At 47.3% G+C, this 72,089-nt stretch overlaps 1 protein-coding gene across 3 annotated transcripts; it reads left to right on the top strand.

Moving 5' to 3' along the window:
* The first annotated feature begins 12,667 nt into the window (after positions 1 to 12,667).
* DPY30 (dpy-30 histone methyltransferase complex regulatory subunit) lies at positions 12,668 to 30,612 on the top strand. 3 transcript variants are annotated; one of them, XM_063917767.1, is made up of 5 exons: positions 12,672 to 12,927; positions 13,018 to 13,088; positions 13,166 to 13,213; positions 16,414 to 16,556; positions 30,331 to 30,612. In XM_063917767.1, exons 2-5 carry the CDS (start codon positions 13,050 to 13,052, stop codon positions 30,401 to 30,403), a joined length of 303 nt encoding a protein of 100 aa, XP_063773837.1. In that variant the 5' UTR covers positions 12,672 to 12,927; positions 13,018 to 13,049; the 3' UTR covers positions 30,404 to 30,612. The 3 variants fall into 3 exon arrangements, with proteins under 3 accessions (XP_063773838.1, XP_063773837.1, XP_063773836.1); XM_063917768.1 differs by lacking the exon at positions 13,166 to 13,213 and having other exon boundaries at positions 12,668 to 12,927; XM_063917766.1 differs by lacking the exons at positions 12,672 to 12,927; positions 13,018 to 13,088; positions 13,166 to 13,213 and adding exons at positions 14,788 to 14,984; positions 15,095 to 15,153.
* Positions 30,613 to 72,089: the final 41,477 nt, after the last annotated feature.

Genomic DNA, 72,089 nt, shown 5'->3' on the forward strand with positions numbered 1-72,089 from the left:
ACCAAGTCCTTCTTGGCCAATCCGGAGCCACGAGTATAGTTCTTACTCCCCTCCGTCTTATAATTCTCAGTACTTTTGGTATGAGAGGAAGAGGAGGGAACACATACACTGACTGGTACACCCACGGTGTTACCAGAGCGTCCACAGCTATTGCCTGAGGGTCCCTTGACCTGGCGCAATACCTGTCCAATTTTTTGTTTAGGCGGGACGCCATCATGTCCACCTTTGGTTTTTCCCAATGGTTTACAATCATGTGCAAGACTTCTGGGTGAAGTCCCCACTCTCCCGGGTGGAGGTCGTGCCTGCTGAGGAAGTCTGCTTCCCAGTTGTCCACTCCCGGAATGAACACTGCTGACAGTGCTATCACATGATTTTCCGCCCAGCGAAAAATCCTTGCAGCTTCTGCCATTGCCCTCCTGCTTCTTGTGCCGCCCTGTCTGTTTACGTGGGCGACTGCCGTGATATTGTCCGACTGGATCAGCACCGGCTGACCTTGAAGCAGAGGTCTTGCTTGGCTTAGGGCATTGTAAATGGCCCTTAGCTCCAAAATATTTATGTGAAGTGATGTCTCCAGGCTTGACCACAAGCCCTGGAAATTTTTTCCCTGTGTGACTGCTCCCCAGCCTCTCAGGCTGGCATCCGTGGTCACCAGGACCCAGTCCTGAATGCCGAATCTGCGGCCCTCTAGAAGATGAGCACTCTGCAACCACCACAGGAGAGACACCCTTGTCTTTGGTGACAGGGTTATCCGCTGATGCATCTGAAGATGCGATCCGGACCATTTGTCCAGCAGGTCCCACTGGAAAGTTCTTGCGTGGAATCTGCCAAATGGAATTGCTTCGTAGGAAGCCACCATTTTTCCCAGGACCCTTGTGCACTGCTGCACTGACACTTGGCCTGGTTTTAGGAGGTTTCTGACTAGTTCGGATAACTCCCTGGCTTTCTCCTCCGGGAGAAAACACCTTTTTCCGGACTGTGTCCAGGATCATCCCTAGGAATAGAAGGCGTGTCGTCGGGATCAGCTGCGATTTTGGAATATTGAGAATCCAACCGTGCTGCCGCAGCACTATCTGAGATAGTGCTACCCCGACTTCCAACTGTTCCCTGGATCTTGCCCTTATCAGGAGATCGTCCAAGTAAGGGATAACTAAAACTCCCTTCTTTCGAAGGAGTATCATCATTTCGGCCATTACCTTGGTAAAGACCCGGGGTGCCGTGGACAATCCAATCGGCAGCGTCTGAAAACTGATAGTGACCGTTCTTTACCACAAACCTGAGGTACCCTTGGAGAAGGGTAAATTGGGACATGTAGGTAAGCATCTTTGATGTCCAGAGAGACCATATAGTCCCCTTCTTCCAGGTTTGCAATCACTGCTCTGAGTGACTCCATCTTGAATTTGAACCTTTGTATGTAAGTGTTCAAGGATTTTAGATTTAAAAATGGTCTCACCGAGCCGTCCGGCTTCGGTACCACAAATAGTGTGGAATAGTACCCCTTTCCCTGTTGCAGGAGGGGTACCTTGATTATCACCTGCTGGGAATACAGCCTGTGAATGGCTTGCAATACTGTCTCCCTGTCTGAGGGAGACGTCGGTAAAGCAGACTTTATGAAACGGCGAGGGGGAGACGTCTCAAATTTCTTGGGACGGGCCCCCACCGTGCCTGAGACCGCTTGTAAAGCCCCAGCGTCATGCTGAGGACTTTGCGGAGGCGGGAGAAGGCTTTTGTTCCTGGGAATTGGCTGTTTGCTGCAGCCTATTTCCTCTCCCTCTGCCACGGGGCAGAAATGAGGCGCCTTTTGCCCGCTTGCCCTTATGGGGCCGAAAGGACTGCGCCTGATAATACGGCGTCTTCTTAGGTTTAGAAGCTACCTGGGGTAAAAATGTGGATTTTCCAGTGGCCACCAGGTCTGTTAGACCTACCCCAAATAACTCCTCCCTTTTATAAGGCGATACTTCCATATGCCTTCTTCTGGCAGAAATGGACAGCGCACTTACTCTTGATGCCAGTCGGCAAATATCCCTCTGTGCATCACGCATATATAGAAATGCATCTTTTAAATGCTCTATAGTTAGTAATATACTGTCCCTATCTAGAGTATCAATATTGTCAGTCAGGTAATCCGACCAAGCCACCCCAGCACTGCACATCCAGGCTGAGGCGATTGCTGGTCGCAGTATCACACCCGTGTGAGTGTATATACATTTTAGGATATTTTACTGCTTTCTGTCAGCAGGTTCCTTAAGGGCGGCCGTATCCGGGGACGGTAGTGCCACCTGTTTAGACAAGCGTGTGAGCGCTTTATTCACCCTAAGGGGTGTTTCCCAACGTGCCCTATCCTCTGGCGGGAAGGGGCATGATGCTAATAACTTTTTAGGAATTAACAGTTTTTATCGGAGGAAACCCACGCATCATCACACACTTCATTTAATTCCTCAGATGCAGGAAAAACTACAGGCAGTTTTTTCTCACCCAACCTAATACCCTTTTTAGTGGTACTGGTATTATCAGAAATGTGTAAAATAAGATTTTACTTACCGATAAATCTATTTCTCGGAGTCCGTAGTGGATGCTGGGGTTCCTGAAAGGACCATGGGGAATAGCGGCTCCGCAGGAGACAGGGCACAAAAAGTAAAGCTTTTTCCGATCAGGTGGTGTGCACTGGCTCCTCCCCCTATGACCCTCCTCCAGACTCCAGTTAGGTACTGTGCCCGGACGAGCGTACACAATAAGGGAGGATTTTGAATCCCGGGTAAGACTCATACCAGCCACACCAATCACACCGTACAACTTGTGATCTAAACCCAGTTAACAGTATGATAACAGCGGAGCCTCTGAAAGATGGCTTCCTACAACAATAACCCGAATAAGTTAACAATAACTATGTACAATTTATGCAGATAATCCGCACTTGGGATGGGCGCCCAGCATCCACTACGGACTCCGAGAAATAGATTTATCGGTAAGTAAAATCTTATTTTCTCTATCGTCCTAGTGGATGCTGGGGTTCCTGAAAGGACCATGGGGATTATACCAAAGCTCCCAAACGGGCGGGAGAGTGCGGATGACTCTGCAGCACCGAATGAGAGAACTCCAGGTCCTCCTTAGCCAGAGTATCAAATTTGTAAAATTTTACAAACGTGTTCTCCCCTGACCACGTAGCTGCTCGGCAAAGTTGTAATGCCGAGACCCCTCGGGCAGCCGCCCAAGATGAGCCCACCTTCCTTGTGGAGTGGGCCTTTACAGATTTAGGCTGTGGCAGGCCTGCCACAGAATGTGCCAGTTGGATTGTGCTACAGATCCAACGAGCAATCGTCTGCTTAGACGCAGGAGCACCCATCTTGTTGGGTGCATACAATATAAACAACGAGTCAGATTTTCTGACTCCAGCTGTTCTTGCAATATATATTTTTAATGCTCTGACAACGTCCAGTAACTTGGAGTCCTCCAAGTCACTTGTAGCCGCAGGCACTACAATAGGCTGGTTCAGATGAAATGCTGACACCACCTTAGGGAGAAAATGCGGACGAGTCCGCAGTTCTGCCCTGTCCGAATGGAAAATCAGATATGGGCTTTTGTAAGATAAAGCTGCCAATTCTGACACTCTCCTGGCAGAAGCCAGGGCTAGAAGCATGGTCACTTTCCAAGTGAGATATTTCAAATCCACCTTATTTAGTGGTTCAAACCAATGAGATTTTAGAAAATCCAAAACTACATTGAGATCCCACGGTGCCACTGGAGGCACCACAGGAGGCTGTATATGCAGCACTCCCTTCACAAAGGTCTGGACTTCAGGGACTGAAGCCAATTCTTTTTGAAAGAAAATCGACAGGGCCGAAATTTGAACCTTAATAGATCCCAATTTGAGACCCATAGACAATCCTGATTGCAGGAAATGTAGGAATCGACCCAGTTGAAATTCCTCCGTCGGAGCACTCCGATCTTCGCACCACGCAACATATTTTCGCCAAATTCGGTGATAATGTTGCACGGTTACTTCTTTCCTTGCTTTAATCAAAGTAGGAATGACTTCTTCCGGCATGCCTTTTTCCATTAGGATCCGGCGTTCAACCGCCATGCCGTCAAACGCAGCCGCGGTAAGTCTTGAAACAGACAGGGACCCTGCTGAAGCAAGTCCCTCCTTAGAGGTAGAGGCCACGGATCTTCCGTGATCATCTCTTGAAGTTCCGGGTACCAAGTCCTTCTTGGCCAATCCGGAACCACTAGTATCGTTCTTACGCCTCTTTGCCGTATAATTCTCAATACTTTTGGTATGAGAGGCAGAGGAGGAAACACATACACCGACTGGTACACCCAAGGCGTTACCAGCGCGTCCACAGCTATTGCCTGCGGATCTCTTGACCTGGCGCAATACCTGTCCAGTTTTTTGTTGAGGCGAGACGCCATCATGTCCACCATTGGTCTTTCCCAACGGGTTACCAGCATGTGGAAGACTTCTGGATGAAGTCCCCACTCTCCCGGGTGAAGATCGTGTCTGCTGAGGAAGTCTGCTTCCCAGTTGTCCACTCCCGGGATGAACACTGCTGATAGCGCTATCACATGATTCTCTGCCCAGCGAAGAATCCTTGCAGCTTCTGCCATTGCACTCCTGCTTCTTGTGCCGCCCTGTCTGTTCACATGGGCGACTGCCGTGATGTTGTCCGACTGGATCAACACCGGTTTTCCCTGAAGCAGAGGTTCTGCCTGGCTTAGAGCATTGTATATTGCTCTTAGTTCCAGAATGTTTATGTGAAGAGACGTTTCCAGGCTCGTCCATACTCCCTGGAAGTTTCTTCCTTGTGTGACTGCTCCCCAGCCTCTCAGGCTGGCGTCCGTGGTCACCAGGATCCAATCCTGTATGCCGAATCTGCGGCCCTCCAATAGATGAGGACTCTGCAACCACCACAGAAGAGACACCCTTGTCCTTGGAGACAGGGTTATCCGTAGGTGCATCTGAAGATGCGACCCTGACCATTTGTCCAACAGATCCCTTTGGAAAATTCTTGCGTGGAATCTGCCGAATGGAATTGCTTCGTAAGAAGCCACCATTTTTCCCAGGACTCTTGTGCATTGATGTACAGACACCTTTCCTGGTTTTAGGAGGTTCCTGACAAGCTCGGATAACTCCTTGGCTTTTTCCTCCGGGAGAAAAACCTTTTTCTGAACCGTGTCCAGAATCATCCCTAGGAACAGCAGACGAGTTGTCGGCATTAACTGGGATTTTGGAATATTCAGAATCCACCCGTGCTGTTTTAGCACTTCTTGAGACAGTGCTAATCCCATCTCTAGCTGTTCTCTGGACCTCGCCCTTATTAGGAGATCGTCCAAGTATGGGATAATTAATACGCCTTTTCTTCGAAGAAGAATCATCATCTCGGCCATCACCTTTGTAAAGATCCGAGGTGCCGTGGACAATCCGAACGGCAGCGTCTGAAACTGATAGTGACAGTTTTGTACAACGAACCTGAGGTACCCCTGGTGTGAGGGGTAAATTGGAACGTGGAGATACGCATCCTTGATGTCCAAGGATACCATAAAGTCCCCCTCTTCCAGGTTCGCTATCACTGCTCTGAGTGACTCCATTTTGAACTTGAACTTCTTTATGTACAGGTTCAAGGACTTCAGATTTAGAATAGGCCTTACCGAGCCATCCGGCTTCGGTACCACAAAAAGAGTGGAATAATACCCCTTCCCTTGTTGTAGAAGAGGTACCTTGACTATCACCTGCTGAGAGTACAGCTTGTGAATGGCTTCCAAAACCGTCTCCCTTTCGGAGGGGGACGTTGGTAAAGCAGACTTCAGGAAACGGCGAGGTGGATCCGTCTCTAATTCCAACCTGTACCCTTGAGATATTATCTGCAGGATCCAGGGATCTACCTGCGAGTGAGCCCACTGCGCGCTGTAATTTTTGAGACGACCGCCCACCATCCCCGAGTCCGCTTGAGGAGCCCCAGCGTCATGCTGAGGCTTTTGTAGAAGCCGGGGAGGGCTTCTGTTCCTGGGACGGAGCTGCGTGTTGCTGTCTCTTCCCTCGACCTTTGCCTCGTGGCAGATATGAATAGCCCTTTGCTCTCTTATTTTTAAAGGAACGAAAGGGCTGCGGTTGAAAAGTCGGTGCCTTTTTCTGTGGGGGAGTGACTTGAGGTAGAAAGGTGGATTTCCCGGCTGTAGCCGTGGCCACCAAATCTGATAGACCGACTCCAAATAACTCCTCCCCTTTATACGGCAAAACTTCCATATGCCGTTTTGAATCCGCATCACCTGACCACTGTCGCGCCCATAAAGCTCTTCTGGCCGAAATGGACATAGCACTTACCCGTGATGCCAGTGTGCAGATATCCCTCTGTGCATCACGCATATAAAGAAATGCATCCTTTATTTGTTCTAACGACAGTAAAATATTGTCCCTGTCCAGGGTATCAATATTTTCAATCAGGGACTCTGACCAAACTACCCCAGCACTGCCCATCCAGGCAGTCGCTACAGCTGGTCGTAGTATAACAACTGCATGTGTGTATATACTTTTTTGGATATTTTCCATCCTCCTATCTGATGGATCTTTAAGTGCGGCCGTCTCAGGAGAGGGTAACGCCACTTGTTTAGATAAGCGTGTTAGCGCCTTGTCCACCCTAGGAGGTGTTTCCCAGCGCTCCCTAACCTCTGGCGGGAAAGGGTATAATGCCAATAATTTCTTTGAAATTATCAGTTTTTTATCAGGGGCAACCCACGCTTCATTACACACGTCATTTAATTCTTCTGATTCAGGAAAAACTATAGGTAGTTTTTTCATACCCCACATAATACCCTGTTTAGTGGTACCTGTAGTATCAGCTAAATGTAACGCCTCCTTCATTGCCAAAATCATATAACGTGTGGCCCTACTGGAAAATACGGTTGATTCGTCACCGTCACCACTGGAGTCATCGCCTGTGTCTGGGTCTGTGTCGACCGACTGAGGCAAAGGGCGTTTCACAGCCCCTGACGGTGTTTGAGTCGCCTGGACAGGCACTAATTGATTGTCCGGCCGCCTCATGTCGTCAAACGACTGCTTTAGCGTGTTGACACTATCCCGTAGTTCCATAAATAAAGGCATCCATTCCGGTGTCGACTCCCTAGGGGGTGACATCCTCATATTTGGCAATTGCTCCGCCTCCACACCAATATCGTCCTCATACATGTCGACACACACGTACCGACACACAGCAGACACACAGGGAATGCTCCTAACGAAGACAGGACCCACTAGCCCTTTGGGGAGACAGAGGGAGAGTTTGCCAGCACACACCAAAAGCGCTATATATATATCAGGGATAGCCTTATAATAAGTGCTCCCTTATAGCTGCTTTGTTATATCAATTTATCGCCATAAATGTGCCCCCCCCTCTCTGTTTTACCCTGTTTCTGTAGTGCAGTGCAGGGGAGAGACTTGGGAGCCGTCCTGACCAGCGGAACTGTGAGAGGAAATGGCGCCGTGTGCTGAGGAGATAGGCCCCGCCCCTTTTCTGGCGGGCTCGTCTCCCGCTATTTAGAGAAATCAGGCAGGGGTTAAATATCTCCATATAGCCTCTAGGGCTATATGTGAGGTATTTTTAGCCTTTATAGGTAATCATTTTGCCTCCCAGGGCGCCCCCCTCCCAGCGCCCTGCACCCTCAGTGACTGCCGTGTGAAGTGTGCTGAGAGGAAAATGGCGCACAGCTGCAGTGCTGTGCGCTACCTTTTGAAGACTGCAGGAGTCTTCAGCCGCCGATTCTGGACCTCTTCTGTCTTCAGCATCTGCAAGGGGGCCGGCGGCGTGGCTCCGGTGACCATCCAGGCTGTACCCGTGATCGTCCCTCTGGAGCTTGATGTCCAGTAGCCAAGAAGCCAATCCATCCTGCACGCAGGTGAGTTGACTCCTTCTCCCCTCAGTCCCTCGCTGCAGTGATCCTGTTGCCAGCAGGAATCACTGTAAAATAAAAAACCTAGCTAAACTTTTTCTAAGCAGCTCTTTAGGAGAGCCACCTAGATTGCACCCTTCTCGGCCGGGCACAAAAATCTAACTGGAGTCTGGAGGAGGGTCATAGGGGGAGGAGCCAGTGCACACCACCTGATCGGAAAAAGCTTTACTTTTTGTGCCCTGTCTCCTGCGGAGCCGCTATTCCCCATGGTCCTTTCAGGAACCCCAGCATCCACTAGGACGATAGAGAAAAACATTTTCCATAGCCTCAATCATGTAACGTGTGGCCCTACTGGAAGTCACATTCGTCTCTTAATCGTCGACACTGGAGTCAGTATCCGTGTCGGCGTCTGTATCTGCCATCTGCGATAACGGGCGTTTTAGAGCCCCAGATGGCTTTTGAGACACCTGGACAGGCACAGGCTGAGTCGCCGGCTGTCTCATGTCATCAATCTTTTGTAAAGAGCTGACACTGTCACATAATTCCTTCCATAAGCTCATCCACTCAGGTGTCGACTCCCTAGGGGGTGACATCTCTGTTACAGGCAATTGCTCCGCCTCCACCTCATTTTCCTCCTCATACATGTCGACACAACGTACCGACACACAGCACACACACAGGGAATGCTCTGATAGAGGACAGGATCCCACTAGCCCTTTGGGGAGACAGAGGGAGAGTATGCCAGCACACACCAGAGCGCTATATATATATACAGGGATAACCTTATATAAGTGTTTTTCCCCTTATAGCTGCTGTATTGTTATACTGCGCCTAATTAGTGCCCCCCTCTCTTTTTTAACCCCTTTCTGTAGTGTAGTAACTGCAGGGGAGAGCCAGGGAGCTTCCCTCCAACGGAGCTGTGAGAGAAAATGGCGCCAGTGTGCTGAGGAGATAGGCTCCGCCCCCTTCTCGGCGGCCTTTTCTCCCGTTTTTCTGTGGAATCTGGCAGGGGTTAAAATTCATCCATATAGCCCTGGGGGCTATATGTGATGTATTTTCGCCAGCCAAGGTGTTTTTATTGCTGCTCAGGGCGCCCCCCCCCCTAGCGCCCTGCACCCTCAGTGACCGAAGTGTGAAGTGTGCTGAGGAGCAATGGCGCACAGCTGCAGTGCTGTGCGCTACCTTGGTGAAGACAGGATGTCTTCTGCCGCCGATTTTTCCGGACCTCTTCTTGCTTCTGGCTCTGTAAGGGGGCCGGCGGCGCGGCTCTGGGACCGAGCTCCGAGGCTGGGCCTGTGTTCGGTCCCTCTGGAGCTAATGGTGTCCAGTAGCCTAAGAAGCCCAATCCACTCTGCACGCAGGTGAGTTCGCTTCTTCTCCCCTTAGTCCCTCGATGCAGTGAGCCTGTTGCCAGCAGGTCTCACTGAAAATAAAAAACCTAAAACTAAACTTTCACTAAGAAGCTCAGGAGAGCCCCTAGTGTGCACCCTTCTCGGCCGGGCACAAAAATCTAACTGAGGCTTGGAGGAGGGTCATAGGGGGAGGAGCCAGTGCACACCAGGTAGTCCTAAAGCTTTACTTTTGTGCCCAGTCTCCTGCGGAGCCGCTAATCCCCATGGTCCTTACGGAGTTCCCAGCATCCACTAGGACGTCAGAGAAAAGTGTTTCTCACGGAGGAGAAAGCCAAGGAGCTGTCATCTCTAGTCAGAGACCTACTGAAACCAAAACAGGTATCGGTGCATCACTGCACGCGGGTCCTGGGAAAGATGGTGGCTTCTTACGAAGCAATTCCTTTCGGCAGGTTCCATGCCAGAATCTTTCAGTGGGACCTGTTGGACCAATGGTCCGGATCGCATCTTCAGATGCATCACCTAATAACCCTGTCTCCAAGAACCAGGGTGTCTCTGCTGTGGTGGCTGCAGAGTGCTCATCTTCTAGAGGGCCGCAGATTCGGCATACAGGACTGGGTCCTGGTGACCACAGATGCCAGCCTTCGAGGCTGGGGGGCAGTCACACAGGGAAGAAACTTCCAAGGACTATGGTCGAGTCAGGAGACTTCCCTACACATAAATATTCTGGAACTAAGGGCCATTTACAATGCCCTAAGTCAGGCAAAATCCCTGCTTCTACACCAGCCGGTACTGATCCAGTCAGACAACATCATGGCAGTCGCCCATGTAAATCGACAGGGCGGCACAAGAAGCAGGATGGCAATGGCAGAAGCCACAAGGATTCTCCGATGGGCGGAAAATCACGTACTAGCACTGTCAGCAGTGTTCATTCCGGGAGTGGACAACTGGGAAGCAGACTTTCTCAGCAGGCACGACCTCCACCCGGGAGAGTGGGGACTTCATCCAGAAGTCTTCACGCTGATTGTAAATCGATGGGAACGGCCACAGGTGGACATGATGGCGTCCCGCCTAAACAGAAAACTAGAGAGATATTGCACCAGGTCAAGGGACCCTCAGGCGATAGCTGTGGACGCTCTAGTGACACCGTGGGTGTACCAGTCAATTTATGTGTTCCCTCCTCTGCCTCTCATACCAAGGGTACTGAGAATAATAAGAAAACGAGGAGTAAGAACAATACTCGTGGTTCCGGATTGGCCAAGACGAGCGTGGTACCCGGAACTTCAAGAGATGATCTCAGAGGACCCATGGCCTCTGCCGCTCAGACAGGACCTGCTGCAGCAGGGGCCCTGTCTGTTCCAAGACTTACCGCGGCTGCGTTTGACGGCATGGCGGTTGAACGCCGGATCCTGAAGGAAAAGGGCATTCCGAAGGAAGTCATTCCTACGCTGATTAAAGCCAGGAAAGATGTAACTGCAAAGCATTATCACCGCATATGGCGGAAATATGTTGCTTGGTGTGAGGCCAAAAAGGCCCCAACAGAGGAATTTCAACTAGGTCGATTTCTGCATTTCCTACAAGCAGGAGTGACTATGGGCCTGAAATTAGGCTCCATTAAGGTACAGATCTCGGCTCTGTCGATTTTCTTCCAGAAAGAACTAGCTTCACTACCTGAAGTTCAGACGTTTGTGAAAGGAGTGCTGCATATTCAGCCCCCGTTTGTGCCTCCAGTGGCACCTTGGGATCTCAACGTGGTGTTGAGTTTCTTAAAATCACATTGGTTTGAGCCACTTGAAACCGTGGATCTAAAATATCTCACGTGGAAAGTGGTCATGTTATTGGCCTTGGCTTCAGCCAGGCGTGTGTCAGAATTGGCAGCTTTGTCATGTAAAAGCCCTTATCTGATTTTCCATATGGATAGGGCGGAATTGAGGACTCGTCCCCAGTTTCTCCCTAAGGTGGTATCAGCTTTTCACTTGAACCAACCTATTGTGGTGCCTGCGGCTACTAGGGACTTGGAGGATTCCAAGTTACTGGACGTAGTCAGGGCCTTGAAAATTTATGTTTCCAGGACGGCTAGAGTCAGGAAAACTGACTTGCTATTTATCCTGTATGCACCCAACAAACTGGGTGCTCCTGCTTCTAAGCAGACTATTGCTCGCTGGATTTGTAGCACAATTCAGCTGGCGCATTCTGCGGCTGGACTGCCGCATCCTAAATCAGTAAAAGCCCATTCCACAAGGAAGGTGGGCTCATCTTGGGCGGCTGCCCGAGGGGTCTCGGCTTTACAACTTTGCCGAGCTGCTACTTGGTCAGGGGCAAACACGTTTGCAAAATTCTACAAATTTGATACCCTGGCTGAGGAGGACCTTGAGTTCTCTCATTCAGTGCTGCAGAGTCATCCGCACTCTCCCGCCCGTTTGGGAGCTTTGGTATAATCCCCATGGTCCTTTCGGAGTTCCCAGCATCCACTAGGACGTCAGAGAAAATAAGATTTTACTCACCGGTAAATCTATTTCTCGTAGTCCGTAGTGGATGCTGGGCGCCCATCCCAAGTGCGGATTGTCTGCAATACTTGTACATAGTTATTGTTAACTAAAGGGTTATTGTTGAGCCATCTGTTGAGAGGCTCAGTTGTTTTCATACTGTTAAACTGGGTATAGTATCACGAGTTATACGGTGTGATTGGTGTGGCTGGTAGGAGTCTTACCCGGGATTCAAAATCCTTCCTTATTATGTCAGCTCGTCCGGGCACAGTGTCCTAACTGAGGCTTGGAGGAGGGTCATAGTGGGAGGAGCCAGTGCACACCAGGTGACCTAAAAGCTTTCTTTAGTTGTGCCCAGTCTCCTGCGGAGCCGCTATTCCCCATGGTCCTTTCGGAGTTCCCAGCATCCACTTCGGACTACGAGAAATAGATTTACCGGTGAGTAAAATCTTATTATAGTCACCGGAGTGTGCCCCTACCAATGAAGGGCACGCCCCTTTGTGCCAATAGACACACCCATAGATGGAGTTAGACACACCCTTTGGGAGGAGCATGACACGCTGCATTTTGCTTACACCTACAATCTCCCTGATACTATTTTGCAAAAGTAGGCAAGTATGGATTATAAGGTTTTTATCTCTGTGAATTGACATGCTGGAATAACAATTTTTAAGTCTGTTCCTACAGAATATGCAACATTAAATAACATATACATTTGAAATTCTAAATACATGTATACTTCACTTTAGAACTAATTATACCCAATATAAAACGTGTTTTTCCCATGATTAATATCCCAGGACCAGACCACTAGGGGGCAAAAGAGACCTGTGGAGCCAGTTCCTCTTCACATGCAGGACCTTACCACTAGGGGGCAAATAAAAGTAATTTTTGCAAAGAGGAACTAGCCTGCTTGTATTGCCGTGGGCCTAGCGTGTGACGTCAGACGCTCCGCCTCCGCCCGGCGAGGGGAATCAGGCTACTACCGCCCACAGCAGTATTACCCTCACAACCGGCCGCTTTATATCAACATCCGCTGCCAGCCAACCAGCCTATCACAGCTCGTTTTGCATAGTGAGTCCTAGAGAAACGACCCAGAGCTGCCATGTTATTGGCTACCAGGCTGTAAAACAGCGGAGGAGGGGAAGTGTTGTTGGTACATTGTCGCTGAGTTCCGGCGCACGCTGCGTCCTCTCGGCAGTCATAGTAACAAGGTATAATACGATTCCCTATGTCTCATATAGTTACTGTGTGGGTTGTACATTGCACGGGAGGCGTGATGGTAACGTGTCTATGTTGTGCAGGTGTGTGCATCGCCCGGTGACGCTCCCCAGCCATGGACGCCGAGCAGACATCAGAGGGGGGACAGAGCCAGGTACGGATCTCTCTCTGCAGCTGACCCGGCCGCCTCTGTGTCTCCTGGCCCCTGCTGACCACTCTTTTATTTTACAGGTGTCGGATAATCCTCACTCAGAATATGGTCTGACAGAGAATGTTGAGGTACTAAACCAGTGGCAGCTATGAGGCGCTGAGTGGCCACCCTCTAATTACTTACTTACAGCCCATTCATTCCTGTGCCCTAGTTACGGTCTGTGGTCCTATGGATTGCCCCTGTCAGATGTTTGTAGCAAAAACTAAGAAGGGCTGTGCCTTATTTGTTTCATTTAACCCTTGACTCTAAATACCTGCAGAAACTATAAGAATATGTGCATGTACTGTAGGTCTACAGTTATCTTGCAATTAGTACTTGTTTGCTGTAGACTCAGATTTTGTTGCTTTCCTCTTCTTTTCTGCTTTGTTTATAAAATTTCTTTTTGATAAGGAAACATTGTACTGATTATACCCAGTGAAACTTTGTTTTTCGTTTTTAGCTCCGCTTGTTTTGAGCTTTGCCAATACATATTTATGCTTCTTTCTATGTACTTTTATTTAGCAATTATGCTGCCTTGTTATGGTTAACAGGTGACTGGTCACACATGGATGTTCCATTGATGCTGCTTTTATCTGTGGTTAATTTAGTTTTGCTATTCTAATTCAGTTATTTATCATGTAGGGGCCTATTTATTAAAGTAAACTCCCCTGAAAATTTAGCAAAAAATGTAGTTCCACCATTTTAGTATTGGGGAAATACTCACAGATATCTCCTACATTGAGCAAACTAATACTGCATTACCTATTACTGACAATAGACACTGTGGTCTGAAGGAGTTTACTAAGCTCCCAAATGCTTACTTTTTTTGGAGTGTGGCCCATTATACCCTATAGGCTACATCTCTGCCTTTGCAACCGTTTTTTTTCAGAGTTGCAAAGGCTCTCTGGTAACCACTACCCGCACATGCAGAAGTAAAGTGATTGTGTGAGTGATCTCTTTACCTTTCAGCCATGGCCGGAACAAGCTCTTTTCTGAGCCCATGTTCCAGCGTGCTTTCACTGATACAGAGGCAGTGGTGCTTAGAAACAATTCCCCAGCACACCAAGGGGTATCTGTATCAAGACTTGAACACTATATGGTAATAGAAAATTTAGAGATCTTGGTCACTTCACGGCGTCTCTGATAGAGGTTCCTCACGCTGCCTGATAACCGCACCCACTGTGGGCCATGTCATTGCCTAATGTAAAGCTAAATGATAATGGCACATGCGAAAATATCTCATACCCTTTTCAGACAGAAATGTCTGAAAATCCCGGCTTTAACCTGGCACTTAAGTGCCGGGTAGTTTTGCTGGTTCCCGCCTGACCCCCATTTCACACAGACAGGCAAATTACCAGGTCAAGAATTTCTACACGATAATTTGCAGATCAACACTGGTATTTCGTCTGTGTGAAAGGGTCAATCCGGGTCTCCAACCCTGGTAAATTCCTGACCCTTTCACACAGATGAAATTTGTGTGCTTCTTGTGTGCTGCTTTGCTTACACTTTCAATAGTATAAATGTTGTTTTTGTTTTTTTGGAAAGCTGCAGTCTTTTTGGACAATATTAAGTCAAAAATTGCAGCACAGACCAAGCAATTAATTGCAGTCTAGGCATGATTTGGGGGTTGTTTGTGTTCCTAATTGTGTTCTCCTTTTTAGGTTCAATAAACATGATCCCAAAAGTGCTTCAGTGTTTTCTGCATACCCCTCACTGCTAATCACGCGCCTGCTTACTGACAGTTTGTTGGTGGTGCACATCGGGTGACTGACTGAAAAAGGCTATCAGCCGATAAAGAGAGATTCTGTTTAAAATGACCAAACTCCATGTCAAACAATAAGCTGGAAATATATTTAAAATGTAATTTTTTCTGTTTAACAAATACAAAGGCAATAGCAGTAGTAATTCACTTGCTGTTTGGAGTAAAAAAAAAAAAGAGAGAGAATCCTGTTAATTTGTTCTCTTTTCAGCCCGTTGTCCGCAGTCCGCGCACTGCCAACAGGAGCATGCAGTGTTGAGCTGCCCAGTGGTGCGTGTTCACAGGACTGTGGGGACCTGCTGCGTTGTGAATGCTAGACAACATGTTTTCGGGCAGAGTTTCACATTGTGCATTGATAAACTTTCTGTATTTTTGGTTGAACTATTATTTAAATTTGTTTATCATATGTTCTTGTAAGCAATACATGGTATGCATCTGGAATAGCTGCTAGAGAGCTGAGCATAGTGTCCTGAGACTGCTGCGCTGACACAGGGAAGTATGGGTAGGGGAGTCCCCTGGCATACTTTTCAGAATCGCTGTCCTAATACTGAAAGCCTGATGCAGGCTGCCAGGTTTAATTTAGGCTAAGGCCATACATAGCAGGACCCACTTGGCCAGAAGGAGAGTGCACATGGGCGGTAGTCTCGTCGCCGCCGGATCCAACCACAGCATGTAGCGGTTGAGCCTGATTGCAGGCCGACGGGATGTCAGTGTGAACATGTACATTTCAATGTATGTGTTCACACAGTGCAGCAGTGTCCTATGAAATCCTGTGTGTCACTGACCGGATCCTGTTCTGCGGCATCCCGCAGAACAGGATCCGTGTGCACAGAAAATTCCCCCTCCTGGCCAAGTGGCCACTATGTGTGGCCCTAGCCTTAGGTCCAGGTGAAGGAAAACCGAAATCTGTTGAGGTAGATTTCATCGCAAAATGGGAAGTAAGGCTTGTGGCTGGATGTGTATTTCAACCCAAAGACCACCTGTCTTCCCTTGCATGAGGGTAAGTGGCAGACCCTACCAAGGTAGCAATTGAAAATTCAAGTGTATTTGTTACTAATATGTTTGTGCAAATATGTTTAGTTCGTTAAGCATTTTCATACATAAATTCTGTGGGGGTGCATGGGGGGGGGGGGGGGGGTTGTCAATGATAAAGAAGTAATAAAAAAACAAAAAAACATGGTGGCTATTTTGTTGTGAAATAAAGCTGAAGTTTGTTCTTGTTCAGTCTTTTTGTTCTGTTTAGTCAGATAACACATTCATGTCATAAATCTTAAAGCAAATAATCCACTTTGTTTTCATTTGGTGGTTTTGAAAGATTTCCTTGTGTGAGTGAGAATCAATGCTGATTTGCATAGCTTTTGAAACCGGGTGATGTCGAACAAACAGGCTGGTCCCAAAAGTCTGCATAAATGACAATTGGTGAAGTTTTAGAGTCGCATATGCTGCAGTGTGTGGTCATCTTTAAAGTGAATTGTTCTGACATTTACAGTACCTTCACATAGACTAATTCAGCTGTTGTGCTTTTCTTAGAGAATAGTTGAAAATGAAAAAGCAAGCACGGAAAAAGTATCCAAGCAGAAGGTGGATTTACAGGCCCTGCCAACACGAGCATATCTCGATCAAACTGTTGTTCCAATACTTCTACAAGGACTTTCTGTTCTGGCAAAAGAAAGGTAAGCTTTAAAGTGAACCGTAACTTTTAGGTTAATCAACACCTAAGTTTCAGTGGATGACTTAAATCCGTAAACTCTGTATATGTAACTTGTACATTAGAATGGCCTGGATCAGAGCATTATGTCGCCTATGCTGACAACTGCACACTCAAGGGCATGATCATTTTGAAAGAGAGGAGTTCCCTGACACCATACAATAACATACTATACTAGAGAGTATTAAGAAGTCCAGAGATGTCAGGGGTTGTATTGTTCAGGCTTCTCCCATTCTAGTTTCAATAAACTTGCCCTGAATTGATGGTGTGGAATGTCTAGGTTTGAAAACGGTATACTTAGACATTTTATGCATTTCATTAAAACAAACAATAAATAACTTCCAGGTGCAGCTTAAATTATGAAGGCCTTGGTGTAGAATCATGCTTTTTGATATTTCTCTATCGTCCTAGTGGATGCTGGGGTTCCTGAAAGGACCATGGGGAATAGCGGCTCCGCAGGAGACAGGGCACAAAAAGTAAAGCTTTAGGATCAGGTGGTGTGCACTGGCTCCTCCCCCTATGACCCTCCTCCAAGCCTCAGTTAGATTTTTGTGCCCGGCCGAGAAGGGTGCAATCTAGGTGGCTCTCCTAAAGAGCTGCTTAGAAAAGTTTAGCTTAGGTTTTTTATTTTACAGTGAGTCCTGCTGGCAACAGGATCACTGCAACGAGGGACTTAGGGGAGAAGAAGTGAACTCACCTGCGTGCAGGATGGATTGGCTTCTTTGGCTACTGGACATTAGCTCCAGAGGGACGATCACAGGTACAGCCTGGATGGTCACCGGAGCCTCGCCGCCGGCCCCCTTGCAGATGCTGAAACAAGAAGAAGGTCCAGAATCGGCGGCATGAAGACTCCTCAGTCTTCTTAAGGTAGCGCACAGCACTGCAGCTGTGCGCCATTTCCTCTCCGCACACTTCACACGGCAGTCACTGAGGGTGCAGGGCGCTGGGAGGGGGGCGCCCTGGGAGGCAATGAAAACCTATTTTTGGCTAAAAATACCTCACATATAGCCTCCGGGGGCTATATGGAGATATTTAACCCCTGCCAGAATCCGTTAAGAGCGGGAGACGAGGCCGCCGGAAAAGGGGCGGGGCCTATCTCCTCAGCACACAGCGCCATTTTCCCTCACAGAAAGGCTGGAGGGAAGGCTCCCAGGCTCTCCCCTGCACTGCACTACAGAAACAGGGTTAAAACAGAGAGGGGGGGCACTAATTTGGCGTTAGAAATATATAAAAAAGATGCTATAAGGGAAAACACTTATATAAGGTTGTCCCTATATAATTATAGCGTTTTTGGTGTGTGCTGGCAAACTCTCCCTCTGTCTCTCCAAAGGGCTAGTAGGTCCTGTCCTCTATCAGAGCATTCCCTGTGTGTGTGCTGTGTGTCGGTACGTGTGTGTCGACATGTATGAGGACGATGTTGGTGAGGAGGCGGAGCAATTGCCTGTAATGGTGATGTCACTCTCTAGGGAGTCGACACCGGAATGGATGGCTTATTTAGGGAATTACGTGATAATGTCAACACGCGGCAAGGTCGGTTGACGACATGAGACGGCCGACAAACAATTAGTACCGGTCCAGACGTCTCAAAAACACCGTCAGGGGTTTTAAAACGCCCGTTTACTTTAGTCGGTCGACACAGACAGGGACACTGAATCCAGTGTCGACGGTGAATAAACAAACGTATTCCTTATTAGGGCCACACGTTAAGGGCAATGAAGGAGGTGTTACATATTTCTGATACTACAAGTACCACAAAAGAGGGTATTATGTGGGATGTGAAAAAACTACCGTAGTTTTTCCTGAATCAGATAAATTAAATGAAGTGTGTGATGATGCGTGGGTTCCCCCCGATAGAAAATATGGGCGGTATACCCTTTCCCGCCAGAAGTTAGGGCGCGTTGGGAAACACCCCTTAGGGTGGATAAGGCGCTCACACGCTTATCAGAACAAGTGGCGGTACCGTCTATAGATAGGGCCGTCCTCAAGGAGCCAGCTGACAGGAGGCTGGAAAATATCATAAAAAGTATATACACACATACTGGTGTTATACTGCGACCAGCGATCGCCTCAGCCTGGATGTGCAGAGCTGGGGTGGCTTGGTCGGATTCCCTGACTAAAAATATTGATACCCTTGACAGGGACAGTATTTTATTGACTATAGAGCATTTAAAGGATGCATTTCTATATATGCGAGATGCACAGAGGGATATTTGCACTCTGGCATCAAGAGTAAGTGCGATGTCCATATCTGCCAGAAGATGTTTATGGACACGACAGTGGTCAGGTGATGCAGATTCCAAACGGCACAAAGGTGTATTGCCGTATAAAGGAAGAGGAGTTATTTGGGGTCGGTCCATCGGACCTGGTGGCCACGGCAACTGCTGGAAAATCCACCGTTTTTACCCTAAGTCACATCTCTGCAGAAAAAGACACCGTCTTTTCAGCTTCAGTCCTTTCGTCCCTATAAGAGTCATATCTGCCCAGGGATAGAGGAAAGGGAAGAAGACTGCAGCAGGCAGCCCATTCCCAGGAACAGAAGCGTTCCACCGCTTCTGACAAGCTCTCAGCATGACGCTGAGACCGTACAGGACCCCTGGATCCTACAAGTAGTATCCCAGGGGTACAGATTGGAATGTCGAGACGTTTCCCCTGCGCAGGCTCCTGAAGTCTGCTTTACCAAGGTCTCCCTCCGACAAGGAGGCAGTATGGGAAACAATTCACGAGCTGTATTCCCAGCAGGTGATAATTAAATTACCCCTCCTACAACAAGAAAAGGGGTATTATTCCACACTATATTGTGGTACTGAAGCCAGAAGGCTAGGTGAGACCTATTCTAAATCTAAAAAAATTTGAACACTTACAAAGGTTCAAATCAAGATGGAGTCACTCAGAGCAGTGATAACGAACCGGGAAGAAGGGGACTATATGGTGTCCCGAGACATCAGGGATGCTTACCTCCATGTCCCAAATTTGCCCTTATCACTAAGGGTACCTCAGGTTCGTGGTACAGAACTGTCACTATCAGTTTCAGACGCTGCCGTTTGGATTGTCCACGGCACCCCGGGTCTTTACCAAGGTAATGGCCGAAATGATGGTTCTTCTTCGAAGAAAAGGCGTCTTAATTATCCCTTACTTGGACGATCTCCTGATAAGGGCAAAGTCCAGGGAACAGTTGGAGGTCGGAGTAGCACTATCTCGGATACTGTTACAACAGCAGGGGTGGATTCTAAATATTCCAAAATCGCAGCTGATCCCGACAACAAGTCTCCTGTGCTTAGGGATGATTCTGGACACAGTCCAAAAAAAAAAGGTGTTTCTCCCGGAAGAGAAAGCCAGGGAGTTATCCGAGCTAGTCAGGAACCTCCTAAAATCAGTGCATCATTGCACAAGGGCCATGGTAAAAAAATGGTGACTTCCTTCGAAGCAATTCCAGTCGGCAGATTTCATGCAAAAACTTTTCAGTGGGATCTGCTGGACAAATGGTCCGGATCGCATCTTCAGATGCATCAGCGGATAACCCTATATCCAAGGACAAGGGTGTCTCTCCTGTGGTGGTTACAGAGTGCTCATCTTCTAGAGGGCCGCAGATTCGGCATTCAGTTTTGGATGTTGGTGACCACGGAGGCCAGCCCGAGAGGCTGGGGAGCAGTCACACAAGGAAAAAATTTCCAGGGAGTGTGATCAAGTCTGGAGACTTTTCTCCACATAAATATAGCTAAGGGTAAATTTATAATGCTCTAAGCTTAGCAAGACCTCTGCTTCAAGGTCAGCCGGTATTGATCCAGTGGGAAAAACATCACGGCAGTCGCCCACGTAAATAGACAGGGCGGCACAAGAAGCAGGAGGGCAGTGGCAAAAACTGCAAGGACTTTTCGCTGGGCGGAAAATCATGTGATAGCACTGTCAGCAGTGTTTCATTCCGGGAATGGAAACTGGGAAGCAGACTTCCTCAGTAGGCACGACCTCCACCCGGCAGAGTGGGAACTTCATGGGGAAGTTTTCCACATGATTGTAAACCGTTGGGAATTGCCAAAGGTGGACATGATGGCGTCCCGTCTGAACAAAAAACGGGACAGGTATTGCGCCAGGTTAAGAGACCCTCAGGCAATAGCTGTGGACGTTCTGGTAACACCGTGGGTGTACCAGTCGGTGTATGTGTTCCATCCTCTGCTTTTCATACCTAAGGTACTGAGAATTATAAGACGTAGAGGAGTAAGAACTATACTCATGGCTCCGGATTGGCCAAGAAGGACTTGGTACCCGGAACTTCAAGAGATGCTCACAGAGGACTTATGGCCTCTGCCGCTAAGAAGGGACTTGTTTCAGCAAGTACCATGTCTGTTCCAAGACTTACCGCAGCTGCGTTTGACGGCATGGCGGTGGAACGCCGGATCCTAAGGGAAAAGGCATTCAGGAAGAGGTCATTCCTACCCTGGTCAAAGCCAGAAAGGAGGTGACCGCACAACATTATCACCACATGTGGCGAAAATATGTTGCGTGGTGTGAGGCCAGGAAGGCCCCACGAAGAAATTTCAACTCGGTCGATTCCTGCATTTCCTGCAAACAGGAGTGTCTATGGGCCTCAAATTGGGGTCCATTAAGGTTCAAATTTCGGCCCTGTCGATTTTTCTTCCAGAAAGAATTGGCTTCAGTTCCTGAAGTCCAGAAGTTTGTCAAGGGAGTATTGCATATACAACCCCCTTTTGTGCCTCCAGTGGCACTGTGGGATCTCAACGTAGTTCTGGGATTCCTCAAAACACATTGGTTTAAAACCAGTCAAATCTGTGGATTTGAAGCATCTCACATGAAAAGTGAACATGCTCTTGGACCTGGCCTGGACCAGGCGAGTGTCAAATTGGTGGTTTTTTTTTTTTCTCAAAAAAGCCCATATCTGTTTGTCCATTCGGACAGGGCAGAGCTGCGGACTCGTCCCCAGTTCTCTCCCTAAGGTGGTGTCAGTGTTTCACCTGAACCAGCTTATTGTGGTGTCTTGCGCCTACTAGGGACTTGGAGGACTCCAAGTTGCTAGATGTGGTCAGGGCCCTGAAAATTATAGGTTCCAGGACGGCTGGAGTCAGGAAAACTGACTTGCTGTTATCCTGTATGCACCCAACAAACTGGGTGCTCTTGCTTCTAAGCAGACTTTTGCTAGTTGGATGTGTAATACAATTCAGCTTGCACATTCTGTGGCAGGCCTGCCACAGCCAAAATATGTAAATGCCCATTCCACAAGGAAGGTGGGCTCATCTTGGGCGGCTGCCCGAGGGGTCTCGGCTTTACAACTTTGCCGAGCGGCTATTTAGTCAGGGGCAAACACGTTTGTAAAATCCTACAAATTTGATAACCTGGCTGAGGAGGACCTGGAGTTCTCTCATTCGGTGCTGCAGAGTCATCCGCGCACTCCCGCCCGTTTGGGAGCTTTGGTATAATCCCCATGGTCCTTTCAGGAACCCCAGCATCCACTAGGACGATAGAGAAAATAAGAATTTACTTACCGATAATTCTATTTCTCGTAGTCCGTAGTGGATGCTGGGCGCCCATCCCAAGTGCGGATTATCTGCAATACTTGTACATAGTTACAAAAATCGGGTTATTATTGTTGTGAGCCATCTTTCAGAGGCTCCGCTGTTATCATACTGTTAACTGGGTTCAGATCACAGGTTGTACAGTGTGATTGGTGTGGCTGGTATGAGTCTTACCCGGGATTCATAAATCCTTCCTTATTGTGTACGCTCGTCCGGGCACAGTACCTAACTGAGGCTTGGAGGAGGGTCATAGGGGGAGGAGCCAGTGCGCACCACCTGATCCTAAAGCTTTACTTTTTGTGCCCTGTCTCCTGCGGAGCCGCTATTCCCCATGGTCCTTTCAGGAACCCCAGCATCCACTACGGACTCCGAGAAATAGAATTATCGGTAAGTAAATTCTTATTTTTGTAAAGGTGCAAAAATCACAAAGTATTTCTTGACTTCTTGTTCATTTATATTATATTCAGTTAAAAAAACAAAATGAAAAAAGTGCCAAAATAGACTCTGCACAGCTGTGAGAATAGTCTCCTTGGAGAATCTGTTAAAGGAACTGGTAACAAAGAAAAAAGACTTCCGGTTTGCAGTGCATTGCAGCAGTCATTGGTTTAAGCCACCGCTCCATGGATGTCTTTGTAGACAGCTGTAGTCACACCCATCTTTCTGTCTTTGTCTTTGGCTGGAGAAGCTGTGGTGATCATGGTATGGGGTAATTTGTGCCCAAAAGAACGTTTTTATACATGAGTCAGTTGACACATTTGAGGCCTTCATGATCACTCTGCTGAGAGGAATGAGAAGACATAGAAGCCTGAGTAGCCAACAACCTATAGCTGCCTTATTTTTTTGCCCCAGACTTCATAATAGTCTTCACACCGTTAAGTATCCTTGAATATGTAGTGTCAGATGGTATAAAAAGTCTGCAAAGCTAGATATTTAAAAATTATCTGCCTTTGCAGTTGAAAATGTTGGAGCCAAATTAGGGCTAGCTGGTGGCTAGAAATTGAGTATTCTAGAAGGAATACAGCAGGTGTGGCCAAACAGTCGATCGCGGACATGCGAGCAGTCGATCGCGATCTGCCGCCCATCCACCCGAAGTCGTGCCTCTCCTGCCTGCCGCTCTGCCCCTCAGTCTGGTCTCTGGCAGTGACGGCGGAGTGTATAGCTCAAATCAGGCGCCGGTTCGTTAGCCAATCAGAGCTTGCGAACCGGTGCCTAATTTGAGCTATACACACTGCAGTCACCACCGGAGACCAGACTGAGGGGCAGGGCGGCAGGCAGGAGAAGCGCGCTGAGCTCTCCACACAGCACGGTGAGCACTATGGGGGCATATCTGGCACTGTGGGCACAGGGGCGGCATATCTGGCAATGTGGGGTCATATCTGGCACTGCGGGCACATGGCACTGTGGGGGCATATCTGTAATCTGGCACTGGGGGCATATCTGGCACTGTGGGCACAGGGGCGGCATATCTGGCAATGTGGGGTCATATCTGGCACTGCGGGCACATGGCACTGTGGGGGCATATCTGTAATCTGGCACTGGGGGCATATCTGGCACTGTGGGGGCATGTCTGGCACTGCGGGCACATGGGACTGTGGAGGCATATCTGGAACTGCGGGCACATGGCACTGTGGGGGCATATCTGTAATCTGGCACTGGGGGCATATCTGGCACTGTGGGGGCATGTCTGGCACTGCGGGCACATGGGACTGTGGAGGCATATCTGGAACTGCGGGCACATGGCACTGTGGGGGCATATCTGTAATCTGGCACTGGGCACATGGCACTGTGGGGGCATATCTGGCACTGTGGGCACATGGCACTGTGGGGGCATATCTGGCACTGTGGGCACATGGCACTGTGGGGGCATATCTGGCACTGTGGGGGCATGTGTGTTTGAGGTTTTTACCTGTGGGGGCCAATGTGTTATTTTGTGCGAGACAGTCATTACACTCTGTGCAGCAAGGCTACGTCCCTTTTTTTTTTTTTTTTTTTTTTGTTATGCCACGCCCACTTTTTTGTTATACCACGCCCCTTTTTTGTTATTCCTCCTAGGTAGATCACAAAAGCTTTTTAGCTTTCAAAGCAGATCGCCGACTCCAAAAGTCTGGCCACCCCTGGAATACAGATTATTCAAATTGCTGGATTCTCAAGGCTGTTGTTGTCACAGCCTGAGACTGCTGAGGAGCAGCAACATTTTATTTGGCACAAGGGCACAAAGTACTTCTGTTAGCAGCATGCAAGCCAAAGTGATTTCTAATATTTGTAATTTACAAAATTATAGCAGGATGTTATTTCATCTAAATTTGCTTAAAAAAAAAAAAGCTCTAAAGTATTGACATCAGAACTAAGATGTAGATTCAGTTAAGCCCAGCAGCAGCTGCAGAAGCCTTACTGTAGCTGGTATGAAATATATAATTTTTTCTCTAACGTCCTAGTGGATGCTGGGGACTCCGTCAGGACCATGGGGAATAGCGGGCTCCGCAGGAGACAGGGCACATCTAAAAAGCTTTTTAGGTCACATGGTGTGTACTGGCTCCTCCCCCTATGACCCTCCTCCAAGCCTCAGTTAGGTTTTTGTGCCCATTCGAGAAGGGTGCAAACTGGATGGCTCTCTTAAGGAGCTATTTAGTAAAGTTTTTTTTTAGGTTTCTAATCAGTGATTCCTGCTGGCGACAGGATCACTGCAACGAGGGACTTAGGGGAGAGACTGGCAACTCACCTGCGTGCAGGAGGATTGAAGTCTTAGGCTACTGGACACTGAGCTCCAGAGGGAGTCGGAACACAGGTCAGCCTGGGGTTCGTCCCGGAGCAGCGCCGCCGATCCCCCTTACAGACGCTGAAGAAAGACGGCGGAACGGAGGTCCGGAAACAGGCGGCAGAAGACTTCACAGTCTTCAGAGAGGTAGCGCACAGCACTGCAGCTGTGCGCCATTGTTGTCACACGGCTCACTGACACGGTCACGGAGGGTGCAGGGCGCTGCTGGGGGCGCCCTGGGCAGCAATATAAATACCTATTTGGCAAATAAATACATCACATATAGCCATTAAGGCTATATGTATGTATTTTAACCCAGGCCAGTTATTAAAAAACCGGGAGGAAAAGCCCGCCGAAAAGGGGGCGGAGCTTATTCTCCTCCGCACTCAGCGCCATTTTCCTGATCAGCTCCGCTGGTGAGGAAGGCTCCCACTCTCCCCTGCACTGCACTACAGAAACAGGGTTAAAAGAGAAGGGGGGCATAAATTGGCGATATAATGATATATTAAGAGCGCATATATAGAAACAACACCTTCTAGGGTTGTTATATACATTATAGCGCTTTTGGTGTGTGCTGGCAAACTCTCCCTCTGTCTCCCCAAAGGGCTAGTGGGTCCTGTCCTCTATCAGAGCATTCCCTGTGTGTGTGCTGTATGTCGGTACGTGTGTGTCGACATGTATGAGGAAAATGTTGGTGAGGAGGCGGAGCAAATTGCCTGTAATGTTGATGTCACTCTCTAGGGAGTCGACACCGGAATGGATGGTCTACTTATGGAATTACGTGATAATGTCAACACGCTGCAAGACGGTTGACGACATGAGATGGCCGGCGGACAAATTAGTACCGGTCCAGGCGTCTCAGACACCGTCAGGGGCTTGTAAAAACGCCCATTTACCTCAGTCGGTCGACAGACACAGACATGGACACTGACCCCAGTGTCGACGGTGAAGAAACATACGTAATTTTCCTTTAGGGCCACGAGTTACATGTTAAGGGCAATGAAGGAGCTGTTACATATTTCTGATACTACAAGTACCACAAATAAGGGTATTTTGTAGGGTGTGAATAAACTACTTGTAGTTTTGCCTGAATCAGATAAATTAAATGAAGTGTGTGATGATACGTGGGGTTCCTCCGATAGAAAGTTATGGGCGGTATACCCTTTCCCGCCAGAAGTAAGGGCGAGTTGGGAAACACACCTTAGGGTGGATAAGGCGCTCACACGCTTATAAAAACATGGCGTTACCGTCTCTAGATACGGCCGCCCTCAAGAAGCCAGCTGATAGGAAGCTGAAAAATATCATGACAGTATATACACACATACTGGTGTTATACTACGACCAGCAATCGCCTCAGCCTGGATGTGCAGCGCTGAGGGGGCTTGGTCGGATTTCCTGACTGAAAATTTTGATACCCTTGACAGGGACAAGATTTTATTGACTATAGAGCATTTTAAGGATGCATTTCTATATATGCGTGATGCGCAGAGGGATATTTGCATTCTGGCATCAAGAGTAAATGTGATTTACATATCTGCCAGACGAAGACACGACAGTGGTCAGGTGAGGCAGATTCCAGACGGCATGTGGAAGTATTGCCGTATAAAGGGGCGGTCCATCGGACCTGGTGGCCATGGCAACAGCTGAAAAATCCACTTTTTGTTACCCCGAATCACATATCGGCAAAAAAGGACACAGTCTTTTCAGTCTCATTCCTTTCGTCCCCATAGGGGCAGGCGGGCAAAGGCCAGTCATATCTGCCCAGGGGTAGAGGAAAGGGAAGAAGACTGCAGCAAGCAGCCCATTCCCAGGAACAGAAGCCCCTCACAGCTTCTGCCAAGTCCGCAGCATAACGCTGGGGCCGTACAAGCGGACTCAGGTGCGGTAGGGGGTCATCTCAAGAGTTTCAGTACGCAGGGGGCTCACTCGCAAGGGAACTCCGGGATCCTACATGTAGTATCCCAGGTGTACATTGGAAATTCGAGACATCTCCCCCTCACACAATTCACAGGCTGTATTCCCAGCAGGTGATAATCAAAGTACCCCTCTTACAACATGGAAGGGAGTAGTATTCCACACTATATTGTGGTACTGAAGCCAACCGGCTCGGTGAGATCTGAAATATTTGAACACTTACATACAAGCGTTCAAATCAAGATGGAGTCACTCAGAGCAGTGATAGCGAACCAGGAAGAAGGGGACGATATGGTGTCACTGGATATCAGGGACGCTTACCTACAGGTCCAAATTTGCCCTTCTCTCCAAGGGTACTTCAGGTTCCTGGTACAGAACTGTCACTATCCGTTCAGACGCTGCCGTTTGGGTTGTCCACGGCGCCCCGGGTCTTTACCAAGGTAATGGCCGGAATGATGATTTTTCTTAAAAGGAAACATGGACGCTTTCCTGATAAGGGCAAGATCCAGAGAACAGTTGGAGGTCGGAGTAGCACTATCTTAAGTAGTTCTACGTCAGCACGAGTGGATTCTAAATATTCCAAAATCGCAGCTTTTTCCGATGACACGTCTACTGTTCATAGGGATGATTCTGGACACAGTCCAGAAAAACGTGTTTCTCCCAGTGGAGAAAGCCAGGGAGTTATCCGAGCTAATCGGGATCCTCCTAAAACCAGGAAAAGTGTCAGTGCATCATTGCACAAGAGTCCTGGTAAAAATGGTGGCTTATTACGAAGCAATTCCATTCGGCAGATTTCCCGCAAGAACTCTTCGGTGGGATCTGCTGGACAAATGGTCCGGATCGCATCCTCAGATGCATCAGCGGATAACCCTATATCCAAGGACAAGGGTGTCTCTCCTGTGGTGATTACAGAGTGCTCATCTTCTAGAGGGCCGCAGATTTGGCATTCAGGATTGGATGCCGGTGACCACGGAGGCCAGCCTGAGAGGCTGGAGAACAGTCACACAGGGAAAAAATTTCCAGGGAAGTGTGATTAAGTCTGGAGAATTCTCTCTGCATAAATAAGCTTAGAGCAAATTTATAAGGCTCTAAACTTAGCAAGACCTCTGCTTCAAGGTCAGCCGGTATTGATCCAGTGGGATAACATCACGGCAGTCGCCCACGTAAACAGAAAGGGCGGCACAAGAAGCGGGAGGGCAGTGACAAAACTGCAAGGATTTTTCGCTAGGCGGAAAATCATGTGATAGCACTGTCAGCAGTGTTCTTTCCGGGAGTGGACGACTGGGAAGCAGACTTCCTCAGCAGGCATGACCTCCACCCGGGAGAGTGGAAACTTCATAGGGAAGTTTTTCAGCATGATTGTGGATCGTTGGCAAAGACCAAAGGTGGACATGATAGCGTCCCGCCCGAAAAACGGGACAGGTATTCCGCCAGGTCATGAGACCTTCAGGCGATAGCTGTGGATGTTCTGGTAACACCGTGGGTGTACCAGTCAGTGTATGGGTTCCCTCCTCTGTTTCTCATAACCAAGGTATTGAGAATTATAAGACATAGAGGAGTATGAACTATACTAGTGGCTCCGGATGGGCCAAGAGGGACTTGGTACCCGGAGCTTCAAGAGATGCTCACAGAGGACTAAGGGCCTGGGGAGCTAAGAAGGGACTTGCTTCAGCAAGTACCATGTCTTTTCCAAGAATTACCGCGGCTGCGTTTGACGGCATGGCGGTTGAATACCGGATTCTGAAGGGAAAAAGGCATTCCATAAGAGGTCATACCTACCTTGGTCAAAGCCAGGAAGGAGGTGACCGCACAACGTCATCACCACATGTGGTGAAAATATGTTGCGTGGGTAAGGCCAGGAAGGCTCCACGAAGGAAATTCAACTAGGTCGATTCTGCACTTCCTGAAAACAGGAGTGTTTTGAGCCTCAAATTGGGGTTCATTAAGATTTAAATTTCGGCCCTGTAGATTTTCTTCCAGAAAAAATTGACTTCAGTTCCTGAAGTCCAGATTGTAAAGGGTGTATTCCATATACAGTTCTTTTGTGCCTCTAGGGGCACCGTGAGATCTCAACATAGTGTTGGGATTCCTTAAAATCATATTGGTTTGAACCGCTCAAATCTGTGGATTTGAAATATCTCACATGGAAAGTGACCATGCTGTTGACCAATATCTCACATGGAAAGTGACCATGTTGTTAGTCCTGGCCTCGGCCAGGCGATTGTCAAAAAGAATGGGCGGTTTTGTTTTACAAAAGCCCATATTAGAATTTTCCATTTGAACAGGGCAGAACTGGGACTCGTCTCCAGTTTCTTCCTAAAGGGGTGTCAGCGTTGTCACCTGAAACAACCTATTGTGGTGCCTGCGGCTACTGGGGACTTGGAGGACTCCAAGTTACTAGACGTTGTCAGGGCCCTAAAAATATATATATATATATATATATATATATGTTAGGACGGCTGGAGTCAGAAAGTCTGACTTGCTGTTTATATTGTATGCACCCAACAAGCTGGGTGCTCCTGCTTCTAAGCAGTCTATTGCACGCTAGATTTGTAGTACAATTCAGCTTGCACATTCTGTGGCAGGCCTGCCACAGCCGAAATATGTAGATGCCCATTCCACAAGGAAGGTGGCCTCATCCTGGGCGGCTGCCCGAGGAGTCTCGGCATTATAACTTTGCCGAGCAGCTACGTGGTCAGGGGAGAACACGTTTGTAAAATTTTACAAATTTGATACTCTGGCTAAAGAGGACCTGGAGTTCTCTCATTCGGTGCTGCAGAGTCATCCGCACTCTCCCGCCCGTTTGGGAGCTTTGGTATAATCCCCATGGTCCTGACGGAGTCCCCAGCATCCACTAGGACGTTAGAGAAAATAAGAATTTACTTACCGATAATTCTATTTCTCGTAGTCCGTAGTGGATGCTGGGCGCCCATCCCAAGTGCGGATTGTCTGCAATGCTTGTACATAGTTATTGTTACAAAAATCGGGTTATTACTATTGTTGTGAGCCATTTTTTCAGAGGCTACTTCGTTTTGTTATCATACTGTTAACTGGGTTCAGATCACAAGTTGTACGGTGTGATTGGTGTGGCTGGTATGAGTCTTACCCGGGATTCATGATCCTTCCTTATTGTGTACGCTCGTCCGGGCACAGTACCTAACTGAGGCTTGGAGGAGGGTCATAGGGGGAGGAGCCAGTACACACCATGTGACCTAAAAAGCTTTTTAGATGTGCCCTGTCTCCTGCGGAGCCCGCTATTCCCCATGGTCCTGACGGAGTCCCCAGCATCCACTACGGACTACGAGAAATAGAATTATCGGTAAGTAAATTCTTATTTTTTATTGTATTTTTTTTTTTTTTTTTTTGTGCGCAAACAATATGATGCCTGAAAGTACATAATTAACCACTGAGTCTGCCACCGACTGTTTATTTCTGACTGTTTTATAACCTGTAATTCATACTTTTTTTTTTTTTTTTTTTTTTTTTTTTTTCTTCTTTTTTTTTTTTTTTTTTTTTTTTTTTTTAATATATCCCTCTCACAATAGACCTCCAAACCCAATAGAATTCCTAGCTGCTTACTTGCTAAAGAACAAGACTCAGTTTGAAGACCGAAGCTAATGGACAATATTTGGATTGATATGATACATTTGACAAGAATGACCATACTTTGTGAAACGACTGAATGTGCTATATCACATTCAAGCTGGTTCAAAACAGACTTCCATTCTAATTAAGTGTTGTTTATTTAACACTTCTGTTCCTTACTGTCTAATAGATCTTGATTGTATGAAGTGACCTTAGAAAAATAAAACCTTTTTAAAACGGAAGACTGGTAAATTGGTTGTAGAACATGAAAGTTTTATGAAACTATAATCCATTTAAAAAGTAAAATAAAAAGCAAAAAGGTGCTAGGCTGAGCAGACTGTGGCAAATATATCCCTGCTGTCAGGAAAGTGTATTCTGCTCTGTATCCAGCCTGAAGTCACTCCTGTTCAGCACCCTTATCAATTTATAAAGCTTGTCGAATGGATGAGTATAATCCTTTCTTTCTAAAGAATAGTTTTGGTTCTGCAGGGAGCTAAAATATTGGGAAGCCCCTGTAGAGGTAAGATCAAATGACCTTGGTGCATCGCCCATTTCTCCTGACCCATTGCTTGATGACTAGTCAAGCTCTACAGAAAAACCCAAGTAGGGATCAGGCTGTTTATTCATGATGTCCACACCTACTGATTTATGGGCCTAATTCAGAGTTGGGCGCTAATGCGGCCGCATCGCAGTTTGCCTTACATCTGCAGACTATGCAGAAGCAGTGGCTGCATCGCGCCTGTGTGGTCATTCACATTTCGGGCACCCCCCCCCCCCCCATGGATGCATCCGTAATATGATTGACAGCGCTCGGTGTTGGGTAGGCTGCGATGCAACGTTTCTGAGGGTCAACGGGGAATGCCGGGTGAGTTTTCGGGGTGGCTGCATGACGTCACACACAGCCATGATTTAAAAAAATGGCAGCGGACCGCGTGACAGTGCAGCCAGGCTGCGCTGGAGGGGGTCAACCTTAATTCGAAGCGTCTGCAGTTACATTGTGGAAGCTCCGTGAGGCAGCACCACACACATGCTGGGTGGACTTGCCCTGTGCTGTGCAGTCCCCAGCATGTGAGGAGATGGACGCAGTTCCTGCTGCGTATGCAGATTTCTGCATCTATCTCTGAATGACCCCCCAGGTCTCGTCTGCTTCTCTATGTTAAGTCCTCAATACAGACATACTTATCTAGCATTTGAGTCCTCATCTGGGTAATATGTTTAATTTGTTCAGGAGCGTGTGGGCAGGATGTAATCCAACATTTATGATTTTGAAACCTGTATGTCTTCCCACCCCCCCTCAATGAATGTAACCAGTACTAGCACTGAAAGTCTATGCTAAGGGTGGCAAAATTGTGAGGGCAAGCCAAAAAAGCGACTACTAGCTCTAGGCTTTTATAGGCTGAAGTTGGGGGCACACTAGCAGGGGAACATACAACGTTCCACCTGCTATAATATCCTGCAACCCTAGCTTGTTCAGCATGGGGCTGAATTTTATCTTTCTACAAATAAAGACACTATTGCAATCCATCTTTCTTTACTTTATTGCTCACCTATTTTTGACTCTGTCCTTGTCTTTGTTCAAGGCTAGCAATACTCTTAGCAAAAAAAACAAAGCAAAACAAATAAATGACATAAGACAGGTATAGGAGGGTATTCAATTAAGTGCCGAATTTTCTGACTGTGGGAAAATCGTCACTAACTCGACCACGTGCATTCAATAGGGGGCGTTTTCACCCATTTTTGAATCCATTTTCGGCATGCCTCTTTTTTTTTTTTTTTTTTTTTTTTTTTTCTTCTTTTTTTGGGGGGGGGGTCAAATCGGCATGGGCGAAAACGCCCGCAAATTCGACAAAACAGTTTATCAGCGGCGAATTCGCCAATCCACATGGTTTTTGTCAGTGGCGGATTTTTCTACCAGCTAAAAACAGGCGAAAAGTGTACTGATTGAATTCCCCCCCCATAATGTGATACTTGTTACATAGATTTTAATCTACACATATATACAATAAAAACATTAAAACGCATATAAATAGCATAAAATCCAAACCTCCGTAGATCGGAGAAACCTTGACGCGGCTCAGCAGCTAAGCATGTCTTTGCAAACGCATGTAACCAATTCTCTGAAATTCTATTACCAGATAGTTTCAAGTATTGTTACAGGTATTAGTCTGCTGGGGGAATACTGGGGGTGAGGGGGGAGGAAACATCCCCCCTTTCTATCTGCTGCTTGTGACCCCTCCCCTTTTCTAGAACCTGATTTAATTATCTCCAGGAATGATTGAGCAGTTACGACTGTTTGTCTAACTGAGTGTTATGCCTGAAAATATAAAGTACATGTGGAGGGATTTACTGTTTGAACCCCTGCTCAATCGTTTTGTGTCACACATCATTATTATTATTATTATTATTATTATTTCTCTGACGTCCTAGTGGATGCTGGGACTCCGTCAGGACCATGGGGGATAGCGGCTCCGCAGGAGACAGGGCACAAAATTTTAAAGTTTGACCACTAGGTGGTGTGTACTGGCTCCTCCCCCTATGACCCTCCTCCAAGCCTCAGTTAGGTTTTTGTGCCCGTCCGAGCAGGGTGCAATCTAGGTGGCTCTCCTAAAGAGCTGCTTAGAAAAAGTTTGTTAGGTTTTTTATTTTCAGTGAGTCCTGCTGGCAACAGGCTCACTGCAACGAGGGACTTAGGGGAGAAGAAGTGAACTCACCTGCGTGCAGGATGGATTTGCTTCTTAGGCTACTGGACACTAGCTCCAGAGGGACGATCACAGGTACAGCCTGGATGGGTCACCGGAGCCGCGCCGCCGACCCCCTTGCAGATGCCGAATAGAGAAGAGGTCCAGAAACCGGCGGCAGAAGACGTCTCAGTCTTCATGAGGTAGCGCACAGCACTGCAGCTGTGCGCCATTGCTCTCCGCACACTTCACACCAGCGGTCACTGAGGGTGCAGGGCGCTGGGGGGGGCGCCCTGGGCAGCAATGTAATATACCTATTCTGGCTAAAATATATCACATATAGCCCCTGGGGCTATATGGATGTATTTAACCCCTGCCAGGTTCCAAAAAAACCGGGAGAAGAAGCCCGCCGAAAAGGGGGCGGGGCCTATTCTCCTCAGCACACAGCGCCATTTTCCTGCCCAGCTCCGCTGCGAGGAAGGCTCCCAGGACTCTCCCCTGCACTGCACTACAGAAACAGGGTAAAAACAGAGAGGGGGGGCACTTATTGGCGATATTTATAATATTTGAGCTGCTATAAAGGGAACACACTTATTAAGGTTGTCCCTATATATATTTATAGCGCTTGGGTGTGTGCAGGCAAACTCTCCCTCTGTCTCCCCAAAGGGCTAGTGGGGTCCTGTCTTCTATCAGAGCATTCCCTGTGTGTCTGCTGTGTGTCGGTACGTGTGTGTTGACATGTATGAGGACGATGTTGGCGTGGAGGCGGAGCAATTGCCTGTAATGGTGATATCACCCCCTAGGGAGTCGACACCAGAATGGATGGCTTTGTTTATGGAATTACGGGATAGTGTCAGCACGCTACAAAAGTCGGTTGACGACATGAGACAGCCGGCAAACCAGTTAGTACCTGTCCAGGCGTCTCAGACACCATCAGGGGCTGTAAAACGCCCTTTACCTCAGTCGGTCGACACAGACCCAGACACTGACACTGAATCCAGTGTCGACGGTGAAGAAACAAACGTATTTTCCAGTAGGGCCACACGTTATATGATCACGGCAATGAAGGAGGCTTTGCATATCTCTGATACTGCAAGTACCACAAAAAGGGGTATTATGTGGGGTGTGAAAAAACTACCGATAGTTTTTCCTGAATCAGAGGAACTGAATGAAGTGTGTGATGAAGCGTGGGTTACCCCAGATAGAAAACTGCTAATTTCAAAGAAGTTATTGGCATTATACCCTTTCCCGCCAGAGGTTAGGGCGCGCTGGGAAACACCTCCTAGGGTGGATAAGGCGCTCACACGCTTATCAAAGCAAGTGGCGTTACCGTCTCCTGATACGGCCGCCCTCAAGGATCCAGCTGATAGGAGGCTGGAGAATACATTAAAAAGTATATACACACATACGGGTGTTATACTGAGACCAGCAATCACCTCAGCCTGGATGTGCAGTGCTGGCGTGGCTTGGTCGGAGTCACTGTCTGAAAATATTGATACCCTGGATAGGGACAGTATTTTACTGACTATAGAGCAGTTAAAGGATGCATTTCTTTATATGCGAGATGCACAGAGAGATATTTGCACTCTGACATCAAGAGTAAGTGCGATGTCCATATCTGCCAGAAGAAGTTTATGGACGCGCCAGTGGTCAGGTGATGCGGATTCCAAACGACATATGGATGTATTGCCGTATAAGGGGGAGGAATTATTTGGGGTCGATCTATCGGATCTGGTGGCCACGGCAACGGCCGGAAAATCCACCTTTTTACCCCAGGTCACCTCCCAGCAGAAAAAGCCGCAGGCTTTTCAGCCGCAGTCCTTTCGTTCCTATAAGAACAAACAAGCAAAAGGACATTCCTATTTGCCCCGAGGCAAAGGAAAGGGTAAGAGACTGCAACAAGCAGCTCCTTCCCAGGAGCAGAAGCCCTCCCCGGCTTCTACAAAGGCGTCAGCATGACGCTGGGACCTTACAAGCAGACTCAGGGGCGGTGGGGGGTCGCCTCAAACATTTCAGCGCACAGTGGGCTCACTCGCAGGTGGACCCCTGGATCCTGCAGGTAGTATCTCAGGGTTACAGGTTGGAATTCGAGAAGTCCCCTCCTCGCCGTTTCCTAAAGTCTGCTTTGCCAACGTCTCCCTCCGACAGGGCGACGGTATTGGAGGCCATTCACAAGCTGTATTCTCAGCAGGTGATAGTCAAGGTACCCCTCCTACAACAGGGACAGGGGTATTACTCCACGCTATTTGTGGTACCGAAGCCGGACGGCTCGGTAAGACCGATTCTAAATCTAAAATCTCTGAACCTGTACATACAAAAATTCAAGTTCAAGATGGAGTCACTCAGAGCTGTGATAGCGAATCTGGAAGAAGGGGATTTTATGGTGTCCTTGGACATCAAGGATGCTTATCTTCATGTTCCAATTTGTCCTTCACACCAAGGGTACCTCAGGTTCGTGGTCCAAAACTGTCATTATCAGTTTCAGACGCTGCCGTTTGGATTGTCCACGGCACCCCGGGTCTTTACCAAGGTAATGGCCGAAATGATGATCCTTCTTCGAAGAGAAGGCGTCTTAATTATCCCTTACTTGGACGATCTCCTGATAAGGGCAAGATCCAGAGAACAGCTGGAGGTCGGAGTAGCACTAACCCAAGTAGTGCTCCAACAACACGGGTGGATTCTGAACTGGACACTGTTCAGAAAAAGGTATTTCTTCCGGAGGAGAAAGCCAGGGAGTTATCCGATCTAGTCAGGAACCTCCTAAAACCAGGAAAAGTATCTGTGCATCAATGCACAAGAGTCCTGGGAAAAATAGTAGCTTCTTACGAAGCGATTCCATTCGGCAGATTCCATGCACGAACTTTTCAGTGGGATCTGCTGGACAAATGGTCCGGATCGCATCTGTAGATGCATCAGCGGATAAAATTGTCCACAAGGACAAGAGTGTCTCTGCTATGGTGGTTGCAGAGTGCTCATCTGTTAGAGGGCCGCAGATTCGGCATACAGAACTGGGTCCTAGTGACCACGGATGCCAGCCTGAGAGGCTGGGGAGCGGTCACACAGGGAAGAAACTTCCAGGGCGTGTGGTCAAGCCTGGAGACGTCTCTTCACATAAATATACTGGAGCTAAGAGCAATCTACAATGCTCTAAGCCTGGCAAAACCTCTGCTTCAGGGTCAGCCGGTGTTGATTCAGTCGGACAACATCACGGCAGTCGCCCACGTAAACAGACAGGGCGGCACAAGAAGCAGGAGGGCAATGGCAGAAGCTGCAAGGATTCTCCGCTGGGCAGAAAATCATGTGTTAGCACTGTCAGCTGTGTTCATCCCGGGAGTGGACAACTGGGAAGCAGACTTCCTCAGCAGACACGATCTGCACCCGGGAGAGTGGGGACTTCATCCAGAAGTCTTCCACATGATTGTGGTCCATTGGGAAAGACCAATGGTGGACATGATGGCGTCCCGCCTCAACAAAAAACTGGACAGGTATTGCGCCAGGTCAAGAGACACTCAGGCAATAGCTGTAGACGCTCTGGTAACACCATGGGTGTACCAGTCAGTGTATGTGTTTCCTCCTCTGCCTCTCATACCAAAAGTACTGAGAATTATACGGCAAAGGGGAGTAAGAACGATACTCGTGGCTCCGGATTGGCCAAGAAGAACTTGGTACCCGGAACTTCAGGAGATGCTCACGGAAGATCCGTGGCCTCTACTTCTAAGACGGGACCTGCTTCAGCAGGGACCGTGTCTATTCCAAGACTTACCGCGGCTGCGTTTGACGGCATGGCGGTTGAACGCCGAATCCTAAGGGAAAAAGGCATTCCGGAAGAGGTCATCCCTACCCTGGTAAAAGCCAGGAAGGAGGTGACTGCACAACATTATCACCGCATTTGGAGAAAATATGTTGCGTGGTGTGAGGCCAGGAAGGCCCCGACGGAGGAATTTCAACTGGGTCGATTCCTACATTTCCTGCAAACAGGATTGTCTATGGGCCTCAAATTAGGGTCCATTAAGGTTCAAATTTCGGCCCTGTCGATTTTCTTCCAGAAAGAATTGGCTTCAGTTCCTGAAGTCCAGACTTTTGTAAAAGGAGTACTACATATACAGCCCCCGGTTGTGCCCCCAGTGGCACCGTGGGATCTTAATGTAGTTTTGGATTTTCTCAAATCCCATTGGTTTGAGCCACTCAAATCGGTGGATTTGAAATATCTTACATGGAAAGTAACCATGCTACTGGCCCTGGCTTCAGCCAGGAGAGTGTCAGAATTGGCGGCTTTATCGTATAAAAGCCCATATCTGATTTTCCATTCGGACAGGGCAGAACTGCGGACGCGTCCTCACTTTCTGCCTAAGGTGGTTTCAGCGTTTCACCTGAACCAGCCTATTGTGGTGCCTGCGGCTACTAGCGATTTGGAGGATTCCAAGTTGCTGGACGTTGTCAGAGCATTGAAAATATATATTTCAAGGACGGCTGGAGTCAGAAAATCTGACTCGCTGTTTATACTGTATGCACCCAACAAGCTGGGTGCTCCTGCTTCTAAGCAGACGATTGCTCGTTGGATTTGTAGCACAATTCAACTTGCACATTCTGTGGCAGGCCTGCCACAGCCTAAATCTGTCAAGGCCCATTCCACAAGGAAGGTGGGCTCATCTTGGGCGGCTGCCTGAGGGGTCTCGGCATTACAACTCTGCCGAGCAGCTACGTGGTCAGGGGAGAACACGTTTGTAAAATTCTACAAATTTGATACCCTGGCTAAGGAGGACCTGGAGTTCTCTCATTCGGTGCTGCAGAGTCATCCGCACTCTCCCGCCCGTTTGGGAGCTTTGGTATAATCCCCATGGTCCTGACGGAGTCCCAGCATCCACTAGGACGTCAGAGAAAATAAGATTTTACTTACCGATAAATCTATTTCTCGTAGTCCGTAGTGGATGCTGGGCGCCCATCCCAAGTGCGGATTGTCTGCAATACTTGTACATAGTTATTGTTACAAAAAAATCGGGTTGTTATTGTTGTGAGCCGTCTGTTCAGAGGCTCCTACGTTTGTCATACTGTTAACTGGGTTCAGATCACAAGTTGTACAGTGTGATTGGTGTGGCTGGTATGAGTCTTACCCGGGATTCAAAATCCTTCCTTATTGTGTACGCTCGTCCGGGCACAGTATCCTAACTGAGGCTTGGAGGAGGGTCATAGGGGGAGGAGCCAGTACACACCACCTAGTGGTCAAACTTTTAAATTTTGTGCCCTGTCTCCTGCGGAGCCGCTATCCCCCATGGTCCTGACGGAGTTCCAGCATCCACTACGGACTACGAGAAATAGATTTATCGGTAAGTAAAATCTTATTTATTTGAGGTGCCACAAATTTCCACAGTGCCGTATTTTGCAAAAGATACAAAAATGGTAAATAAATAACATATTTACATAATTACATGGCTAGGCACAGTGGCTGAGTTAGTAAGCCTAGGGGTAGGTATTAAACAAGGAGGAAGAGCACTGCTTATGAGAGTTTATAATCTAATAGGGATAGTGGAGTCATGGGGGAGGTGGAGTTTGTGAAGAAGGAGGGTGTACCGAACAGTCACCTAGGACTTTCATTTTAGAATCTGTTTGTGATGAGCATTTTGTATGTATTTTCTAGAACGCTGAGCTATCCATAGATTGTTGGAGGAAAGAAATACGTTCTTGAATTATCATGTATTTGCAAATAACCACAAGACGCACACCGTAGTCAGCACAACGTTGATAAACACACTCCCATGTACAGTACCTTGTACCGAGTGCGATCGGTCAACTTGTCTAATAAAATCCTACTACATGGATATGCAAAACAATATACAGTGCATCTGGAAAGTATTCACAGCGCTTCACTTTTTCAACATTTTGTTATGTTACAGCCTTATTCCAAAATGGAATAAATTCATTTTTTACCTCAAAATTCTACACACAATACTCCATAATGACAATGTGAAAACAGGTTTTGTTTTTTTTAGATTTTTTGTTAATTAATTAAAAATAAACTAAGAAGTCACATGTACAATAAGTATTCACAGCCTTTGCTCAATATTGATGCACCTTTGGCAGCAATTACAGCTTTGAGTCTTTTTGAATATGATGCCATAATCTTGGCACACCTATCTTTGGGAAGTTTCGCCAATTCTACCATTCACACCAAAGAGTTCAATCTTTGTCTCATCAGACCAGAGCATTTTGTTTCTCATAGTCTGAGAGTCCTTCAGGTATATTTTGGCAAACTCTGCCATGTGCTTTTTACTAAGGAGTGGCTTCCGTCTGGCCACTCTACCATACAGGCCTGATTAGTGGATTGCTGCAGAGATTGTTGTCTTCTGGAAGGTTCTCCGCTCTCCACAGAAGAATGCTGTAGCTCTGACAGAGTGACCATCTGGTTCTTGGTCACCTCCCTGACTAGGGCCCTTCTCCCCCACTCGCTCAGTTTAGAAGGCCAGCCAGCTCTAGGAAGAGTCCTGGTGGTTCTGAACTTCTTCCATTTAAGGAAGATGGAGGCCACTGTGCTCATTGGGACCATCAAAGCAGCAGATTTTTTTTCTGTACCCTTCCCCAGATTTGTGCTTCGAGACAATATTGTCTCGGAGGTCTACAGACAATTCCTTTGATTTCAAGCTTAATTTGTGCTCAGACATACACAGTCAAGTGTGGGAACTTATATAGACAGGTGTGTGCCTTTCAAAATCATGTCCAATCAACTGAATTTTCCACAGGTGGACTCCAATTAAGCTGAAAGAACATCTAAAGGATGATCAGTGGAAACAGGGTGCACCTGAGCTCAATTTTGACCTTCATGGCAAAGGCTGTGAATACTTATGTACATGTGATTTCTTAGTTTTTTTTTATTTTTAATAACTTTGCAAAAATCTGAAAACTTTTTTCATGTTATTATGGGGTATTGTTTGTAGAATTTTGAGGACAAAAATGAATTTATTCCATTTTGGAATAAGGTTGTAACATAACAGAATGTGGAAAAAGTGAAGTGCTGTGAATACTTTCCGGATGCACTGTACATTCTCTCCTATCCTTGTGCTGGTTAGTCCTCTTCTACAGTAGGCATTCAGGGGGTTAAAAAAACAAACAAGAATAAATGAGTGACCCATTCCCTCCGAACACAAGCTGCGCTGTATACATGCTATACTTACAGTGCGGCTCCCACGTGGATTCTGTCACTCGCAGAGCCACCAACCAATCAGCAGCCGCTACCGTGGAAACAGGCTGACTGACCGTGAGTGCCCTGACTGTCTGTTCCTACCTCCACCTGTGTGCACCCCCTCCCCCTGGTGTCTCTTTTATCCTAATCTCAGTGTCCCTCCCTCCCTATCCCCCATCTCTCATTTCCTCTGTTTAGGTTTATTAGCACCTACCTTGTTTGGGTGCGCAGATCTGAGGGCATGACAACTCTGCCTAATACCTTCCAAACCTCCATGTACTGTACAGCCATTGTACAAAAGTTGAAATCGGCAAAGATGGGTTTATGCAGCCCTCCTCCTCTTTACACGATGCATACAGTAAGTTTCACAGCCAACATACATCAGGAACACTCAAATTTTCTACAAAAATGCCTGCTCCCCCACCCCCTCGCCCCACTCCCTTTCTTGTTTTTCCTAATTTTTCTCCATCTCACTGTGGGCAGGATGTATGAAAGCTAATAATGTGAAATCTCCTTAAACTGTGGTTTTATGTATGTATGTAAAAAGTCCAGTGCAAATATCAGCTGCAGAGATATCTATAGTTCTTTGTATCTGATATCTATCTATATAGATAGACTAGCTGTTCTACCCTTTCTTCGCACGGGAATTTCTAATTTTCACGGTTGTAAATATAAATGTGTTAAATTGGTACATCCTATAGAAATGTAAATTTGAGACGTCTTAATGTAAAGAAATATTAATCCATGGTTCTTGGCGTTACCCGACGAGTACATGTAGCAGATATGGTATAAAGTGACAGGACCATTTTTTTAGTTTATTAAATTCTACACACTGGCGGTGCAATCCAAATTTTGATCCATTTGGGTGTTTTCATTCACACAACGCAAGCCACGCATCAGTAATTATGTCAACCCTCTTTTCATTCCCTTAGGGGAGGTTTATTACAATTGTAATTACGTAGTTTTCCTATTTCCCACCTACAGAATACCGATGTTCAATGTAATTTTCCTAACATATCGGGAAGAGAATTAGGGATCAGTCAGTCAGTGAGGGCTTTCGCATTTATAGATAGAAGATTAGATAGATAAGGCCTTGCCTATAGAAGCCTATGGTTGTCTTTTCTGAATTTCTGAATAAAAGATTTTGGGATATAAAGGAATGCCCTATCAAGGTCTGAGACCAACAATAACATGTAATCGGTACCCCAGACCATTGCCACTGTCTGTGGTTCCAAGGCTATAGTGAACATAGGAGGTGATTAAGGACACTCTTGTCTCATCTCATGTTCCACTATAAAAGCGGAAAAAATAACTTTTGAGTAATACTGAAGTTTGAGTAAGTTATATAAGGTTTGGAGGATTTTAATGGAAATCCAAATCCCTGGAGAGCTTCATCCAAGTGAACCCATGTGAATAGGACAAAAGATTTTTTTCACATTATTATAATTATTATCCTTTATATGGTGCCACAAGGGTTCTGCAGTGCCTAATAAAGTACATAAACAAATGAGCAAAACAAAAAAGACTTATGGTGGGTACACACTTAGCGATAAAGTAAATGACGTTACTCATTTTGACCCTTCCCGAGTGACGTTTACTTTATCGCCCAGTGTGTATGCCGCTGCCTAGCGATGCGCGGCTCTGGGTCGTTAACGACCATATCTGTTGGCCTTTCATGCAGTTCAATTTGGACATCGCCCCAACCTGCATGCTCCAGACGGCCGTCGCACAGTGTGTATGCCTGTCACTGTCGACCCGGCCCAGAAGGGGAATCAATAGGTGACGACTCTCATCAAGCACATCGCCTAGTGTGAACCCACCTTTACAGTACAAAATAACGCAAGATGAGTACATGGTTTATAAACATTGCTGCATCTGTGGTCATAACACTCAAGCAGCAGGGTGGCAGAAACTGAGGATTAGGTGACCTTGTAGGGTGTATTTAGTAGATGATCGTATAAGTAAGAGAAGGAAAAGCACAAAAGAGAACTTTTGACATGAGAGTTCACATTCTAAAGGGGAAGGGCAGACAGTGAGCATGGAACAGAGGGTTAGGATAACCGGGTTTGATGAAGAAGTTGGTCTTGAGAGCCAGTTTTAAGTGAGGTGGAGAGTCTGACGGAGAGGTCGGGAGCAGCATGGGCAAAATCTTGGAAGTAGGAGGAAATAATCAGTTGGCGGGAGCAGCAACATTAATTTTTGGATCTATGAGGGTGGGCAGGAGTGTGAACGGAGATGACAGATGTATATGGGAGAGGAATAGTTGAGGGCTTTGTAAGCGAGTGTGAGAAGCTTGAATTGGATTCTGAAGGTGAAGGGGAAGCAGATGTAGTACGTTTGGAGAGTAAGATGAGCTGGGCAGCAGCGTTGAGGACAGACTGGAGTGGAGAGTGGTGGTAGTCATGGAAGCAAAATAGGAGATTACAGTAGTCCAATGGAGATGATCAGTGAGATGATTAGTGGCATCCAGAGTGGATGAAAGGGTGGATCCTGGAAATATTTTTGAGAAGGAAATGGCAGGACTGCCAAAGGTACTGAATGTGTGGTTTGAAGGAGAGGGAGGAGTCGATTACTCCAAGACAGCGCACTTGGGGGCTAGAGGAGATGGTTGTGTCGTCAATATTTGAAATTGTGGTAAGTGAGGTTATGCAGGAGTTTGGGAATATGATCAGCTCAGCCTTAGACATGTTACGTTTAGGAAAGCCTCGAACATCCAAGAAGAGATAGCAGACATACAGTTGGAGATACAAGAGAGGGGGAAAGGTCAGGGGAGGAAAAGTAGATCTGAGTACTATCAGCACAGAGATGATATTGGTGGTTAAAAGAGCTGATGAGCTCACCTAAAGAGGACGTATAGAGGGGGAATAGGAGGGGTCCAAGAACAGAACCTTGGGGGTCACCAACTGTAAGTCAAAGTCAAGTGAAAGAACTAAATGAAGCTCCACCTGTTGAGCCAGAGACTGGATCATGTCAATCTGTTTTTGAACATCAGTCGCTCAATGACTCCCCCACACAAATTCCATTTAATCTTTATGTATCATTTTAATCTAGTGATATATTTTGGTGAAAAGATTATAATCTACAACCTAGAGGGTTTTGGATGGGTGTATAGAGGGAGTAGGGTACCTATCAAGTTTTGGGATGACCTTAATTATGGAATTGTTAATGTTTTGATAATTTGTCTGATATGATCACATTGAAGAAATGTTTCAACTGTATAGTGATATGATTTTGAACAATACATTTTCCTCCATAGTCAACAGGGCCTTAAAGCTTTAAGATTTGTAATGGCCTCTTCATGGATACGTAATACCAGGCAATCTGCCTGTAGATGTAATCTGTGGTAGTTGTCTTTTATCACAAAATGCTTGTTTATTAGTAACATTGATAGGGTCTTGTTGCATAAAAGATATAAGAAAATCATTTAGGAGCATATTCATCAAATTAATAATCATGGGCCAGGCGGCCCCCCCATAATCATTGCTCCGGCACGGAGACAGCTGATGCGAAAATCTAGTGCACCTTGTTCACGAAGGTGCACAAGCCCCCTACGTCCAGCAGTGGATGGATTCAGGAGGATCCCTCATTGTAAGATGGACCTGCTCCGGGAGTGAAAGGTAAGCAGGAGATATTTGTGATATCTCCTGCGTTACCTTCATGATGAATGGCCCACAAGGATAGACATAAGGGGTGTAGAGTAGGATCTTGATCCGAGGCACCAACAGGCTGAAAAGCTTTGACTGTTCCCAGAATGCATAGCGCCGCCTCCTCTATAACCCTGCCTCCCTGCACAGGAGCTCCATTTTGTAGTGGGTGCCGCAGATAGCAGGCACATAACAGAGTGGCTGCTCCAGGCAGCCCTAAGAAGAGCTGTTTTGAAGAAAAAGTGAAGACTTCAAGGGCAGCAGCGGTGTGTAAATGTCAGGAGACATTCACTGCTGCAGCTCCAGCTCTCCCCAGCGGCGCTGTACACTCCCGAGCCCTGGTTGCCGGGTAACTACAGCAGGAGGCGCCGGTTTTCTTCCATGGTCAGGCACACACGACGGGGGCTCTCCGGGATCGCGTGGCCGCGCTTCGGGAGGTGGTGAGTGGGTCCCGCTTGCGGGACCCGTACTTTATTGCGATCCGGAGCGGTCAGTGGGAGGCGGACCGCGCGGTGGACACTGGCAGTACAGGCGATCCCACTAGATCACCAGGGCATGGGTGCAGGTCAGGTTTTCCCTTAAAGCCATTTTAATAGTAGCCCACAGTACCCGGGGGTTTTGCCAGCAGGGGGATAAGGCTTAGACCTGGAGCCCCTCCCCCAGCCCCAGGGCGCCATTTCCCGCAAATGTTCCCGCCCTGGAGCTGCATATCTGTCTCTCCCTCACTCCCTGTCAGTGTCTGGGCGCCATTTCTCTCAGCTACACTGTTCCTGGGACTGCTTGGGCAAATCCTCCTGTGTAAAGCCGCCTGGTTGTCAGCGCTGTGACTTTACATGACACTTAAGTATTCTACCTGCCTATTAGACAGTGTTAGTTAAGAAAGAGTGCATTTAGTCAGGGTTTTCTAGTACAATTACCCTGTGATATACATCCAGTTCTTACTGTGCAGTGTTATATCTATTGACTACATCAGTAGCGGATCTTGCCACGGGCAAGCAGGACTTTTGCCCGGGGCTCCGCCTTCCGGAGGGCGCCGGCGCCATCCGGAGGGCGCCGCACCGAAGCAAGATCCGCTACTGTGCCCCCCTCCGCTGTGCCCCCCGCTGGTCCCCCGCTCTGAAGGGAACCAGACGCTACGCGTCTAGTTTCACTTCGTGGAGGGGACCTTTGCTGTGCAGTGCGCGATGACATCATTGCGCACCGCACAGCATTGTAGCATAGACGCTAGGGGTCATAATTGACCTCTAGTGCCTATGCTGATCCAAGGAGAGGAGCGGCGCCGGCGGCTGTCTGCAGCGGTCTGGATCAGGAACGGGGATAGTAAGTATACTTAATTTTTATTTTTTTTAATTCTCTTCCAGCGGCGCTACAGGGGGCACAAATAGGGGCGTTACTGAGCACGCCCTGTGTGATGCCACGCCCCTATAGTTTTGCCCGGGGTGCAACCACAGCAAGAACCGGCCCTGGACTACATAGTAATATAAGCTGGTCCAGTGCAGTATTATTGTTGTTAGTAATAACCTCTGCATTGTACAACTGTGACTATCTGTGTGTGCATTAGCTTGCTGAGTGGTTTCCATTTCGTGTCTCTCACTCAACTTGCTATCCCTATATTCTATAACCTGAGGGGGCTTGGTGCGTCAGGTTTTATATAGGATTTTCACAAGATATACTTTAATACATATTTTTCTCTGTGATTTTAGTCACCATATCTCTCCTATATCTCTGCTTGTGCTGACTACACTGCTCAGGGGTTTGGGTAAGAGGTATTGTGCTGCTGCCAATTGTACTGTGTTACCTGATACTGCAGGTTATATCATGTCTGCTTCTGAAGGTAACTGTTCTGGGGCGGAACACACTGCCAGTGTTGCTGAAGCCACAGATCCATATGAGGAGAATATAGCAGCTGTGGGCTCTGGTTATGGGGGCTCCTTGCCCCCCAGTGGGACTGTGGCAACGGAGGTACATAATGACCCACCGTGGGCTGCTTTTTCCACACTTCTGCATACGCTAGTTAATAAACTAACACCCTCTATGGGACCCCCTATGCTGGTGCAACCGTATGTGGTCCCTGCAGCTAACCCGCCGTGGGTGGACAATTTATCTGCTCAATTAAAGAAGTTGAACCAGTCCCTGACTACTAAAAAGTCTGACCCTCGCTTGCCCAAGCCCAAGGGATCCTCTAAGCGAGCTCTTGTCTCCTCACAATCCACTGCTGTCACTGACACCTCGTCTGATGAAGATGGCACTTACACTGACCCACAGATTCTGACACAGATACTGCTGATGGGGAGGGTAGTTCACATGTGGATGTTCCTGATCTTTTGGAGGCTATTAAGTTGATTTTACAGATTACGGATGATCCCGAGCCATCCGTCCCTCCTCAGAAACCAGATAGGTTCAAGCGTCAGAAGGTGGTTAAACAAGTTTTACCTCACTCTGACCACCTAGTGGATATACGTCAGGAACCCTGGGAAAACCCGGGTAAGAAGTTTGTGCCTCAAAAGAAGATGCTGGCTCGCTATCCCCTCGTGCCAGAGCTGTCTAAAAATTGGGAAACGCCTCCTCCAGTAGACTCACATGTGGCTAGGATGGTGGTTTCCTCAGCTCTACCTGTCACTACCGTGAGTCACGTCTCTAAAAGAGCGTACGGATAAACGTGTGGAGGGTTGTCTAAAAGCGATTTACACCCTCACGGGTGCTGCACAAAGGCCACACTATTGCAGCAACATGGGCTGCAGAGGCTATTGAAGCATGAGCCTTGGAGTTAGAAGCTGAAATCTCTTCTGACCATGCTAGACAATGCTTGTCATATATTGTCACAGCTTCTCACTATATTAAAGAGGCGGCTTCTGATGCCGGTATCCTAGCAGCCAAGGCCTCTACTACATCAGTCCTGGCTCACCGGATATTGTGGCTGAGATCCTGGTCTGTGGATCTGGACTCTAGAAAAACCCTGGAGGTACTCCCCTTCAAGGGAGATATGCTGTTTGGGGAGGACTTAAATAAGATTGTGGCTGCTTGGCTACTGCCAAAACTGCCTGTCTGCCAAGTACCGCTCCTTCTGTGTCGAAGGCTAAAGGTACTTCCTTTCGCCCCTTTCGTCCTTCAGGTAAAGCAAAAGGTCAGGCGTACAACAAGCAGGCCCGCACTTCCAAACCTGGTAAGCCAAAGCCCAAAAGAGCCTGGGCTGCCTGTCGGCCAGCTTCCAAGACCGATAAGCCTGCCGCATGACGGGGCGGGCCTCCCCCTGGGGGATCCCAGGGTGGGGGGCCGGCTTCTAGGGTATACCCAGGAATGGTTGAAGACCACTTCAGATGCCTGGGTACGGGAAGTCGTCACTCGAGGTTACGCCATAGCCTTCAAAAACCGACCCCCTCATCGAATTTGCCGTTGGACCAGACAAAGGCAAACACTCTACATTCGGTGGTACAGACCCTCCTGGATACAGGAGTCATAGTACAGGTGCCTCTTGCGCAGAGGAGCGGGGGGTACTATTCTCCGCTGTTTCTAGTTCCGAAACCGAATGGGTCCTCCCAGCCCATTCTCAACCTCAAGGCATTGAACAGGTTTGTGAAGGTTTCCAAGTTCCGTATGGAAACCCTTCGCTCTATAGTTCTGGCCTTGGAACCTGGGGACTACATGGTCTCCCTGGACATACAGGATGCTTACCTGCATATTCCTATAGCAGCGTCACATCAGCAATACCTGAGGTTTGCAATTGGCAACCTCCATTACCAGTTTCGGGCATTACCTTTTGGTTTAACTACGGCTCCGCGAGTCTTCACCAAAGTTATGGCGGTGATGACGGTGGTACTCCACCGTCAAGGGGTCAGGATACTGCCGTATCTGGACGACTTGTTAATCCTGGCAAATTCCCCAGAACTTCTCCTACGTCATCTGGATATGACTGTCCGGTTTCTACAAGCCCACGGGTGGCTCATCAACTGGAAGAAATCCTCCCTGGTCCCTGCTCAGAGCATGGTGCACCTGGGAGCGCTATTGGACACTCACAACCAGAGGTTGTTCTTGTCTCAGGAGAAAGTCCTGAAGCTTCAGGACATGATTCGTTGCTTCCTTTCTCGTCCGCAAGTTTCGATACATTCGGCGATGCAGGTGCTGGGCCTCATGGTATCAGCATTCGACATGGTGGAGTATGCTTAATTCAATTCTCGCCCCCTCCAGAAGCTGATTCTAGCCAAGTGGGACGGCCTGCCTCACCGGATCAGGTCTCACATGATCTCATTGACTCCGGATGTCCGTCTGTCGCTGCTCTGGTGGCTCCAGGACCGACAATTGTGCAGGGGCCGTTCCTTCTGGATATCCAACTGGGTCCTGTTGACGACAGATGCCAGTCTAAGAGGTTGGGGTGCGGTGCTGGAGCAACACTCCCTTCAGGGTCGGTCGACCAAGGAAGAATCTCTCCTCTCGATCAACATTCTAGAATTGCGGGCGGTCTTCAATGCGTTGAACCTGGCCCAGCATTTAATTCAGAACCGTCCTGTTCAAGTACAGTCGGACTACGCCACCACAGTGGCTTACATAAATCATCAAAGCGGCACTCAAAGCCGTTTGGCACTGAAGGAAGTCTCATGGATTCTACATTGGGCGGAACGCCATCTACCGGCCATATCGGCAATATTCATTCTGGGAGTCCTGAATTGGGAAGCGGACTTTCTCAGTCGTCAGGACGTACATGCCGGCGAGTGGGGACTCCATCCAGAAGTGTTTCAACTCCTAGTGGAAAAGTGGGGCCTTCCAAACGTGGATCTGATGGCGTCTCGACACAATCACAAGGTTCCGGTCTTCGGAGCAAGGACAAGGGATCCTCAAGCAGCATTCGTGGATGCGCTGGTGGTGCCGTGGTGGTTTCGGCTGTCGTACGTGTTCCCTCCAGTGTCACTTCTGCCCAGGGTAATTCGGAAGTTCAAGCAAGAAAAAGGAAATCTGCTTCTCATAGCTCCAGCGTGGCCCAGACGGCACTGGTTCTCAGATCTGCAAGACCTATCGTCAGAGCGTCCAATTCTACTTCCACAACGCCCAGACCTCCTCGTTCAGGGCCCGTGTCTACCAGGACCTAGCCAGGCTATCTTTGACGGCGTGGCTCTTGAAGCTTCCGTCTTAAGGGCTAAAGGGTTTTCTGAGGCGGTCATTAAAACTATGTTGCAGGCCCGGAAACCGAATTCGGCTCGGATTTACTATAGGGTCTGGCATTCTTACTTTGTTTGGTGCACATCTAACGCTTCCAAGTTTAGTATAGCCAAGTTGTTGGCTTTTCTTCAGCAGGGCCTGGAATTAGGCCTTCGTCTGGCCTCCCTCAAGGTTCAAATATCTGCCTTGTCGGTGTGGTTTCAGAGGAAAAATTGCGACCTTACCTGATGTGCATACCTTTACTCAGGGTGTGTTGCGTATCCAACCTCCCTATGTCCCGCCTGTGGCTCCTTGGGACTTGTCGGTGGTTTTGGAGGCGTTACAAAAGTCTCCGTTTGAACCTCTTGGTTCAGCTGATCTTAAGTGGCTTTCCCTTAAGGTGGTGTTTCTGCTGGCTATTGCTTCAGCTAGAAGAGTGTCGGATTTGGGGGCCTTGTCCTGTAGTTCCCCATATCTGATATTTCACCGTGACCGGGCGATTCTTAGGACTCGTCACGGATATTTACCTACGGTGGTTTCTTTGTTCCACTTTAACCAGGAGATTGTGGTTCCAGCACTTGTTTCTCCTGATCTGTCTCCCAAAGAGTGGTCTTTGGATGTGGTACGGGCTCTCCGTACATATGTGCAGAGAACTGCTTCGATTAGAAAATCTGATTCTCTCTTTGTGTTATTTGAATTTCACAAACGGGGCTGGCCTGCTCACAAGCAGACTTTGGCCAGATGGATTAAAATGGTGATTGCACATGCTTATGTGAGGGCTGGTCTATCAGCTCCTGCTCACATTACGGCCCATTCTACTCGGTCTGTTGGACCTTCTTGGGCGGCCCGCCGTGGTGCGACCCTTGAACAATTGTGCAAGGCGGCTACGTGGTCCTCTGTGAACACGTTCATAAGGTTCTATGCCTTCGATACTGCCGCTTCCCAGGATGCTTCCTTTGGACGCAGGGTTCTTGTGCCCGCTACAGTGCGTCCCCTCCCATAAGGAACTGCTATAGGACATCCCCTATGTCTATCCTTGTGGAGCACAGTGTACCCCGCCGCAGAAAACGAGTTTTGTGGTAAGAACTTACCTTTGTTAAAACTCTTTTTGCGAGGTACACTGGGCTCCACAAGGCGCCCACCCTGACGCACTTAGCTTCTTTGGGTTGGTATGGCATTAGCCGCTGACACTTCTCCTGTCGTGAGAGTGTGGTGTATGTGGCTACTAACTGTTGTCGTCTCTTTTCCTGCTACTGCATTGGGCTGGTCAACTAAAAACTGAGCTCCTGTGCAGGGAGGCGGGGTTATAGAGGAGGCGGCGCTATGCATTCTGGGAACAGTCAAAGCTTTTCAGCCTGTTGGTGCCTCGGATCAAGATCCTACTCTACACCCCCTATGTCTATCCTTGGGGAGCCCAGTGTACCTCGCAGAAAGAGTTTTAACAAAGGTAAGTTCTTACCATAAAACTAGTTTTTTACAACAGTAGGTGAAAATGTTCATTGATGAATAGATCCCTGAGTCCTCGTCCCTCTGGCAGTAATAACTGTGGAGCATCTATCACCTTTCAATAGATTGGATAGCAATCTACCTGATTTAGGGGGTTATTCTGGTTTGTTAGCAAACTGCAATCAACTCTGAATAACCCCCTAAGGGCCTTATTCAGGTTTGTTAATGAAAAAAATCACACTAATGGGCAAAACCGTGTTGCACTGCAGATGGGGCAGATGTAACGTGCAGAGATATTTAGATTGGGTGGGTTATATTGTTTCTGTGCATGGTAAATACTGGCTGCTTTATTTTTACATGGCAACGTAGATTTTAATTTGAACAAAACCCCACCCAAATCTAAATCTCTCTACACATGTTATATCTGCCCCATCTGCAGTGATGCATGGTTTTGCCCATTTGCTTGCTTTATTGCTTGGCGGTTAAGGTAGTGGGGGTGATGGCAAGGGCGAAAACTCGGTGGTGGTGGCTTCGGCTAACCCCGCTCTAGTGCCTAACCCTAACCCAACATCCCCCCCCGGGTCCTAACCCTAAGAGTAGCCCTGATACTTACAATGTCAGCATTCACTGGTCCGTTGCCTGGATTCCAAGTGGTGTCGGGATTCCGTCGTTGGTCACCTAACCGCCTGCATCCCCTGTACCGGGATGCTGATCTGATCCCGTTATATGTCCTAGGTGTGGAGTGGCAGAGACCTCCAGACCTAGACACAGGAACTTGTTTAAAGAGAGATTTATTGCTTATATAAATGTGTTTTATATATATATATATATTCTGACAAATGTGCGGCACTCAGGTACATAACTTCAAACAGCACCACGGGCAGATATCAACGTTTCAATTTTATGTAAATTGTCGTCAGGATAAACAAGAACAAACAGTGTACTTACCTTATATCCCCACCATTGTGAATAGCAGCGCCGCTCGTTCGGCGGGACCCGCCCGGCTGCTGAGGCGCTGAGAGATGGCGTCATCCCGGAGACCCGTCACCATGGAAACCCGATGTAGTGAAATCTAATACAAATAGCAATACTATGAAAGCAGGGCAGCAGGGAGAAAGTAGCACGTAATTTGTATGCCTATGGGCAACAAATATATAGTACTGCCTATATCATAGGTCTACTGAGTAATAAATAAATTAAACACTATACATGAGGAGTACCTCTGCAGTGCAGTTCCATAAGTAAATAGGGCTGCACTACAGCGCCTACAATAAACAGGGATCTGAGGAAAAAAGTTGATGACCTATACAATAATATAACTAATGGGTCAAAGGATCTAGAATTAATACGGCTAAATATTAATGCGGGCTGTTATAATTAAACTATTGGAAATATAAATGCGGGCTGTTATAATTAGACTATTGGAAACATGCTAGTGATACAGCCTCATTTAAACCCCTAGGGGTGATGATGTCCAGTTTTTTGATCCATCTTGTCTCACATCTCAACAATGCTCGATGTCTGTCCCCTCCCCTAATTCTAGGGGGTATGTGATCTATCATCCGATATTTGAGACTGGCAAGCGAGTGTCGTGCTACCACGAAGTGGCGTGCCACCGGTTGGTCGCTGCTTTCATTGGTTAAGGCCGCTCTGATAGTAGAGCGGTGGGTCGTCATCCTCGCCTTAAATTTTCTTATCGTTTTGCCTATCTGGTATACCACGTAAGTAGATTCGCAGGTCAAGTGATATTGTATCTTGATTTTATAACCCAAATGTGGGTGACAGAATGTATCACCTACGATAAGCTGCCTACAGGTGGTGCATGAGCATCTAAAACATCCCGGTTTTAATGGGGCCAGAAGACGAGAATCATGAGGATGATATTTAGTAGAAATGTCCGTCTTGACCAAGATGTCCCTCAAATTTCTAGTTCGCTTGTAACAGGGCATGATATCTGTGGACTGAAGATCTATCTTATCATCCGTTTGAATCACATGCCAGTTTTTCTTAGTTACTCTATTCGTTATTGGCGAAGTAGCATTAAATCCACTCTTCCATGGGAATTTTAATTTAGCCTCTGATGTAACTTTCTTGTGTAGCAATTTAGTGCGGCCCATCTGTAGAACTTTGTACTTGGTCGCTGTCAACTGCTTCATGTCGTATCCTCGACTAACCAGTCGTTGTATCAGATCATCAATTTGTGTTTCAGCCATCTTGGTGTTATTATTGATCCTATGAATTCTGATCATTTGTGAATATGGCAAACCAAATTTCAATCCTCTTGGATGACAACTAGAGGCATGCAGGAACGTGTTCCTGTCAGTGGGTTTAGTAAATACCGTAGTGTTGATCAGAGCATTGTTGATAGAGATCCTCATGTCCAGGAAATCAATGCTATTTTGATCCATTTGATATGTGAGCTTGACAGGACTGTCAGTGGCATTTTGTGCTTCCAGGATTCCTATTAGGGTGCTCGATTGACCCCTCCAGATAATTATATCGTCGATAAATCTCTTATATAGAATTATCTGTGATGAGATTAATTAATTGGTGAAGAAAATATCGTGTTCGACCTCGAACGTATGTATTTGCATAGGATGGGGCTACGGCTGATCCCATAGCACACCCCCGGTTTTGTATAAAGAATGTATTGTCAAAGAGGAAAACATTTTTCGTGAGGATAAGTTCCAGTAGCTGCGCCAGGATATCTACTTGAATATTGTCCATGGTGGTCTTATTCAATAATAATTTCTTGACTGCTGCGATCCCTTCCTGATGTGGGATTATAGTATATAGACTATTTACATCAATAGTCACCAGCCAGGCTACAGCAGGTAATTGGCCCAGATCGTATAGAGCATTCAGAAGAGCCGTGGTATCCATAAGAAAATGTGGATGTTGTACACATGGTTGTAGAATAGAGTCCAGAAGCACGGCTGTGGGCTAGAATAATGACCCCCGGGCCGAGATGATAGGCCTCCCCGGCGGGGGGTTAAGCCCCTTATGGATCTTTGGTACCATGTACATTAATGGCACTATTGGGTGTTCTGGAATTAATAGAGCAAATGATTCTTCTGAAATAATGCTCGCATCTTTGGCACAGATAAGAGCCTCTTTCAATTCTCTAGAGAAAACAGTGGTCGGGTTTCCCCTAAGTTTACTGTATACTCCTGGATCTTCTAATTGCCGGTAGATCTCTTTTCTATAATCAGTAATGTCTTGAAGGACGATAGACCCGCCTTTGTCTGCTGGTCTTATTATAAGCTGGTCATTGTTAGCAAGACCCTGCAAGGCTAGAAGTTCTGGCTTGGATAAATTAGGTTTGGGATAATTGCTGCGATCTAGGAGATCTTGCGTCTCCTGTTCTACAAGGCGCATGTATGTCTTAATACTTGCATTGTTGGACAATGGTTCAAATGTCAATGGTTTTTTAAATTGCAACAATTTATCCCAAGGATTATTGTGAAAATATTCCCTTAATTTGAGCTTGCGATGGAGTTGATTTTTTTCCACCTGCCACCTTAATTCATCAAAGGTAGCAGTGGTTATAAAGGATAAGCCCTTACCCAAAACTCGCTGCTCATTCATTGATAATTCGTAGCTGGATAAATTAAATATTATTTCCGTCTGCTTTGAATGGGTGGTTTCTTTCCACGGGCGGAGCTGCTTGTTTTGCCCCCCCCCCCCCCCTCCCCCCCTCGTCTGGTATTTTTTCTTTTCGTACTCCTCTTGTACGGGTGGTTACCCCTAAAGGGGTGCGACCCCTGCGACGGTTGGTATTGAGCTCCTGATCACTGCCTGTACTGTTCCCCTCCGTAGAGGTTTCAGTATCCAGGCCTGTTCTTGGGTATCTACGTTCTCTGAAAAAATGGTCTCTTTCACTTGGGTTATTACCCGTGAGCCATCGATACACCTGATGGTTTTCATAATCTTTATCCACCTTATCAAATTTGTCCTTCTTAATTTTGATCAGGTCTCGTTTGTATGTCGCTAACTGATTTTCCAGCTTAACGAGCCAATCATTGTCTGTGTCCATGGTCAAAGTGGTCAGGTGTGTCGTTTCAAACTTCTTAATTTTTTCTTTGGTGTTCTCAACTTCCATATTTGCTTGCTCTATTACTAAAAGCATAAGGTCTGCTGAACATTTATTTAATATAGATATCCACTTGCGGCAGAATACTGGGTTGTACCTCCCAATCAGGGCCGGAGCTTCCACTAGGCAGCTTTAGGCAGCTGCCTAGGGGCGCCGGGACCTGAGGGGGCGGCCTGCTACAGCTGCCTGAAAAAGGTAGCGTGGTCCTATCTTTCACAGCCGCTGCAATCCTCCCAGGACTCGTATCTTACAGTAGCCGTGACTGCTAAGCTCCTGTATTGCAGCCTCTAGCTCCACCTCCCCAAGGCACAGGCAGTAACTGTGACAGCTCCTGGAGTCCTGGCTGGGGGTGACATGCAGCACTGCTCTTCATTCCAGGCTCTTTCACAGACTACTCAGTCCCAACTCTGCATCGCAGCCTGCAGGTAGTGGCTGCACAGTGTACTCTCTGCATTGGAGTCCACTGAGAGGGGGGGTAGGGGGGGGGGAGGAGATGAGCAGCAGGCATGCACACAGTTTGGGGGGGATGAGCAGCAGCATGCATACAGATGGTGGGGGGGATAGGACAGCAGACTTTTAACAGAGTGGGGGGGGGGGTGAGAGTAGCAGGCACCCACACAGACTGGGGAGATGGGGAGAAGAGAGCAGCCATGCAACAAACTGGGGGTGGGGGAGAGCCGCAGCATGCCTTTCATCTGAAGGGTGGGTAGGGGGAAGGGGCAGTAGGCAGAAGTTTTGCCTAGGGTGCCGAGAAACTTTGCACCGGCCCTGCTCCCAATCGTAGGGCAAATGCGCACCCTAAATCCCCTGGGAATTTTCTTTGCTCTAAAATAATCACTAAGAGTGATAGCAGGATAGGTAAAGTCTATCTCCTTCTTCTTAAGACGTAATAGGTCTCTGAAAACAATGTCTGTAGATAAAGCTTCCGCTCTGTCTAGAAGCTGTTCCTTGTGTAAAATAGCCTCCATGTCAGTTTCAGAATAAGTGAAATATTCTTGTAAAGGAATGGACGCTGCATTGAAGGGTACATCCTCTCCTTGCTGTCCCTCATCCATCATAGTTAGAGTGATACTAGATGTGAATGTGGTGTAAAAGTTCTCATAAAACACAATGATTCCTGGACATAAATGGCTGTTAAATAGACATTCAGAGCATCGGGTGTCTTAGCCAGCTGAAGTCCTTGTGGTGTGGGGACTGCAGCAAATATGCACTCCATATTATTAAAATAATGATCCCCGGTGCTCTCACGTTCCAATGAGGAATGGATATTCTTCCAAATGTGCGGCACTCAGGTACATAACTTCAAACAGCACCACGGGCAGATATCAACGTTTCAATTTTATGTAAATTGTCATAAGGATAAACAAGAACAAACAGTGTACTCACCTTATATCCCCACCATTGTGAATAGCAGCGCCGCTCGTTCGGCGGGACCCGCCCGGCGGCTGAGGCGCTGTGAGATGACGTCACCACATCATGCGTGCAGCCCGTCATCCCGGAGACCCGTCACCATGGAAACCCGGGTTCCATATGTTGGAGGAGCTGCTAAGCTGCTAATTACATTTTAAAATGTTGACAATTACATCCAACTCATTGATAACTTAAAATTTCAAATAGAATTCTCTAGCTTTCTATATAAGGTCAGATAGCTCAATGAATAGAGGGTCTGACTGCAATGCCACATGCAGTGGGTACAAATCCTGGGTATGTCAGCATGAAAAGTATATAGTGGTGAGCTTGTTCCTTTTTTTCCCTCTTTGTTTTTATATATATATATGATCCGTTTTCAAACATAGTTTGTTATCTGAGCAATAAATAAGATCATAATTAATACGTTTTCTGTAGCGGTGAGCTTGTTCCTTTTTTTTCTATGTTTTAAGATAAATAATTGTTTTTTTACTCTATCTATCTATCTATATATCTATCTACTGTATCTTCAGTGGCGTAAGTTTGTCACAGTTGCCCGGAGGCAAGAAAAATATTGGTGCCCCATATATATATATATATATATATATATATATATATATATATATATATATATATATATATGTGTGTGTGAAAAAAAAAAAATATTTTTTTACTTGCATAGCAAGCCTGCCGATTCTAACTATATGAAGCTACTACAAAACCGTTGCAACCAGGCAGATCTATGTAGGGGTCCAGCCACACACTACATAGATCTGCTCAGTCACTCACAGTGCTGATTATTTCTCTGACAATTAATTTGCAAGTGCAGTCATACCCAGGATTAGAACCCACAACCTATTACACTGGAAGCATGCACCCTACTGATGGAGATATCTGCTCTTGCATAGGCAGTAGGAGAATTTTACTAATTGTCAGAGAAATAACTGCACATAGGTGGTCATTCCGAGTTGATCGCTAGCTGCATTCGTTAGCTGTGCAGCGATGAGGCAAAAAAAACGGCACTTCTGCGTATGCGGCGCAATGCACACGCGCGTCGTACAATTGCAACGGCCGATGTAGTTTCACACAAGGTCTAGCGAAGCTTTTCAGTTGCACTGGTTGCCGCAGAGTGATTGACAGGAAGTGGGCGTTTCTGGGTGTCAACTGACCGTTTTCAGGGAGTGTTCGAAAAAACGCAGGCGTGCCAGGAAAAACGCAGGCGTGGCTGGGCGATAGCAGGGCGTGTTTGTGACGTCAAAACAGGAACTGAACAGTCTGAAGTCATCGCAAGCGCTGAGTAGGTTTTGAGCTACTCTAAAACTGCACAAAAAATCCTTTCGTTCGCACTTCTGCTAAGATAAAATACACTCCCAGTGGGAGGCAGCATAGCGTTTGCACGGCTGCTAAAAACAGCTAGCGAGCGAACAACTCGGAATGATCACCATAGTTAGAATTCTCATGCTTCCTTTATAGGAGCAAATAGCTTCATCAGTAAGGTGTAGTGACTAGTGAGGAAGTCGGCTACGGAAGAGATACCGGCTGCTGTCAATTAACTTAATTGATTAATGTCACTAAACACACGGAACATGAGGAGAGGTGCCCCACTTCAAAGCAGGAGCCCGGCGGCAGCTGACTCCATTGCCTCCCAGAGTTCTGCCTCTGTGTATCTTTCTATATAAGATCCAGTTTCAAACATAGTTTGTTTTCTGATAAATGCGAATATAATTGATAAAAAAAGTTTAAGTCTGTAAATTTATACTTACAGAACATACAGTCCAATATTACAGTCAATGCTTCCTCCCTTATCTGAAGTGACACGTGCATCAGAACTCGCAAGATTACAGAGGTCATTTTTTGTATATACCCTTTGTGGGACTACACAAGGGCCTGATTCAAGTTTGCAAGTAAAGCAAAAAAGCAAGCACCTTGGCTAAACCATGTTGCATTGCAGGTGGGGCAGATGTAATATGTTCAGACAGATTTAGATTTGGGTGGGGTGTGTTCAGTAGCGGATCTTGCCACGGGCAAGCAGGACTTTTGCCCAGGGTGCCGCCTTCCGGAGGGAGCAGGGCGCCATCCGGAGGGCACCGCACCAGGGCAAGATCCGCTGCTGCTGTGCCCCCGCTGCCCGTTGCCCCGCGCTGCCGCTGTGAAGAGAAACTAGACGCGTACGCGTCTAGTTTCCCTTCGTGGAGAGGTCCTTTACTGTGCGGTGCGCGATGACGTCATCGCGCACCGCACATCATTTCAGTCTGTACAGGGGGCGTAAATGACCACGCCCCCTGTACATAACCACGCCCCTATTGTCGCCCGGGACACCCAGCGCCCAAGAACCGGCCCTGGGTGTGTTCAATCTAAATTGCAGTGTAAAAATAAAGCTGTATAAAATTTGTGAGTTCTATCCAAAAGCAGCCACCATGTACCCTGCACAGAAAAAAACAATAACGCAATATAACTAAACAGAAAGGAAAGCTGGGGATTAGGGCTTCTGGCGACACCCCAAAAACAAAAACGACATTAGGCAGCCACCTCATGGGTGTGTTGGAAGAGCTGCTAAGCTGCTAATTATTTTTTAAAATATTGACAGTTACATCCAACTCATTGATAACTTAAATACTTGTAAATTTCAAATAGTTAGAATTCTCTAGCTTTCTATGTAAGGGCAGATTGCTCAATGAAAAGAGGGTCTGACTGCAATGCCACATGCAGTGGGTACGAATCATATGTATATCAGCATCTTGAAATACAATAAAGGACAGTGTGACTGAATAACAAAGAGATCTCAAGTTAAGTTCATGAATGTTGTATAGGTATTATGGAATGAAGAGGTGGAGGAAGGAGACAGGGGCGGTCAGGAGATGCTGGGCTTCAAAAAGTGGGTAAGCTACAAGTGAAAGTAATTAAAACAGATAATTGCTAGTGCTGCCAACTGGTCCCCCTATCCTGCAGCGCTATGTGCAGTGGCACACTCCGCACACACCTAGTTACGGCCCTGCTGTTACCCTTGTTATCTATCCTCCCCCCTTCCCTATATGTTACCCCACACTTGATTTGCATACAATGTTTATAATTGTGTTCATTTTATCTGTAAAATGGCTCACCCACTTTTTACTCTGTACTCAGTACTGTAATGAGGACAGTAAAACCAATTAGAGAGATGATATACATACTGTACCTCTACCGTGTAACTACTATATATGGAATAAGGGAAAGGGATGGCAAACGCATCATTCATACCCCTTTTCCACTAGCTCAGAAAACCCAAGTTTTTGCACAGGGCGCGCATTTACCCAAGTTTTTTTGTTTGTGGAAACGGCTCCCTCTGAAAAAACCCAGGTCAAGCGACCCGGGAATCCTACCCGGGTAGTTACCTGGGTTGGACCCAGGAATGACCCGAGTAAGGGTATAGTGTAAACGAGTTACTCAGGTCATCCGACGCGGGACCCGTTTACAGCGTGTTAAGAGCCCATACCTCCCTGACCACAATGTCCTGCGGGAGGTTGGGGTGGGGACAGTGCATACTGTCAGCACTGCTGTCTGTCCTGTTATGCAGACAGCAGTGCTGGCCGGGACAGTGTGTGCCAGAGGCTCGGGCAGCTACGAGTGCTGGGCATGCCCCCAGCGTGAAGGTGGGCAGCATCGCATTGAGGTTGTGGCCTAATGGGACCAAGGCCATGCCCCAAGGGTCCTGATCTGACGGTTTTCCCGGCGCTTGGAGATGCCGTCATCTCTAAGCATCGGCCAGAAGACCCTGCACAGACCCGGAATATTCCCGGGTCAGCGCTGTTGTGGAGAAGGGGTCCGTCTCAGGTCTGACCTGGCTTGGATCCATGTTCCAAATCCCGGGTCAGACCCGAGACTTCTAGTGGAAAAGGGGTATAAATAAAAAGAAAAACAAGTCAAGCTGGATGATTAATAACTGTAGTGTTAGCCATCGCTGAACCATATATGTGTAATAAACCATCGCATTCGCAAGTGAACATTAAAGGTAGTTAATTATATTTAGAATGTAAGCTCTCAGGAGTAGGGTCCTCTTCCCTCATGTGCTTATCCTTCTCTTACTTTAACCATCTTCTACAGCACCAAATCCTGCTGTTTTCTGCCACCCTGATACTTATCTCAGTGTCATCTGCTGATGTAGCTATGTTTATTTACCCTGTACTTGTCCTATATTGTTTTCAACTGTAAGTCACTGTTTTCCTGTTTTGAATATGTGTTTATGTACTCTGTAATTGGGTGCCGTGGATCCCTTGTATCGCCATATAAATAAAAGAGAATATTAACTGCAGACCTATCTAAGCAGTTTGAAGAATAAAGCAAAATACCACTAGGTGGAGCAGTGAGCACATCGCAAGTAATTTTGAATCCTGTTCAGATACATTAAGTGTATTGTAGTTTCTCTATCGTCCTAAGTGGATGCTGGGGTTCCTGAAAGGACCATGGGGAATAGCGGCTCCGCAGGAGACAGGGCACAAAAAAGTAAAGCTTTTACCAGATCAGGTGGTGTGCACTGGCTCCTCCCCCTATGACCCTCCTCCAGACTCCAGTTAGATTTTGTGCCCGAACGAGAAGGGTGCAATCTAGGTGGCTCTCCTAAAGAGCTGCTTAGAGAAAGTTTAGCTTAGGTTTTTTACTTTACAGTGAGTCCTGCTGGCAACAGGATCACTGCAACGAGGGACTTAGGGGAGAAGTAGTGAACTCACCTGCGTGCAGAGTGGATTTGCTGCTTGGCTACTGGACACTAGCTCCAGAGGGACGATCACAGGTACAGCCTGGATGGTCACCGGAGCCGCGCCGCCGGCCCCCTTGCAGACGCTGAAAAGAGAAGAGGTCCAAAATCGGCGGCTGAAGACTCCTGAGTCTTCATAAAGGTAGCGCACAGCACTGCAGCTGTGCGCCATTTTCCTCTCAGCACACTTCACACAACAGTCACTGAGGGTGCAGAGCGCTGGGGGGGGCGCTCTGAGAGGCAAATAAAAACCTTATTAGAGGCAAAAAATACCTCACATATAGCCCACAGAGGCTATATGGAGATATTTAACCCCTGCCTAACTTCAAAAATAGCGGGAGACGAGCCCGCCGAAAAAGGGGCGGGGCCTATCTCCTCAGCACACAGCGCCATTTTCTCTCACAGAAAAGCTGGAGAGAAGGCTCCCAGGCTCTCCCCTGCACTGCACTACAGAAACAGGGTTAAAACAGAGAGGGGGGGCACTGATTTTGGCGATATTGTATATATATAAAAGATGCTATAAGGGAGAAACACTTATATAAGGTTGTCCCTATATAATTATAGCGTTTTTGGTGTGTGCTGGCAGACTCTCCCTCTGTCTCCCCAAAGGGCTAGTGGGTCCTGTCCTCTGTCAGAGCATTCCCGGTGTGTGTGCTGTGTGTCGGTACGTGTGTGTCGACATGTATGAGGACGATGTTGGTGAGGAGGCGGAGAAATTGCCTGTAATGGTGATGTCACTCTCTAGGGAGTCGACACCGGAATGGATGGCTTATTTAGAGAATTACGTGAGAATGTCAACACGCTGCAAGGTCGGTTGACGACATGAGACGGCCGACAATCTATTAGGACCGGTCCAGGCGTCTCAGAAACACCGTCAGGGGTTTTAAAAACGCCCATTTACCTCAGTCGGTCGACACAGACACAGACACGGACACTGAATACAGTGTCGACGGTGAATAAACAAACGTATTTCTCATTAGGGCCACACGTTAAGGGCAATGAAGGAGGTGTTACGTGTTTCTGATACTACAAGTACCACAAGAAAGGGTATTATGTGGGAGTGAAAAAACTACCTGTAGTTTTTCCTGAATCAGATAAAATAAAATGAAGTGTGTGATGATGCGTAGGGTTACCCCGATAGCAAATATTGGCGTTATACCCTTTCCCGCCAGAAATTAGGGTACGTTGGGAAACACCCCTTAGGGTGATAAGGCGCTCACACGCTTATCAAGTGGCGTTACCGTCTCCAGATACGGCCGCCCTCAAGGAGCCAGCTGATAGGAAGCTGGAAAAATATCCTAAAAAGTATATACACACATACGGTGGTTATACTGCGACCAGCGATCGCCATCAGCCTGGAGATGCAGTGCTGGGTTGGCTTGGTCGGATTCCCTGACTGAAAATATTTTATTCATGTAGAGCATTTAATAGGATGCATTCTATATATATGTATGTGAGATGCACAGAGGGATATTTGCTCTCTGGCATCAAGATAAGTGCGTTGTCCATATCTCCCAGAAGATGTCAGGGACACGACAGTGGTCAGGTGATACAGATCCCATACGGCAGATGGAAGTATTGCTGTATAAAGGGAAGGAGTTATTTGGGGGTCGGTCCATCGGACCTGGGGACCACAGCAACAGCTGGGAAATCCAACCTTTTTTACCCCAAGTTACATCTCAGCTAAAAAAGACACCGTCTTTTCAGCCTCAATCTTTCCTTTCCCATGAGGGCATGCAGGCAAAAGGCCAGTCATATCTGCCCAGACATAGAGGTAAGGGAAGTAGACTGCAGCAGGCAGCCCTTTCCCAGGAAAAGAAGCCCTCCACCGCGTCTGCCAAGTCCTCAGCATGACGCTGGGGCCGTGCAAGCGGACTCAAGGTGGGGGGGTAGTCTCAAGAGTCTCAGGGCGCAGTGGGATCACTAGCAAGTTGACCCCTAGATCGTACGAGTATTATCCCAGGGGTAAAGATTGGAGAGTCGAGACATCTTCTCCTCGCAGGTTCCTGAAGTCTGCTTTACCAACGGCTCCCTCCGACAGGGAGGCAGCATTGGAAACAATTCACAAGCTGTATATCCAGCAGGTGATAATCAAAGTACCCCTCCTACGACAAGGAAAAGGGTATTATTTTTCCACACTATATTGTGGTACTGAAGCCAGACGGCTTGGTGACACATAGTCTAAATCTAAAATGTTTTGAACACTTACATAAAAGGTTCAAATCGAGATAAAGTCACTCAGAGCAGTGATAGCGAACCGGAAAAAAGGGGACTATATGGTGTCCCTGGACATCAAGGATTACCTCCATGTCCAAATTTTGTCCTTCTCATCAAGGGTACCTCTGGTTCGTGGTACAGAACTGTCAATATCAGTTTCAGACGATGCCGTTTGAATTATCCACGGCACCCCGGGCCTTTTTACCAAGGTAATGGCCGAAAAGATGTTTCTTCAAAGAAAAAAGGCATCTAAATTATCCCTTACTTGCACGACCTAAAAAGGGCAAGTTCCAGAGAACAGTTGGAGGTCGGAAGAGCACTATCTAAAGTAGTTCTTCGACGGCACGACTGGATTCTAAATATTCCAAGAATCGCAGCTGTTTTCCGACGATACGTCTGCTGTTCCTAGGGATGATTCTGGACACGGTTCAGAAAAAGGTTTTTCTTCCCGAGGAAAAAGCCAAGGAGTTATCCGACCTGTCAGGAACCTCCTAAAACCAGGAAAGGTGTCTGTACATCAATGCACAAGAGTCCTGGGAAAAATGGTGGCTTTTTACGAAGCAATTCCATTCGGCAGATTCCATGCAAGAATTTTCCAAAGGGATCTGTTGGACAAATGGTCAGGGTCGCATCCTCAGATGCACCTGCGAATAACCCTGTCGCCAAGGACAAGGGTATATCTTCTGTGGTGGTTGCAAAAGGCTCATCTATTGGAGGGCCGCAGATTCGGCATACAGGATTTGATCCTGGTGACCACGGACGCCAGCCTGAGAGGTTGGGGAGCAGTCACACAAGGAAGAAACTTCCAGGGGGTATGGACGAACCTGGAAAAGTCTCTTCACATAAACATTCTGGTACTAAGAGCAATCTAAAATGCTCTAAGCCAGGCGGAACCACTCCTGCAAGGAAAACCGGTGTTGATTCAGTCGGACAACATCACGGCGGTCGCCCATGTAAACAGACAGGGCGGCACAAGAAGCAGGAGTGCAATGGCAGAAGCTGCCAAGATTCTTCGCTGGGCGGAGAATCACGTAATAGCACTGTCAGCAGTGTTCTTCCCGGGCGTGGACAACTGGGAAGCAGACTTCCTCAGCAGACACGATATTCACCCGGGAGAGGGGGGTCTTCATCCAGAAGTCTTCCACATGCTAATAAACTGTTGGGAAAGACCAATGGTAGACATGATGGCGTCTCGCCTCAACAAGAAACTGGACAAGTATTGCGCCAGGTCAAGAGATCCACAGGCAATAGCTGTGGACGCACTGGTAACACCTTGGGTGTACAAATCAGTATATGTGTTTCCTCCTCTGCCTCTCATACCAAAGGTATTGAAGATTATACGGTGAGGAGGAGTAAGAACAATACTAGTGGCTCCGGATTGGCCAAGAAGGACTTGGTACCCGGAACTTCAAGAGTTGGTCACGGACGACCCGTGCCCTCTACTTCTGAGAAGGGACCTGCTACAACAGGGTCCCTGTCTCTTTCAAGACTTACCGCGGCTGCGTTTGACGGCATGGCGGTTGAACGCCAGATCCTAAAAGGGAAAGGCATTCCAGAAGAAGTCATTCCTACCTTGATTAAGGCAAGGAAGGAAGTCACCGCGAAACATTATCACCGCATTTGGCGAAAATATGTCGCGTGGTGCGAGGATCGGAGTGTTCCGACGGAGGAATTTCAACTGGGTCGTTTCCTACTTTTCCTACAATCAGGATTGTCTATGGGTCTCAAATTGAGATCTATTAAGGTTCAAATTTCGGCCCTGTCAATATTCTTCCAAAAAGAATTGGCCTCAGTTCCTGAGGTACAGACTTTTGTTAAAGGAGTACTGCATATACAGCCTCCTGTGGTGCCTCCGGTGGCACCGTGGGATCTAAATGTAGTTTTAGATTTCCTCAAATCCCATTGGTTTGAACCATTGAAAAAGGTGGATTTTAAATATCTCACATGGAAAGTGACTATGTTACTGGCCCTGGCTTCCGCCAGGAGAGTATCTGAATTGGCGGCTTTATCTTATAAAAGCCCTTATCTAATCTTCCATTCGGATAGGGCAGAACTGAGGACTCGTCCGCATTTTCTCCCTAAGGTGGTATCAGCGTTTCACCTGAACCAACCTATTGTGGTGCCTGCGGCCACTGGCGACTTGGAGGACTCCAAGTTGTTGGACGTTGTCAGAGCCTTAAAAATATACATTTCAAGGACGGCTGAAGTCAGAAAATCTGACTCGCTGTTGATACTATATGCACCCAACAAGTTGGGTGCCCCTGCTTCTAAGCAGACGATTGCTCGTTGGATTTGTAACACAATTCAACTTGCTCATTCTGTGGCAGGCCTGCCACAGCCTAAATCTGTTAAGGCCCATTCCACAAGGAAGGTGGGCTCATCTTGGGCGGCTGCCCGAGGGGTCTCGGCATTACAATTCTGCCGAGCAGCTACGTGGTCGGGGGAAAACACGTTTGTAAAATTCTACAAATTTGATACCCTGGCAAAAGAGGACTTGGAATTCTCTCATTCGGTGCTGCAGAGTCATCCGCACTCTCCCGCCCGTTTGGGAGCTTTGGTATAATCCCCATGGTCCTTTCAGGAACCCCAGCATCCACTTAGGACGATAGAGAAAATAAGAATTTACTTACCGATAATTCTATTTCTCGGAGTCCGTAGTGGATGCTGGGCGCCCATCCCAAGTGCGGATTATCTGCAATACTGTACATAGTTATTGTTAACAAATTCGGGTTATATTGTTAAGGAGCCATCTTTAAGAGGCTCTTTCTGTTATCATACTGTTAACTGGGTTTAGATCACAAGTTGTACGGTGTGATTGGTGTGGCTGGTATGAGTCTTACCCGGGATTCAAATTGCCTCCCTTATTGTGTACGCTCGTCCGGGCACAGTACCTAACTGGAGTCTGGAGGAGGGTCATAGGGGGAGGAGCCAGTGCACACCACCTGATCTGGTAAAAGCTTTACTTTTTTGTGCCCTGTCTCCTGCGGAGCCGCTATTCCCCATGGTCCTTTCAGGAACCCCAGCATCCACTACGGACTCCGAGAAATAGAATTATCGGTAAGTAAATTCTTATTTTTCTTCCAGTCTGTGAAAGAATAAATAAATCACTCTGAGTAGAGCAACAACCGGGGTAACACTGCAGTAATGGATGGAATAAGAATCAGTGGGTTTACTGTGCACAGTTCAGATTTACAGTACAGAAATGCTGGGTATAAGACTACGAATAAGGAATTAACTACAGTGACTGCTGAAGATGAAGGGACGCCAAGGCTGGACTGGCCCACGGGTACAGGGGAAATCCCCAATGGTCCCCACTGCTTGAGACTGCCCCCCACTCCCCTTATAAGGGTAAGGTTCCAGACTATGGACTCAAATTATACATTGTTACCAAACATGGGTGCTTAGTTCACTTACATACAGGAACTGCATTACGTTTCACCCTCCTGCCAATCAATGTAGGTGGTCACCAGGGCCGGTTCTGGCGCTCTGAGCGCCCCGGGTGGCAATAGGGGCGTGGCTTTGTACAGTGGGCGTGGTCATTTACACCCCCTGTACAGACTGAAATGATGTGCGGCGCGTAGCGTCTAGTTCCCTTCGTGGAGAGGACCTTTGCTGTGCGGTGCGCGATGACGTCATCGCGAACCGCACAGTAAAGGACCTCTCCACGAAGGGAAACTAGACGCGTACGCGTCTAGTTTCCCTTCACAGCGGCAGCGGCCAGCGGCAGCAGGCGGGCAGCCGGGGACACACAGCAGCAGCGGATCTTGCCCTGGTGCGGCGCCCTCTGGAAGGCGGCGCCCCGGGCAAAAGTCCTGCTTACCCGTGTCAAGATCCGCTACTGGTGGTCACCACACAACTCTGTCCCTTCCTCTTGTTGGCTGTGGGCTTTAACATTATGGCAATTCCTCCAGTTATGGAATCACCTTTTTACTCTATTCATCATACAACTTCCACCACTAAAGTGAACAAATCATAACCCAACAGCCCACAGTAAACTAGGGATGGCCATCGATGGTGAAGTTGTGAGTGGTGACCAACTATAACATGGAAGGCCATGGTTTCATCCACCGGTGGTCATCCCTGTTCTTTCAGTGACTGGCCAGTGGGCCAATCGCAGCCAGGGGGCGGGCCTTCACTGTGTCAGGGGCGGAGCTGTGCTCAGTGTCCTGACACATAGGGGAAAAAAATGTTTATGCTGTGCCATCAATGGAGGGAAACCATCTGGTTCCCTCCCGTCGATGGCAAAAGTACTCAACATCGGCCACAAACCATCGATGTTTGCAAATCATTGATGGTCGATGGCCATCTCTACAGTATACCCCATATAAAATGCTATCAAAATATTAAATTAGTGGTTGTCAGTAATATCAGTATTTTAATCATGGCACACCAGGCCAGAATTTTCTAACTGATAAAAATATTAAATTAAGTAAATTGCGTTTATATATGTCATCCTTAGGTTCAGTTATGTGGTAAGGGGCAAGATTTGCTTCTGTATGTCAACATATTTTATTTGGAAGCCACAAGCACTGGTTTGTCTATCACATCGACCATACATAATCTGAATTGGTCCTGGACCACCAACCCTAGGCACCCCTGCTCAGGGCCGGCAACAGAAATCTCGGGGCCCCGTACAGTGATATCTGTGGGGCCCCATCTAATTTTATATATGTATACTGTCTATCTATCTATCTATCTATCTATCTATCTATCTATCTATCTATCTATCTATCTATCTATCTATCATCTATCCACACACAGAGGCTCCAGCAGGGGCTATGCTGCAGACAAGACCAGCACTCCATTCATAGCATAAAGTGATTTAATGTCATCCAAGACACGACTAGTGCAAAGTCAGCATATGGCATATTGGAATATTCTCACAAATAACGTCCATGCTGGGGACATGTGTCCAACCCAGCTGTGGCTCCCTCAGTCTGTCTGTCCCCAATGACTACATGCTGCATTCCTAGCTCCCCTACCCTATGCCAAAGCAATATATACCTCACCAATCCACTCTTACCCCGGGGAGAGATTCACCTGCGCTGCACTTTCCACTATCCAGACCCGCACACCACACAGCAGGTACCATGCGGCCCTCACACCCCACCAGAAGAGGCCAGCACAGGGCACAGGAATCCTGCCCAGCGGAGCTGCTGCCATGTCCCATAACTGCTTGCAACAGATAGGGACCCGGAATAGCAGGTGCACACTTGCGCCGCATAATGACTGTGTGTAAGAGGCTCCTGTCACTCTGAGGCTCCATTGTAGAGAGAGCACACACCCTTTTTCATTTTGTACTTTTGTACTGAGCCCTTAGGGAGCCCTGGCACTCTCCACATGGCCAGCTGTCTCAGTCCTATACAGCGCAGACTTGCTACCCCCGCCCTCCTGATTACTCTGAGGCTGCGCCCACACCACCTATTTGGACAAGACGGCTCACATCCCTGACGGTCACTAAGTGGCATATCCTTGGGGCCCCTCTGACCCTTGGGGCCCGGTACAGTTGTCCCCTTTGACCCCCCCTGTCGCCGGCCCTGCCCCTGCTGGTGTAACAAGGCACTCAGTTTGGGATCCACTGGCTTAAGTGCTCTCTTGTGTAAGTTATCCTTGATAAATCAGCCTAGTTTCAAAGGGTATGCGGTTGTTAGGTCTACGTTCAATAGGTTGACCACTATTGGTCGACATGGTTCAAATGTTGACATTGACAAAAGGTTGACATGACAGGTCGACACAGGTAAAGGTCGGCATGAGTTTTTAACTTTTTTTCATTTTTTTTTTAACTTTTTCATACTTAACAAACCACGTGGACTCTGATTGGGAATAGTAACCTGCCCGAACCATGGCGAGCAAACATGGTTCACTAATTGGGGTTCCCGCTGACTTTACAGAGTAAACGACATCCAATTATTATTTTTTAAACTGATGTCAACCTTTTTTCTGTTGAACTTCAATCCGTATCGACCCTTTTCCAGTGTCAACCTAGTGCATGTCAACCAAAAGTGGTCAACCTAGTGACTACTGACCTAGACAGCGTAGATCAAAAGATTCACACCCTTTTCAAAGTCAGTAACGGAATCACCATTTATGAGACATATTATTATGTGTGCATACCTTACAACTTTCATATTTGAAGATGCGGAACCCTGCGTGCGTGTGTGCATGCAAAAGGGGGTGTGGGGGCTCTGGAGCCTTGCATCACCCCCGACCACATCACTGTGGGGGCGTGCCCTACACTGTGAATAGATACAGTGCAATCTATTTTCCTGCTGCTTGCCCACCGCTCTGCTATGCAGAGCAGCTGTGTGTGCTCCCCCTAACTCTTCCCCATCACCATCGTGGGACACTGTGGCCCTTGGGGGCAGCGGGACAGTCTCAGAAAAATGAATGTATGTGTGCACTCAAAAGTATTAAATTCAGCTTCCAGATTTATGTTTAGCTGATCACAATTTTATTACAAGATGGGGACATTCTGGGGATACATCTACTTAAATCTGAGAAAAAGTATGACAGTTTGTCACACTGGTTATTTTGATATACAACACACTTGTATATCTGTGTGCAACTGAGTATAATTCTATATAGCAATTGCTACCAGTGGCGGTTCTTGCCACGGGCAAGCGGTACTTTTGCCCGGGGCGCCGCCATCCGGAGGGCGCCGCACCAGGGCAAGATCCGCCACTGTGCCCCCCGCTGTGCCCTGCTGTGCCCCCCCGCTTTGAAGGGAACCAGACGCGTAGCATCTAGTTTTCCTTCATTAAGAGGACCTTAGTTGTGCGGTGCGCGATGACGTCATCGCGCACCGCACAGCAAAGATCCTCTCCATGAAGGGAAACTAGACGCTACGGTCTAGTTTCCCTTCATGGAGAGGACCTTTGCTGTGCGATGCGCGATGACGTCATCGCGCACCGCACAACATACTGGCACAGACACTAGGGGTCATAATTGACCTCTAGTGTCTATGCTGTTCTATGGGAGAGACGTAATAACGTCTCTCCCATAGATCGAAGGGAGGAGAAGAGCGGCGGCGCCGGCGGAGGCGGTCTGGATCAGGAACGGGGATGGTAAGTATACTTTTTTTTTTATTTAATTTTTTCTTTCAGCGCCGTGGCCACGCCCCCATTTGAAGCCACGCCCCTATATTTTGCCCGGGGCGCCACAAGGCAAAGAACCGGCCCTGATTGCTACAGTGCAGTTGCCATGGCTTTTCTCCGTGCCAAGTTCCATTATATGTTACATGTACAGACTCAGTCACACACAGATACTGTACACAAGTGTTGCATACCAAATTAATCAGCACAGCCTCCTGGTGCATCCTAGATGCATAACATTTGACTAAGATGCATTTTGGGTAAGAAGATGCAAAAAAAAAACTGGCACTAGCAGAGTTGCGCAGGACTTAGAAGATCACTTGCGCCAGGTGTCTTGTGTCATATGGCATGTTCAGGCTATTTGTATAAGAACACGTCTGTAATGTGATTCCACTACTTTAAGTTACAGCCTGGAAAAAAATGTTAGGATAGATTTTACCATTTCATGGAGAGAGAATTATTAGTGCTGTTAAATTGCCTTTTTTTCCCAATATATTTACCCAGATATTGAGATATTATGTGATATTTTAATCAAACACCTATATTTTCATTGCTTTACATGTAAATGAACAAAAGTCTGTCTATAATATTGTTTTCATTCAGTGAACGCTGATAAAGAGCCCCTCTTATTGAGTATTAGATCACAAATCAAAATGATTTTCCTCTATTAGCAAAATAGAGCTCTCCAACTGATTAATAATGCCAACATCTTGTGCCTGTGTTAACTTTAATGTCTTAAGCTGAGTACACACTAGACAATATGTCATCTGATCCGGTTGTATGGACCGACATATCGGGTACATTGTCGAGTGTGTACCTGCTATGTTGCTGAAGATGGGCGCTCCTGAGCGACATCGTCAGTGACATGGCTAGTGAGAGTCAGCATGGCTGTCGCTCTGTCGCTGCCGGCATCGGCAAGTGTGTATGCAATTGCTGATGCCGAGTCCCTTCGTCCACGATGTCGCTGGGTACACACATCGTTTAGTGTGCAACCAGCATATTTTCATGGAATTGGACATAATGAACACAGTTGCTGCAAGTGATTGGAGTGGCTTTGAGCTCTACATTTATTCACTAACCTACAATTAAGTCATCTCAGTGGTAAGATAGTTGAATCCATTTTTTACAGTGGCACGTATTTCACCTTTACCCACAGCGGATTATGCACAAGGCCATATAGCTGGCCGCCTAGGGTACAGTAGGACAGTGGGGGTCCAGCCGCGAGCAGGTAAGTGGTCTGGCAATCAGTTGTGGATAAGGTCACCATGAGCAGCATAGGCACGTGTACTGGTGTAGTAAAGGGGTGCTGATCTCTGATTGGAGGAGCCAGGGAGATCAGCAGCAGCATCAGCAGCGGCCTCATGGGAGATTCAGGAAGAGATGTACTAAGCCTGAAAAGTGATAAATATCACAGTGCTAAAGTACCAGCTAATCGGCTCCTAACTGCCATCTTACAGCCTGTGTTTGAAAAATGACAGTTAGGAGCCGATTGGCTGGTACTTTATCACTGTGATATTTATCACTTTTCAGGCTTAGTACATCTGGCCCTCATAGTGAAAACAAAACAGCAACAGGTAAATGGTGTTTGGGGGCATGGGAAGAATGGGGGGTAATTGGTTTAGTTGTGGAACTTGTATTAGTACGTTGTGCGTAGGTTTTATTATGAAGGTCAATTATGATAACGGTCAGTTATAGTGAATGGGGCTGATCATTCTGAAGTAGTTAATGATTTTTTTTTAGGATGAGGGGAATTATATTATGTGTCAGCTTCAAAACTACTCTGTGTTGTATGGTAGTCATTCACATGCTCTCTGTAATATATGGCTGTCAGTGCTGTGTCTATTACATGGCGGTCATTAACCATGTTTGTATTTTGTACGGTTTTGTTTATACAACGGTGTCTCTTTTTATTGTAAATACATTTTTTTTACAGATGCTGTTTGCCAGGGCATGCTGGAACTTGTGGTTCTTTATGTCTTGACTGCTCTTTAAGTTGGTCTGGGACCTGTAGTGCCACTATAAAGAATATAATTTCTTTTTTTTAAACAAAATTTAGTAAACCCCCCACAAAGCAGTACACACACATGGGCCATTGGGTCCACTGTGCCTC

Source organism: Pseudophryne corroboree, chromosome 4, assembly GCF_028390025.1.
Source record: "Pseudophryne corroboree isolate aPseCor3 chromosome 4, aPseCor3.hap2, whole genome shotgun sequence".
NCBI classification, from domain to species: domain Eukaryota; kingdom Metazoa; phylum Chordata; class Amphibia; order Anura; family Myobatrachidae; genus Pseudophryne; species Pseudophryne corroboree.

Coding starts and splice junctions, on each gene's coding strand:
- DPY30 (XM_063917766.1), top strand. CDS start 14,951: ATGTCAAACAATAAGCTGGAAATATATTTAAAAT. Junction 14,985..15,094: donor GCTGGAAATATATTTAAAAT/GTAATTTTTTCT, acceptor TTCTCTTTTCAG/CCCGTTGTCCGCAGTCCGCG. Junction 15,154..16,413: donor CAGTGTTGAGCTGCCCAGTG/GTGCGTGTTCAC, acceptor TGCTTTTCTTAG/AGAATAGTTGAAAATGAAAA.